This window comes from Salvia splendens, chromosome 12, assembly GCF_004379255.2.
Source record: "Salvia splendens isolate huo1 chromosome 12, SspV2, whole genome shotgun sequence".
Classification (NCBI taxonomy): Eukaryota; Viridiplantae; Streptophyta; class Magnoliopsida; order Lamiales; family Lamiaceae; genus Salvia; species Salvia splendens.
The window spans coordinates 16,921,747-16,993,835 of NC_056043.1; the positions used below are offsets into that span (position 1 = coordinate 16,921,747).

The 72,089-nt window shown below is 41.1% G+C and overlaps 1 protein-coding gene and 2 long non-coding RNA genes across 3 annotated transcripts; all 3 read left to right on the forward strand.

Moving 5' to 3' along the window:
• Positions 1 to 31,854: 31,854 nt before the first annotated feature.
• On the forward strand, positions 31,855 to 36,205 carry LOC121758131. The gene is made up of 3 exons (XR_006041342.1): positions 31,855 to 33,133; positions 33,337 to 33,930; positions 35,656 to 36,205. It is a non-coding gene; the product is annotated as an uncharacterized LOC121758131 (long non-coding RNA).
• A 2,128-nt stretch (positions 36,206 to 38,333) lies between these two features.
• LOC121759042 lies at positions 38,334 to 39,865 on the forward strand. Its single transcript, XR_006041594.1, has 2 exons — positions 38,334 to 38,840; positions 39,134 to 39,865. It is a non-coding gene; the product is annotated as an uncharacterized LOC121759042 (long non-coding RNA).
• A 29,481-nt stretch (positions 39,866 to 69,346) lies between these two features.
• On the forward strand, positions 69,347 to 71,475 carry LOC121759510 (SKP1-like protein 1A). The gene is made up of 2 exons (XM_042155114.1): positions 69,347 to 69,770; positions 71,150 to 71,475. Exons 1-2 carry the CDS (start codon positions 69,447 to 69,449, stop codon positions 71,321 to 71,323), a joined length of 498 nt encoding a protein of 165 aa, XP_042011048.1. The 5' UTR covers positions 69,347 to 69,446; the 3' UTR covers positions 71,324 to 71,475.
• Positions 71,476 to 72,089: the final 614 nt, after the last annotated feature.

The window sequence follows — 72,089 nt, forward strand, 5'->3', positions numbered from 1 at the left end:
TAGGTATTAGTATGATATTTAACTGAATAAAAAGGGATTCCACAAAATAGGAAACAAATAAATTATCCTAAAAAAAATAGAGAAGGGGCTGAAAACAATTAGGCTTAAATAGCCAAGGAATTATTTCAACTCTTTATTTAATTTGGGTGAAAAAATAAAATGTAACATGATTTAATTGGATTTAATTCAAAAGAAGGGAGTCAACAAGACACCAATTAAATCGAAGAAAATAATTCATCCTCCTATTTTAAATAGGGGATTTTCGAAACTCCCAAGGATGGTAGGCTAGAGTTCGAATTTCATGTAGTACAATTTAGGGATCATTTGGTTTGGATATAATTTGGATAAATATCCCAAAACAAATAATTAAATCCAAGAAATGTAATACTATTTCAAGTAATTAGAAAGGGCTGAAAATTCCAAAGAATTGGCTAGAAAAATATATGCATGATCCTATTTAATTTATTCCCAACATTGTAAAATATAAAATCTCAAACACTTCAACTCCACATCACCCACGACAATTTTTTTTCACAAAATCCCTTAATCGCATAAAACAAAACTTTCATAATTGAAACTTCAAATAAATATGTAAAAAGAGTCACAAAATTTTTGGGATATTACAGGAAGAAATTCCACTGATCATGCCTAATCTTATCCAGTGAGCAGGTAAAAAGAGTGATCGGGTACTCGTGGGTAGTCTACTTGATCAAGCAACAAATTCTTAATCTATTAAACTGATCAAGTGACATCTTAGGGGAACTCGGTCTAATCCTTGGTAGTTCGTGTAAATAGTTTTTCGTGTGTTAGTTTTTAATTCTTAGAAATTAAAAGTTGGAAGTAAGGACGGAAGCTGATCAAGTGGAACTATTTGAGTTGTCATCTGGAATTAATTGTCCACTTGATCAGTGTAATTCGATTTTTAATTGGTGGTACAGTACTTTCGTTGATCAGGGCAGGTGATGAAAGGACGTGCGCAGTTACTGAAAGGTGTCAGGAAGCGCCAACTGCTGCATTGGACAGAACGTCCTGGAGAGAGGAAGGAAGCGTATCAGAGAAGCTAAGCCAGCTGGCGCTCACAAAAGGACACGCCTGTACGTGAAAAGTCGCAAGGATCTTAACAGTCGCAGGGATCACAACAGCCGCAATATCGGTATAAAAGGTAGTTTTCAGATCCGGATATCACTTTTAACCAAATCGCCTACAATACATTCTCTTTGCTCTACCATACCGCTCAAGATTCAAACCCTTGCCCCAAATCATCATCTTCTTCACCAAAACCTACCACCATTACCAGAAACAATGTTGCTTGAACAACTCCCAACTTCATCCTCCTCCTCCAGTCTGGTGCGGGCAGTGAGAACCGGAGAACCTCGACCCAAGCCTAAGTAGAAATCATTAGCCCATCTTCTCAACCACCACCGCAAACCAGCGTCACCGCTCCATCTCCCGAAGTAGATGAAGAGGCCCAACGGCGCCTGAAAAGATTGCTCCGGAGTATGCCCTCTGAGATGGATATCGCAACGGTTTACGCCACCGTGAAAGCCCGCCTTGGAATATCCCTGTCAAAGGACCGAGCCACAACTTCCACATCCCAAAATACTCCCCGACCTCCTCCATCTGTCTCCCAAACACAAGCCCCCCTTCGCACCCCCTGAACCCCCTTGTACGGTATAGTGGGAACGATTCTGAAGAAGAGGGAGGAACGCAGCCCGCCGCCATCCCGGTCTAAGAAGCACGATCTGTGCCGCCGCCACATGCAGAAGGAACGACTGCTCCCAACGCTCCCACACCACCAAGTGGCGGAGGCTCCAACTCCCCTACTCTCCTAGGGCAGACACAACCGATCGAGGTTGTGCACATTGATGACGATTCGACGAAGGACCTTCTGCCTCCCCCAATGAAATACTACAAAAAACGGGGGCAGAATGGACCTTCATTCCTCAGGCAGAGGATGAGTCGGTCCTGGAGACGGAGGAAGAGCCGCTACGCCGCCGGACGCGCAGAAGAGAAATCAACACGCTGATGGAGGAGGTGGAGGCCAGGGTGGCCAGTATCCAGAGGACGGAGGAGGAGCAGGTGGAGAGGCCCCGTGCAGTGCGGAAGCTGTTGAATGAGCCAGGGGAGCCGGAAAACCAAGGAGCCATTGGGGCAATAAACCAAGAGGCCGGAGAGGCCGAGGCAGTTGAGGACAACCGTCAGAAGGCTGAAACGAAGAGGAAAGGGAAGGAGACTGTTTTTCCTTCTCCAAAAAGGATGCGTCCCGCACCCCGGGGCATTGTGATTTCGGATGTAGACCAACCTACCCTCCACAAGAAGGAGAAAAGGGCAGTGATACAGAGCTCTTGAACATTCTGCAGGCAGCAAGGAAGGCCTGCAGCACCCCCAACCATCGACTATTCCTGAAAAACTGTGGTGTTGACCACGGACCTCCTCTAGCGGATGCTGGAATTTGAAGACCCCAAATGGGCTGAGGAGGTCCACCAGAGGGTGACTCCCACGAAGCGACTGAAGGCCGTCAAGAAACTCCACCAGCCAGCCCTGGAGACTATCCGGGTTGAGGAGAGATTCACCGAGTACATTACCGACATTGGTTTTAAATGGCTGCTGAAGATCGAGGACACCTTCGTGCCTGAGGACCTAGCTAAAGAATTCTTCACGTCCTTCTGATTTACCGGAAGTACAAACTTGGAGGCTAGGAGCGTCTCCTTCCGGGTGTTCGGGCGTGAACAGAAGATGAGCCTGAACGAGTTCTCTGTGAGGATGGGACTCTATACAGAGGCCCAGGTCGCTAGTGGAGAATGGTTCGGGCGTGACATTGGCCTTCCTCAGAGGAAGCCAGACTTCGATCAGCAGGCCGCCTGGCAGGCCTTGTGCAACAGACATGCCCCCGATTCAAAGCCTCTGAGTCCAGAGGAACCCATATTGCTGATCCGGCCCTCCGCCTTGCCCAGGTCTACCTTGCCTACAATCTCCTTGGCCAAGCCAATACACTGGCGATCATTACTCTGGCTGAGCTCTACTTTATGTGGAGCATGAAGGAGCAGAGGCGGGTGCACCTTGGCTACTGGCTTGTTTACTCGATAAATCAGATTGCCACTCGCCCTGCCCACCACCTCAATGTCTGCCACCTTCTCGGGGCCTATCTAAAGCGGAATTGGACCCTGGTGTTCCTCAGGGATGTGGAGCATCCCAGCAATTGCCCTAAGCCCGAATTATTTAACCTGGATTTCTTTGTAAGAATACAGGTACTCGAACGGCTGCCCGGCGGGAAGCTTCACTTCTATACGAAGGCTAGGCAGGAGAGGCAGAAAGAGCAGCAGGAGGCCAGGCGCGAGGAAGGGAGAAGAATGGCCAATCGTCCGGCAAGCCCTAAGAGGCAGCAGAGGCGAAGGCTGGAGATGGCCCCCACGACAGAGCCGGAGGAGGCTGCACGGACTAACAATGAATGGAGGCTCTGCATAGAGCAAATGCTTACGCAGCTAGTGGAGAACTTACATGCCTAGTTGGTTGCTCAAGCTAGGATTCTAGAGGCGATTCTCAAGCAGACCCTTGCCAGCCAACCACCAGCTCCCTCTACAAGCTCTTCTCAGTCTCGGCGCCCATCATCCTCCCGGCCATCCTCAGCATCCCTGATAAGGCTAATTTCATGCATTGTTTAAGGGGTTAAATTCATGCATTTGCGGGGTCTAACACCTTTTTTAAGCCAGGTGTGTAGAAGGTTTTGCCAGGTTCAGGAAGAAAGAAGGACGTTTGCATGGCGAAGGGAAATGGCGATAAAAGTGAGCATTGTGGAGAAAATGACTAGACGGAAGAGATCACGAAGCTGAAGGGCAGAATGGAGATTTCTGCGAAGGCTTCTAGAAGATCAAACCCACACCTATATAAGGGGGAGAGCATGCAATTCGAGGAGGACTTGTTTTGGTTGGTTGGTTTTTGGCTCTCTTAGATCACTTATTTCTACACACTTGGTGGGTTTGCTTTCAATTTCTGTTTGTTGTTGGGTAACACCGTCCTCACGGAGGGCGAAGATATAATTATTTGCTTTCGTTTTATTTTGCAGTCGTGAATTTCACCAAGCTTCGCTGTTCGAAGCTCGGCTCTATTTTTCTATTGGTTTCTCGTGATTAATGCAATTTCCGTTTCATGATATGGCGATGTTTAATTTGAGTATGGATGATGTTTTATTCATGAGTTTGTAGTTATTTACTCGATTGGATTCTTTTCGCGTTTGCTTGTTGAATTGGAGTAGAATCATTGAGGATTGTTGTTGATCGGAATAGATTTGCTAAATTGGAGTTTATGGAATTGATTTTGGTTGTAGTTGGATTCAGATTGCTTGGATCCGGAGTGGATTGAGTATCTGACGTATGGATCTGAAACAGAGTAGTTGAAGTTTGATGCCTAGTTTTCGTGTTTTCGTTTCATTCCGTCTAGTATATGTAGATCTGTTTTATTTCCGACTGATTGCAAGTTTCCGACGTCCGAACTTTTATATTCTGTTTGAATCTGGATATGTACTCTGTTTTCTTCATGTTCGCGTTTGATTTAGGTAATGAGATGAACGTCGTTGTTAGTTAAATTCTTAGTTTGTTATTTGCAGTTTCTCTTCCGTACTTGTTGTTTCTGGAAAATGGTCCCCACTGTTTACTCACATTCTGTCTAGCTATATTATGCAGTCGTTTGCTCGGTCTAGGAAGTTAGTTTGATATCTCGTAGTTACAAGGATGTTCGATGTCTGCATGATGTTTCAGTCTCCTAGGTCTAGTGTTAGATTTTGTTCCTAAGTCTAGTAATAGTTACACCTCAACCCAAATTTGCCTGGCAGCAGCCATTCACTTTTCCAGAGTCTTCTAAATGCTTTCTTACGCGTCCATCTTCGTGGGATCGATCCCTGCTTCCCTGTACTAATTCATAGCATAGCGGGTTGAGGGTTTTGAATGCGGAATTTGTGTGTCCAACGACTGAGACTTATGAGATCCTCAGAGTCCCTAGACCTTGTGCTCTAGCTGATTCTCTGGGTTGAGAAGCTCGACCTAGCATAAAAGCACACGCGATATTCTTTTAGCAACTTCAAACGGCGCCGTCGCCGGGGATGGATGGCGTAGTTTATGATTGTGTTTAGAGATTTTGGCGTATATAGTTTTGATTTGTTTTTCTTTCTCTTTATTTGCAGTTTATGAGCAGAGGCTCATGGTTTGGACACTGGGGTAACTCATCTGGGTGGAGGAACGATCAGTTTACTTGGAAGGTCAGGGACACAGCATCTACGGTCACCACCAGATCGGGATTATCTACGGGAGATCCATTTCCGTTTGGTTTGGAGAGTGACGACGATTGGAGTTCGTCAGGAAAGGAGGATCCAAAGTCAATTTCAGAAACAGATACAGAGGAGGCAGAGATCAGAGACATGGCACACGTAGTCGATCCAGATCCGGAGATCGGTTCGCTCACTGCCCATCTAGATGGTGAGCCAACTCAGGCTATAGTTATGAATCCGCGTCAGATGGCCATTGATATTAAGACAAATGTGTTAGGCATTCTACCGACGTTCTCTGGACGTAGGAACAAGTGTCCATACGAGTTCCTAAATGAGTTTAGCAAGCTGTGCAGTATTCAGAAAAGGCCCAACGATGCGACGGAGGAAGATTACCACCTACGTGCAATTCCGTTCACCCTGAAGGGAGAGGCTAGCACATGGCTACTAAGGCTACCACCGGATTCCATTCGAACATGGAGGGATTTCAAGTTGGAGTTTCTAGATTACTTTTTCCCTTCAAACAAGACCAACGCTCTCAAGAAAGAAATCATGGAGTGTAAGCAGGAGTATGATGAGTCTCTTAGTCAGTGTTGGTCGCGGTTTAAAGGATTGTTAGATGCCTGCCCAAATCATAGAATGATTGAGGCAGAGATTTATTATTTGTTCTATGAAGGAGCAAACCCTGAGTCAAAGGATTTGATAAATTCCTCGAGCGGGAGAAATTTCACGAAGAAAAAGGGAACTGAAGCTAGAGAGATCTTGGGAAAGTTGATAGAGGCCAAAAAGGCATACGACAGCCCGAGGAATGTTATGAGGAGGGGGTCAGCAAATGCGCTGAGAGAGCAGGATGACGAGAGGGTCGAGGTGAGAATAGATAGGCTTGAGAAAGCATTCTTGAATTCAATCGAGAAGACTAATCCACCAGCCTCACAAGAAAAAGAAAAGCCTCCAGGTCCTGGAGAAATTTCACCCCAGCAATATTATGGTCCTCAAGAAGGAATCACCAGGCCCAAGTTAATGCGATGGGGAGTTGGAACCCAGATGGAAGTTAGAATCCAGGGAGACAGAGGGATGCACCATGGAGAACCATCCCAATTTCAGATGGTCTGACAACGATCCGAACCAGCCACCTCCACAACAGAACGCCCAGTTTACGCATCAACCAGAAAGGCATACTAACTGGTCTGGGAGAAGTCAGGAGGGGCAGAACAATTGGAACAACCGGAACCAGGGAGATCACTCTGATTGGGGAAACATGAATCAAAACCACCATGGGAACTCTTATGTACCGCCACACCTAAGGAACTACCCCGAAAATTATCAGAATACCCAAACCACTTACCAGGGAAACCAAGGGCCAGGAAATCAGTACACTGTCAGTTCAGGAGATCAGGGGAACTTTCGCCAGAACCAGGATTCTGTACCGAGTCCCAGCGAACCCAATTCTAAGCCACCAAAGAATATTGATGATATGGTGCATGATCTAGTCAGTTTGAAACAACATAAGCAGAACAACTTGCAATCTAACAATGACGTGGTGCTTAAGCTTCAAGACGCTCAGTTAGAGCAGAAGGCAACAATGGACATGTTGGCTAAACAATTTTCCCAGATCGCGACTTCCTTGAGCAAGATGCGAGGGAACGAAGGAAGGATTCCTGCCTCAGTAAGGCCACCAGACAGAGCTAACATCAGTCAAATCACTTTAAGATCTGGGCGAGGCTATGAAGGTCTAGTGATGAGAAAGAATGAAGAGACACCGCCCCCCGGAAGGCGGAAAAGGGAAGAACTCAGCTCCCGAACTTGGAAACTCAAAGGGGGGCAGTGCCGTAAGAAGAGATGACCTTCGGGAAGGTGATCTGGAGAAACCGCTACCTAGTGAAACTGAACCATTTTTCCTAGAACCAGAGCCGGAAGCAGAGAATGAATTAGCAAAGAAGGAAACAGGCAAGCTTCCAGATGGAGGACCTACAAGTCCAGGGAAACAATTGAAACCATTTCCGCACCGAGAAGAGGCTAAGAAGAAGAACGATGAGTCGGTGGATTTCATGGACGTCTTTGGGAAGTTGGAGATAAACCTGCCATTCTTACAAACTTTGAAGCTACGCGTCTTCAGCAAATTCATCAAGGAATTCATAGCTGGAAGGACAAAACCCAGTGGGAAGATCCTGATTGGAGAGAACGTGTCAGCAGTAATTCAGAAACGCAGGATGCCTTCGAAACGCACTGACCCAGGTATGTTCACCTTACCCATTTCCATTGGTGATGTCAGAATTGAGCATGCTATGTGTGATGTAGGGGTATTGATAAATGTTTTACCGCTTTCCATATACAAAAAATTGGTAGGAGTAGGGATGGTGGATACAAAAGTGGTGATCCAATTGGCGGATAGGTCGTGCATTTGTCCCGAGGGAGTTTTAAAAAATGTTATAGTCAAAGTGCATGATTTTCTGTATCCGGCCGATTTCCATGTTATTAGAATTAGTGATAATGAATCTGCTGAGTCTAGAGGCGTGCTCTTATGAAGACCTTTTCTGCGTACCGCTAAGACCATCATCGATGTTTTTGATGGGGCAATATGCCTGGACTATAATGGGGAAAAATATACATTTAGCATAGATGAAGCAATGAAGAAACCTCTAGATGTAGAGAATTTGCATACTATCGAGGTTATTAACCCCCTGGTCCAGGAATATCTTGTGACCGAATTGATGCAGGAGCAGATTGATAATTTAGAGTTAAGCCACTCTATTGACAGTGAGGTAGTTGGTTGGTGTGAGGCGATGCACACGAAGGAATTATCGGATGAAGAGCTAGCCGAAGCTATATCAGAATTCTGTAAAGATCCAAAGTCAGCCAGGTCAAGGGAATCAGCCCACGTGGCTAGTATGGAAAGTTCATCCGGGTCTGGGAAGGGAATGACAACAGATGCTACAAAAAAGAATCCCTTGCCCCAGGAAATAAGTACCCCCAAGAAGGAACTGAAAACACTCCCACCAGGCCTTAAGTATGCCTATCTAGAAGAAAATGAGACTTTCCCGGTCATCGTCAACAGCAACTTGACCGAGGAACAAGAAAGAGACCTACTTGAGGTAATCAGAAGGAATAAAAGGCAATAGGATGGACACTCTCAGACCTAGTAGGGATCAGTCTGCATCTTTGCATGCATCATATCAGGTTGGAAGAAGGAGCTGAGGCCTGTAGAGATCCACAACGTAAGCTAAATCCGAACATGTGGGAAGAAGTTCTGAAAGAAGTTTTGAAGTTGCTTTCTCTAGGCATCATTTACTCCATACCGGATAGTGAATGGGTTAGTCGGGTTCACATGGTGCCTAAAACTCAGGAATTCAGGTAGTTAAGAATGATAAGAATGAATTGGTGCCCACTCGACTTGTCACTGGGTGGAGGATGTACATCGATTACAGGAAACTGAATGAAGCAACCAGGAAGGATCATTTTCCCCTACCCTTCATTGATCAGATGCTAGAGAGGCTGGCAGGAAAACAATATTTTTGTTTCCTAGACGGATACGGTGGGTACTTCCATATCTATGTAGATCCCGAAGACCAAGAAAAGACTACGTTTACGTGTCTCTTCGGCACGTACGCTTATAGAAGGATGTCGTTTGGGTTGTGCAATGCGCAAGACACTTTTCAACGCTGCATGATGAGCATCTTCTCGGATCTATTTGAGGATTGTATCGAGATTTTCATGGATGATTTCACCGTATATGAGAACTCTTTCGAGTCCTATTTAGCTAGCCTGGACGTAGTATTGAAGAATGCTAGGAAAAAAATTTGGTCCTTAACTTCGAAAAGTGTCACTTCATGGTACCCGAGGGAATCATCTTGGGGCATGTTGTCTCGGAGAAGGGCATACAGGTAGACCAAGCAATGGTCAATGTGATTTCAAAATTGCCTTACCTTACGAATCAGAAAGAAGTTAGAGGATTCCTAGGGCATGCAGGGTTTTACAGAAGATTCATAAAGGATTTCGCGAAGATTGCTCAGCCGCTCACCCATCTGCTGCATAATGATGTTGATTTCGTCTTCGACGAAGAGTGTAAGAAAGCCTTTCAGCTATTGAAGGATAAACTAGCATTTGCCCCTATCATCAGAGCACCCGACTAGAGTCAGACGTTCGAAATAATGTGTGATGCGAGCGAATTCGCAGTGGGCGCGGTACTAGGTCAGAGAATCGATGGAAAAAGGTACGTGATCTTCTATGCCTCGAAGACACTCAACCAGGCCAAGAAAACTATGACACCACGGAAATTTGAGAAATTTCGACCATACTTACTGGGGTCGAAGTGATTGTTTTTACCGACCACGCAACTATCAAGTACTTGCTGGCGAAGAAAGAATCCAAGCTGAGGTTAATCCGTTGGGTGTTACTTTTGCAGGAATTTGATTGGGAAGTCAGAGAGAAAAATGGGACAGAAAACAAAGTGGCTGACCATTTGAGTCGGATTTTCCAGGGAGAGACGGAAGAAGCTATACCAGACGCGTTTCTAGAAGAACATTTATACTACATGGAAGAATCTTCTAGACCTATCAACTGGGAGGAAATAATGACAATAACATGTCCAGGAGATGCTGAGAAATGGAAGTATCAGCTGAACGCTGAACCATGATTCGCATACCTGGCAAATTACTTGGTCACAGGAGAGGTGCCCAGTTCACAAGAAATTTCCCGGGCCAAGAAGATGAAGCTTAAAAGCGAGGCGAAGTATTATTTCTGGGACGATCCTTATTTATAGAGGATGGGAGCTGACCAGGTGATCAGGAGATGTATCCCCGAATGGGAACAGAGGGACGTGCTTAATCATTGCCATGCATTGGCGTGTGGAGGTCATTTTGGACCAAGGAAGACTGCGCGAAAAGTCCTAGACAGTGGATTTTATTAGCCTACATTACACAAGGACTATTTTGAATTCTGCCAAAACTGTGAGAGATGCTAGCAAACTGGAGAAATTTCAAGGAGAGATGATATGCCGCAAGTCCCAGTAATCGTTTGCGAAATTTTCGACGTCTGGGGAATGGACTTCATGGGTCCATTTCCATCTTCGTACGGAAATACATACATCCTTGTGGCTGTATATTATGTTTCAAAATGGATAGAAGCCAAGGCTATCACGTCTTGTGAAGCCAAAGAGGTGGCTAAGTTTCTTAGAGCTAACATTTTCAACAGATACGGTGTGCCCCGAGCTATTGTATCTGACCAAGGGACGCATTTCCGTAACCGAACCATAGAAGCTCTGATGAGGAAATACGGGGTCCACCACAGGCTTTCAACTCCGTATCATCCTCAGTCTAATGGACAAGCAGATATCTCGAACAGGGGGATCAAGGCAATATTGGAAAAGATGGTGAATTTGTCAAGGAAGGATTGGAGTAAGAGGCTTGGTGATGCATTGTTGGCCTACCGGACAGCATACAAAATGCCTATTGGAATGTCACCCTACAGGTTGGTGTTTGGCAAGATGTGCCATCTGCCCATAGGAGTGGAGCATAGAGCATACTAGGTGGTCAAGGAGATTAATATGAGACCCCAATCTTGTGAGGAAGAGAGGAAATTGCAACTGCAAGAGCTGGAGGAGTTAAGGCTGGAGTCATATGAGTCCGCAATGTGGTACAAAGAGAAGACGAAGCTCTGGCATGACAAAAATCTCTGGGTCAAGGAACTCCAAGTAGGGCAGAAAGTGCTCCTTTTTCAGTCTAAGCTCAAGTTGATGCCTGGGAAGCTGAAGTCCAAGTGGATCGGGCCATACACTATTGTTGGCCTTCGAGCAAACGGAGCTGTGGAAATCCAGGGCAGTGCCTTAAACTCTACTCTTTTCCTTGTTAATGGTCATCGGGTAAAGGTTTTTAGGGATAATTCAGAGTTGTGCGTAGTGGAGGAAGTGCCACTACGCGCACTCTCTGTTATCGCCTAATCGGTCTGATGAGTAAGTGCTTTCGACGAATTCCTGGGTCAGGTAAATGGAAATGCATTTTCAACCTATACACTGAACCGGGGAGTCTCGAAGAGCACTCAATTGAATGTGTAAATAGTTTAATTGCTTTTATAAATAAAAAAAATGTCAAACAAAGAAAAAAAAATTCTAATCTTCCAAAAATATTTTCGAAACACCAGGCTCCTTAGGGAAATTGTTTTGTCACAGTCTGAATCCTTGACCTGGGAGTCTGGCATTTCATTTTTATTGCTTTTTATCTACGTGTGGTGATGTGGAGAGTAGCGTTTACATGGGGCAGAGAGATTTTAGTTTGGGAGGGAAGTAGTTAAGTTTCAAATTTCAAATTCTCACTTTATGGGAAGGCGTACGGTTGCTTACATCACGCCTGCAACCGTTCCCATCCCTATCTAAAATACCTATCTCCCTCCTTTTCTTTTATGTTCTAAAAACCGAATTCTCTCTCACTCTAAAACCCCAAATATTTTCTCTCACAATTTCCATAGTTGTCTAACCCTAATCGGAAGATTTTCTTCCAAGTTCTTGAAAAGATTCAAGTCATGGTGAACAAATCGGAAGCAGGGAAACCCACCACATCTGCCGACTCCGGTGCGGCAGCGTTCATGTCAGATCTGGTTCAGAAATTTGGCAGTACAGATGAAGCGATGAAGGCCTTCGCCCTGTTCACGACGATGATGGAGAAAATAAAACCTACCGCGTCAGCATCCACCACAACCACCGCACCACCACCGTCGATTCCGGAAGATTCGACGGCCCAGCCCGCTATTGTACATGCAGGAGCCGAACCGTCCACCAGTGCATCGGAGAAAGACGCCGCAGTAGGCGAAGAACAGGAACAAGAGGCGGATCTGGCTGCAGGATTGGAGCCATTGGCGGTTGGTGACCAAAGGTTAGCACATACTGGTGAGGGGGAAACCCCTGTTTCTGTTGACTGTGTGATTAAGGGGGAAACCCCTGCTGTTACTAAAGGTGTTTTGGAGGGGGAAACCCCTGTTTCTAAGAAAGTTGTTGAGGGGGAAACCCCTGAAAAGTTTGTGGGCAGTGGAGCCCTTGTTATTGATCAGTTGGTTGCGGAGGGGGAAACCCCTGTTTACTTTGAGGGGGGACCCCTAGTGTTTCTGAGGGGGGAGAGGCCCCCATTACTGATGATGTTTTGGAGCCCAATGAGAGTGGGCTGAATTTAGAGATAGATCTGGACAAGAATCCGGAGGGCGCAGACTCACCGGTGGACAAAAGAGAGGCCAAGCGTAGGGCCCGACAAAGTTTGCGCGACGAGATCGAGGATCCATCCTTACCCGCAGAAGAGGGAAGCCTAGCCCCGGGAATAGAGGGAGAGTTGGAGGAAGAAACCTATAAGGAGGCTTGGAAAGAGACGAAAACACGATTAGAATGTGGATCAAGTTATATGGAATGATAACCGAACCGGTCGGATCAGTTAGCAAATGTCGTTGCCAAATAATCACTGCATTCTTGCTCTCGCTCTTTCTTCCTTACCAAAGTAATTTATAAACTCCCAATTTTGCACTACTTTAACAGTAAAGCAGCAAGTTCGGGGTCGATCCCACAGAGAAGTTGGTGTGTCGAGTGTGTGAGTAGTGAACAGGGGGTTGGCTCCTGCCACGCTTTAACTTGGGAGTTTAACTACTGATTTTACTCTAGGCAGAATTAAACTAGATAGCTTGATCAACAGAACTTTAACTATTGGGTCAAGTGAATTGCAAGTAACAGCGGAAAAGTAAATGCGAGGATGAAAACGAAAATAACTTTGATTAAACTAAACTGAGTACAACGTGAAATTTAAACTAAGCTAACACTTCGAAAACTAAGAAAGCGGTAAAAACTGAGAAGAATCTCAGCGGGAAACTTAAGATAACGCTAACAGAAAACAAGTATTCTGCAGCGCTTCTTTGATTGCCCTTTTTAACTACGCACTACTTTATCTAAGTTAAGCTATTCTAGAGAACTGGACTAAGCTAGAGAACTAAACTAAGCTAAACTAGACGGAAAGTAAAAGATCCCCCTCTTTCTTGTGATGGCACACCCTCTATTTATAAGCTCGATTCGGCCTCCAGCTGGATAATAATCTTGACATGGAATATTCGCTCATGCTGAGAATGAGTGACTCACTGATTGCTACGTGCCTTTCTTCTAGAATGACGACGCTTTTGAGTAACAGATTCATGACTCAGCTCCGTCCTTGCGTCTCATAAGCTAGCACGTGTCCCCTTCTAGAACGTTTTCCTTGATAACTGAATGGTGCGTCATATCCAGCTCATTTCCTCACGTGTTCTTCTTCTATTAGCCAGCGGCCCCCGCCTAACTGCTTGACCACTCCCCCTTGATCAACTCCCCCGATTCTTGGCCTTTTATCACCTTTTGTACTTGCTTGATCAGGCCTTGCTGCCTTGGTCAAGTGGTATTTCTGCACATTTAACACTTGTTTTGCGCGATACATTTTACCCTTAAGCCGATGCATGAAATGAGCCTTATCAAACTGCTCACACTTAAAACATACTTGTCCTCAAGTATAAAGAAAAAGATAAGACAAATTTCAAGCATGGTTTACTTATTTCACAAGTAAAAGGAAAAATGAAAAGAGAAACAAAACCTTAAGATAAAAACACGTATTCACATGTATGCATTGGACCGAATAATTTTCCGACAATCATACTCGAGGTCGAGGTCAATCCATTTGCCAGTAGCTTGTGTTCCTTCTTTTCGCTTTTGCTTGATCAATGTGTCAGCTTGTCAAGATTGCTCAGTTTAAAAACCACTGTTGGATTCACTCAGTCACTCAATTCTCACCAGAGATGTTAGGACTGTTCACTCGGTATTGCCATAAATTTAATACTTTGAATCGGACTGCACAATATAGTTCCTTAAGGTCTTTCTTTTGGGTTGTAACAGGGCTCAAGGGTAGTAACGTAGTAGGGTAGGGTCCTAGGGGTTCTAAGTTTAAAGTAAAAGAAAAATCACATGAGTCAAAAAGCCAAACATTTGACTAAACTCGCTGGATCAGGTTTGGGATATTTATTTCTTCTTCTGCTTGATGCTCCTTCTTGGTCAAATTTTGACCTTTAGCCTTATAACTTTCGGCTTATTTCCTGACTTTTGATTTTCTGGGTCAGATTTTTTTTTTCAAACCTTTTCTTCATTTCTTTTTTATATGATCAACCCGGTTGTCTAACTTGATCAACCCTGCTACCCTTTATTCTGACCATTCTATCGCTATCCCCTTTTGTTTCCTTTGACAAAATTCATCTCTTTGACCCTCTTTCCTCATGTGATATGAAACTTTGAATTTGGTTTTAAGGCTTCAAGGAATGGGTAAGAGCGTATGGGCTCAACGTAGTTTACTAAGGGGTGCCTTGATTAGTAAGGCGGGTTCGTGGAACGAATGAAAAGAAATGGCTCAAGTGGTTAAGTCCTAATGCCTTTAGTCCTTACTACTTGTGCAATTTTCATCTCAATATTAAAATTCAGCCTCTCATAAATTTTCTTTTGTGAAAATAGTAGAAAGTGTTCTACTTTTGGCTTATAACTCACATATAGAGAGGCTTCACAGTTGGTTTAGAAATTCAGCGTTTCCATCATACTTGCGTCGTTCAAATTGATCAAGTTTTTGCAATCAAGTTTTACATGTGAGCATACTGAATCCTTTTTCTAACTCTCCCAAAAGGTAATCAAGTCTTCCATTTATTCAATTTCATGCATATTTCCTATTTTATTACTAACTGGAATTTGTTATTTTTGAAAATTTTTAGCATGTATATGATTCTACTGTAACTAACCTGTCCCCCCTCCCCACTGCATATTAACTCGTCCTCGAGGGACTGGATGCAGTGGAAAAAAGGGTTAGGCACAGGCAACGACACAACAACCAACAAGGAAAACTTCTCACACTTAGACCAGACACTGGGCTAAGTGTGAGACAGTGCCAGCTAACAACACATGCTAATAAACACAGAAAAAGGAAATAAAACAGATATATGCAGACTATCCACATAGAAAAAGGGCATGCATACTTCTCACACTTAGACCCAACACAGGTCTAAGTGTGGTACGAAATAGAATGACAGTTATACATACCGAAAACAAATTAAAACTAAAATTGTTTTAAAATTAATGTGAGCTGAGATGGGGGGTTGTACTCAATGCTTTTCAGGAGGATTACTAGGAGAGGCTGAGGTGAGCTTGAAAGAAAACGGGCGCTGAGACGGAGGAGAGCTTGTAGAGGGAGGTGGTGGTCGTTTAGCAGGGGTCTGGTCTTGGTTAGTTCCCACCATCTTGGACAGCAGAATCAGTTGAGCATTTGAATTCTCCACCAGCTGTATCAATGTCTCCTCCACTTGGAGCTTCCGTGTATTGTCAGAGCTTACAGCCTCCTCCTGCTCCATTCTTGGAGTGGGCACCTGATGTGTATCCTCTTCTTCTTCATCGGCAAGGTTTGCTGAGGTATCTTCTAGCCTTCTTCTCCTCTGGGGCTGGCTTCCTTGCTGCTCCCGCCGACCTGCTGCATAAAACTGGAAGTTCTCTCCTTCGTCTTCTCTAAAACCTGAATTCTAACAAAGAAGTCAAGGTCAAACATTTCAGGACTAGGGCAAAGGACAGGGCGTCCTCTTCTTTTCATGATCCAGTTCCTCCTCAGATACGAGGAGGTGGCAGGTGTTCAAATGGCGGGCAGCATGGGTAGCCATCTGGTTCATAGAATACGCCAGCCAGAACCCAAGGTGGACTTTCCTCTGTTCTCTCATGCTCCACATGAAATAGAGCTCAGCCAGAGTGAGGATCGCCAGTGTGTTTGCTTGTCCGAGGAGATTAGGGGCCAGGTAAACCTGGGCTAGGTGGAGGGCAGGATCAGCAATAAGATGTCCTCTAGATTCAGATGTTCTCAAAGTAGGGGCGCGTCCTCCGCATATTTCCTTCCAGACGGCTTCCTGATCGAATTCTTGATTACTCTGAGGGAGACCGATATCACACCCAACCCAGAACCCATCAGCCACCTATTGTTCCGTGTAGAGGCCCATCCGGATGGAAAAGTCGTTTAGGCTCATTAGTTGTTCCTGGCCAAAGTCCCTGAAGGAAACGCTCTCTTCGTTCAGGTCTGAACTTCCGGTAAAGAAGAAGGATGTGAAAAACTCCTTGGCTAGGTCATCAGGCACAGGGGCCTCATCGACTTCCAACAACTATTCAAAACCGATATTCGCAATGTAGGCTAAAAACCTCTCATTTGCTTATATCTCCTCCAGGGATGGCTGGTGCAGCATCTTTCCCGCCTTTAACTTCTTCTGGGAGGTCACCCTTTGGTGCACCTCCTTCTGCATCTTAGGATCATCGAATTCTAACATCTGTTGGCAAAGAGCTGGGGTCAATACCACATGCTGAGGAAAGTAGGCGATGGAAGTAGAGATTGCAGGCTTCCCTTGTTGTTTCCTGGTCGTTCTGGTCCATCGCAATTCCTCTCCAGTCGAATCACTGCCCTCATCTCCTAGTTGTGGAGAAGCGGGTGCGGAAGCATCTGCAATGGCGACCTCTGTGTCAGCGGGGCGGCTTCTCTTGGAAGTAGGGAGAATACTTCCCTTCCCCTTCCTCTTTCTCTCTCTTTTTTTTCTCGCCAGGCTACCCTTGGTAGCCTTTTTCTCCTCTCCAGCCTCCTGAATCTGAGGCTCTTCTGGTTCCTCTTCATCCACCAGCCTCCGTACTGTGCGTGGCCTCTGTACCACCATTCCCTACTCACCTTGTGTTTTCACGTTTTCAGCTACCTCCAGGAGCCGATCCGTTGTCATACGCCGCGTCTGACGACGTAGCGGTTCCTCTTCCTCCATCTCCCCATAGTCGAATAACGGGTGGAATTCCTCTTCCTCTTCATTGTTGATGCCGCCGCCCTGAGTCAAATGTGGCTTATGGACCGAAGTGGAGCCTCCACCGGCTGCTGGCGATGGAATAGCGAACGGCTGCCCATAATCCTTCCCCAACCCTTCTTCATCGGCGGTGTCTGCGCTACATTGCATCGGCTAGGTTGGGGACGAAGGTGAACGTTGGATGGGAGATGGTTTAGGTGATGTAGGAGATCTAGGTGGGATCTTTGGTTTAGAGGACAAAGCAGGATTTTTTGATCGGGAAATCCAAATCTAGCTTTGAGTTCGGCGTATGCTGCTGCATCGTCCATCTCGTGAGGTATACTCCGAAGGATTTTATTGATGTGCCGGAGGGTCTCTTCATCTAAATCGGGACTTGGAGGAGCGGTGCTGGTTTGTGGTGGTGCGGTGTTTGACGTACAAGATTTAGGATTTTCTTTACGAACTTGGGATGAAGTTTCTTGGTCGCCACCGTCAGCTCCGGCATTGGGGGATGATGAAGAAGTGGAGATTTGCTTGATTAACATCTTTGTTGGTGATAGTGATGAGTGCTGGTGAAGAAGGCAAAGTTTCAAAACTTGAAGTGGTATGGGAAGAGTAAAAGGAATGCATTGTAGTCGCTTTTGGTTGAAAGTGAAATTAGGCTCTGAGATCTGCCCATTATATTGATGCTACGACTGTTGGGATCTCTGACTGTCGAGATCCCTGCGACTGTTCACGTGCGAGCGCGCCTTTTTAGAGTGCCAGCTGGCTTAGCTTTGCTGATACGCTTTCTCCATCTCCTAGTGCGTCCCTTCGTGGTGACAGTTGGCGCAGCCTAACACCTCTCCAATGACTGCATGTGTCCTATCACCACCTGTCCCTGATCAATTCACTTATTGCGACCATTGGTTATCTCACATTGTACTGATCAATCGGACAATTAAACTCAGATGTAAACCTAATTCAACTTGATCAGTTTCTTGGCTTCATCCTGTCTTTTTAATTATCTAAAAAAAACTAAAATATTTACACTACGCTATCTAGAGAGTGACTGGTGTCCTTAGGATGTCACTTGATCAGACCGAAGATTTAGCTTTATGTTACTTGATCAAGCAGACTACCCAAGAATACGCAGTAGCTCCCTATACCTGCTTCACTGGATAAGATTGGGCAGGGTCAGTGGAATTTCTTCCACTATACCTGCTTCGGTCTTGTCTCTATAGGGATCGACCCTATTACCTTTCATCACGAAAGAGAACGAATTGGAAGGGTCTCCCTTCTAGAAGATCAAACCCGCACCTATATAAGGGAGAGAGCATGCAATTCGAGGAGGACTTTTTTTGGTTGGCTGGTTTATGGCTCTCTTAGCTCACTTATTTCTACACACTTGGGGGGATGTTCGGGAACTTATAGGGGATTTCTGGGTTCGCTTTCAATTTCTGTTTGTTGTTGGGTAACATCGTCCTCACGGAGGGCGAAGATGCAATTATTTGCTTTCATTTTATTTTGCAGTCGTGAATTTCACCGAGCTTCGCTGTTCGAAGCTCGGCTCTGTTTTTTTGTTTGAGTATGGATGATGTTTTATTTCTGAGTTTGTAGTTATTTACTCGATTGGATGCTTTTCGCGTTTGCTTGTTGAATTGGAGTAGAATCGTTAAGGATTGTTGTTGATCGGAATAGATTTGCTGAATTGGAGTTTATGGAGTTGATTTTGGTTGTAGTTGGAATCGGATTGCTTGGATCCGGAGTGGATTGAGCATCCGACGTGTGGATCTGAAATAGAGTAGTTGAAGTTTGATGCCTAGTTTTCGTGTTTTCGTTTCATTCCGTCTAGTATATGTAGATCTGTTTTATTTCTGACTAATTGCAAGTTTCCGACGTCCAAACTTTTATATTCTGTTTGAATCTGGATATGTACTCTGTTTTCTTCATGTTCGCGTTTGATTTAGGTAATGAGATTAACGTCGTTGTTAGTTAAATTCTTAGTTTGTTATTTGCAGCTTTTCTTCCGTACTTGCTGTTTCTGGAAAATGGTCCCCACTGTTTACTCGCATTCTGTCTAGCCATATTAGGTAGTCGTTTGCTCGGTCTAGGAAGTTAGTTTGATATCTCGTAGTTACAAGGATGTTCGATGTCTACATGATGTTTTCAGTCTCCTAGGTCTAGTGTTAGATTTTGTTCCTAAGTCTAGTAATAGTTACACCTCAACCCAAATTTGCGTGGCAGCAGCCATTCACTTTTCGAGAGTCTTTTAAATGCTTTCTTACGCGTCCATCTTCGTGGGATCGATCCCTGCTTCCCTGTACTAATTCATAGTATAGCGGGTTGAGGGTTTTGAATGCGGAATTTGTGTGTCCAACGACTAAGACTTATTAGATCCTCAGAGTTCCTAGACCTTGTGATCTAACGGATTTTCTGGTTTGGGAAGCTCGACCTAGCATAAAAACACACACGGTATTCTTTTAGCAACTTCAATCCCCCGGTCAACCTCCCAGAAGGCATTGAATATACCCTCCCCCCTCAATCTCAGTCATTTCAAGTTTAAACAGTCTTACCTTTTATTTGTTTTTTATTTGTATAACTGACATCCTGCTCCACCGCACACTTAGACCTATGTTGGGTCTAAGTGTGAGAAGTTATGCATGTTTTTGTTGGTTTATATCTGCCCTTGTGTTTTGTTTATTGTTTTTTTGTGTTTATTGACATGTTTGATTTTTGGCACTGCCTCACACTTAGCCAGTGTCTGGTCTAAGTGTGAGAAGTTTTCCTTGTTTTTTCTGTTGTGCCATTGCCTGTACCTAACCCTTTTTCCACGGCATCTGATTCGAGGAATTAAATTGATATAGATTGGGATACGACGAAGGACCCGTTGGATATATTGATCCAAGAACCCCACGTATAAGGTTTGGCAGTGAACTCCCTTGATTGATAATCTGGTTTGATCCACTTCCAGAGCTTGGAAAACCTCGACCCGTTGGCTATATGATCAGCCAAGAACCTCGATATGGTTGAACGCCACAAGAACTTGCTCAAAGTATCTTGATAAGTTCCAAACAAGTGAAAACCTCTACAAAGAGAATTCAACTCACAAGACAAAGTCTATTCCGTATTTGATCAATGGTGTCTTCAAATGACATGCTTACAAGCCTATTTATAGGCTAGAATGGACTCTTGAAAGTTTCACATCATTAGTACAATTTAAGACACTTAAAAATGACTCATAATAAAAGAAAAGTAACTCCTAAACCTTTGGTGTAACTCTAGGATATCTAAAGTCACTTATTTAACATAAAATGTAATTAAAATAGACCCTTCATTTTGGCTGCTCCAACTTGGACGAAAATGCATCATGTATCATCAATTTGGGCCTCCAAAATGTGATATGTAGTGACTCCAAACTTCAAGACTTGGGCTGCCCACAAACTTGAATAATATTCACCACTTGGCCCAATGTAGAATGGTCTTGTAATTGGGCTTTTATTTCAACAACTAAAAGCAACATGGACTCCTTTATTTTCTTAGCTCTTGCTCTTGCAATTGGCCCACTTTGAATGATCAATGGATCCATCTTCTTGTCCTTGTAGATCAGCTTGGGTGTGTCTCCATCATTCCCTTCTTCTTCAAGAGGATTCGTCCTCGAATCTAATTCTTTTTCAACTATTGCACTCTTTATTTCTTTTGCTCCCACATAAAAATTCTTTTTTCATTCGGACTCTTTTCACTTGACTCTTTTTCAATGCCCTCACCTTTTTTCTCTCATTCTTACTTTTCTCTTGACTCTTTTTTTCACTCGACTCTTTTTCAATGCCCTCACTTTTTTTTCTCTCAACCTCACGAGCTCTCCTTGCTTGTGACAATTTCTGTTGGTCCTCTTGAACTTGTTGAGGTGTCAATGAGACAAGCATAATAGACTTGTTGTTGTGCTTGAAGGTGTAGTGGTTGTGAAATCCATCATAAATCACCATACGATCAAACTGCCATGGCCTCCCCAAAAGAATGTGACTTGCATGCATTGGCACAACATCACAAAGAACATCATCTTTATAATTGCCAATTGAAAACGAAATTAGAACTCGCTTAGTCACTCGAATTTCTCCACATTCATTAAGCCATTGTAGCTTGTATGGATTACGATGTTTTTCCGTTGTTAAGCTCAACTTTTCCACCATTTCAGAACTTGCAACATTTGCACAACTACCACCATCAATAATCATTATGCAAAGTTTACCTTGGACCAAATACCTTGTGTGGAAGATGTTCTCCCTTTGTTGATCATCGTTTCTGTTTTGCATGTTTAGAGCCCTTCGAACCACCAAAAGTTCTCCATGTTCTGGTCTAATCTCCTCCAATTGCTTATCCTCCTCCTCATCATCATCATCTTCACGTTCACTTTCAGATTCTATCTCTCCATTTGGCTTCAAAATCATCACCCTTTTGTTTGGACATTGAGATGCAATGTGTCCAGCACCTTGACAACGAAAACATTTGATATCTCTATTTCGAGTAGAAGTAGAAGTAGAAGTAGAAATACCTTTACCCTTCTCAAATTCTTTGGACTTGGATGTCGACGCTTCATTTTGGGGTTTAGAAGCTGCCCCAAAATTGGATTTGGATGAAGTCCACTCTTTTGTCCTTGAAGAATGAGAACTTGTTGAAAAATTCTTTTAGATTGTTCCCTTCTTCTTCAATTGTCCCTCCACCTTCATGGTCATATGAACCATGTCCTCCAACTCCACATAGTGTTGAAGCTCCACAATGTTTGCAATCTCCCTATTCAGCCCACATAAGAATCGAGCCATGGTTGCTTCTCTATCTTCTTCAACATTTGCCCTAATCATAGCAATCTCCATCTCTTTGTAGTACTCATCAACAGATTTAGTACCTTGTTTCATAGATTGTAATTTTTGATACAATTCAAGAAAATAATGAGAAGGTACAAATCTCTTATGCATTATGCCTTTCATTTCTTCCCAAGTCGAAACTGGTCTTCCTCCATATCGCCTTGTACTAGTTGTCAATAGATCCCACCAAACTATAGCATAGTCAGTGAATTCAATAGCAGCAAGCCTAACCTTTTTCTCCTCGGAATAGTTGTGACATTCAAATATGAGATCCATCTTTCTTTCCCACTCCAAATAAGCTTCGGGGTCACTCCTTCCTTGGAATGTTGGGATCTTCAGTTTGATGCTTCTCCAATCACCATCAACTTCATTTGTACGCCCTCTTCTACCGTTTCCATGCCTCTCATTTCGATGCCTATGTGAAGCTTTATCCTCTCCTCCACTCTCTTCTTCCTCATTATTGTTTGCATTTGCTTGAAGTTCCAGCCTCTCCAAGCGCTCTAAAACACTTTCCAGAACACGTCCAAGCCTTCTAAAATGTTGTTGGATGGCTTGCAACGTAGGATCAATTTGATTTTCGTCAGTAGAATCTATACTCACAGTTCACTCGTGTATCTCACAAAAATAAACCTCACAAAACACTCGTGTATATCACTCGTTGGCTTTTACCTCCCCTCAAATAATCTCACCACTCAAGCCTTTTATCACTCTTTCTCTTTTGCAAAGATAACACAAGTAAAAAACAAATCAAGAACAAACAAGAACTAATAACGAACAACCAAACTTCAGCCCTTAAATGAAGGATGAAAGAAATGGTCAAGAAAAATATGAGGTAAAATATGTATTTCGTTTTTTTTTCTTTTTTCAGTTTTTTTTTTCTTTTTATTCAGTTTTTTTTCAAGGATATGAAAGACAAACAATGTCAGATAAAGCTAAGGATAGATCGATACCAGTTGGCTCGTGATACCAAATGATATAGATTGGGACACGACGAAGGACCCATTGGATATATTGATCCAAGAACCCCCCACGTATAAGGATTGGCAGCGGACTCCCTTGATTGATAATCTGGTTTCATCCACTTCCAGAGCTTGGAAAACCTCGACCCGTTGGCTATATGATCAGCCAAGAACCTCGGTATGGTTGAACACCACAAGAACCTGCTCGAAGTATCTTGATAAGTTCCAAACAAGTGAAAACCTCTACAAAGAGAATTCAACTCACAAGACAAAGTCTATTTCGTATTTGATCAATGGTGTCTTCAAATGACATGCTTACAAGCCTATTTATAGGCTAGAATGGACTCTTGAAAGTCTCACATCATTAGTACAACTTAAGACACTTAAAAAGACTCATAATAAATGAAAAGTAACTCCTAAACCTTTGGTGTAACTCTAGTATATCTAAAGTCACTTATTTAACATAAAATATAACTAAAAATAGACCCTTCATTTTGGCTCATCCAGCTTGGACGAAAATGTATCATGTATCATCAATTTGGGCCTCCAAAATGTGATATGTAGTGACTCCAAACTTTAAGCCTTGGGCTGCCCACTAACTTGAATAATATTCACCACTTGGCCCAATGTAGAATGGTCTTGGAATTGGGCTTTTATTTCAGCAACTAAAAGCAACATGGACTCCTTTATTTTCTTAGCTCTAGCTCTTGTAATTGGCCCATTTTGAATGATCAATGGATCCATCTTCTTGTCCTTGTAGATCAGCTTGGGTGTGTCTCCATCATAAATTTATGGCAGTACCGAGTGAACAGTCCTAACATCTCTGGTGAGAAATGAGTGACTGGGTGAATCCAACAGTAGTTTTTAAATTGAGCAATCTTAACGAACCGACACTTTGATCAAGTAAAAGCGAAAAGGAAGAAACATAAGCTGCTGGCAAATTGATTGACCTCGGCCTCGGGTATGATTGTTGGAAATTTATTCGATCTAATGCATCTATGTGAATATGTGTTTTTATTTCGAGTCTTGTTTTCTTTTTCGTTTCTTTTACTTTCTTGAAATGAATAAACCATGCCTGAAATTTGCCTTATCTTTTTCTTTTCTTTTTTCTTTATACTTGGGGACAGGTATGTTTTAAGTGTGAGCAGTTTGATAAGGCTCATTTCATGCATCGGTTTAGGGGTAAAATCTACGCTACTTGATCAGTTTTATCGTGCAAAGCAAGTGTTAAATGTGCATAAATGCCGCTTGACCAAGGCAACCAGGCCAAACTGATCAAGCAAGTACAATAGGCGAAAAAGGCCAGAAAGCAGGGGAGTTGATCAAGGGGAGTAATCAAGCAGTCAAGGAGGGGACCACTGGCTTCCAGAAGAAGGACATGTGAGGCAATGAGCTGGATGGTGCGCATCATTCTGTTAGCAAGGACAACGTTCTAGAATGGGACACGTGCTGATATATGAGACGCAAGGACGGAGCTGAGTCATGAATCTGTTACATAAAAGCATCGTCATTCTAGAAGGAAAGCACGTAGCAATCAACGAGTCACTCACTCTCAGCATGAGCGAATATTCCCTGCCATGATCGTTATCCAGCTAGAGGTCGTGTCGAGCCTATAAATAAAGGATGTGCCACCACGCTAAAAGAATCCGATCCTTTACTTTCCGTCTTTAGTTTAGTTTAGTTTAGCTCTCTAGTTAGTTCAGTTCTCTAGATAGCTTAGATAAAGTAATGCTTAGTTAGAAAGGGTGATTGAAGAAGTGTTGCAGAATACTTGATATCTGACGGCGTATTCTTAAGTTTCCCACCGAGGATCTCCTCGGTTTACTTGCTTTCGTAGTTCTGAAGTGTTAGTTTAGTTCAAATTTCACGTTGTACTGTTTTGAGTTTTAATTTTAATCAAAGTTGCTTTCGTTTTCATCATTATGCTTACTGTTCTAAGTAGTTAATTTTTATTCCAGTCTGAAATTCACTTGACCCAGTAGTTAAATTTCCCTTGAGCAAGTAGTTAGTTACTTTTTATGTCTAAGTTAAAATCAGTAGTTAAAAACTCCCAAAGTTAAAGCGTGGCTGCAGCCAACCCCCTGTTCACTACTCACACACTTGATACACTAGCTTCTCTGTGGGATCGACCCCGAACTTACCGCTTTACTGTTAAAGTAGTGCGAGATTGGGAGTTTATAAATTACATTGGTGGCGTGCTAAAGCAAGATCAATTTGATCAAGTGGCAACGACATTTGCTAACTGATCCATCCGGTTCAGTTATCTCTTCCATATAACTTGAATCAAAAAAGGAAAGTCGCAATCGCGAGACCGCCACTCGGCGAGAGACACGGTGCCTTCACAGTACCCCCATGAGCTACCCCTCACTACCTTGGGGATTTTAGAGGATTTTTGGGTGTTGTACAATGTCGGGAAGGGAATGCGCTAATCCACATGTTCCAAGGAAGATGGCCATCATATAGGAGACTCACTCTTGAGTTCCTTAGTACACTCAAGGTGCACAAGAACCGCCGCTCCCACATCCTTGAGAGGATAGATTTCTGCCTCGGCAAGCACAATCATACTTTCTCCATGCAGGACCCATGCAAGGTGTTCCATTGCTTCAACCCTACTCCCGGCGAAGAAGTCGACAGTGATTACTCTGATATGTGGGGAGCTATGATCGTGGAAGCGGAATAATTTGTCCCAACTTACGCCAAGTCCTCTTCCATTCGCAACCCGGTCTTGAGGTACCTCCATCGAGCTATGACCCAATTCATGTTTCCTCAGATTAACGGTGGAGGAGTGTCCCAAATCGAGCTCGACGTGATGTGGTGTCTTCTCACCAAGAGGGGGATCAACTTTGGAATCCTCTTCACTACCTACGTCGACCGTATCTCCAAGAAGGACGAGAGTGTGATTTATTGCGAGGTTTGATCACGGCGATTGCCGAACACATTGGCATCCCGACCACGGACTTTACCACAGACATAGGGGAGATGTACATTACCTACGAGGTGTTGTTTTCGGTCGGTCTAATGAAGACCAATTCTAGTGGTCAAGCGTTCTTCCTCCAAGTGGAGCGGGATCATTTTCCATTCCTATTCCATACTTGACCAAGGTCGACACGTTGGACAACCAAACCATGTGGAAGCTCAACACTCCCGCGCACCGAAGCGCCATTGAAGCAAACCCCATTCAAGGGGGGTTTAGGAAGAGGAACGTCTCGTTGCGCATCCCTGCATTTGATCCCGAGGAGGACTCCGCCTTTGATGCCATTGAAAACTGTAAGAATTAGTGCACATTCAGATCCTAGTTCTAGAAGAATTAAATGAAGAAGGAATCAGAAAACTAGCAGTTAGGAAGTTAGTTAGTTATTCTGTTAGGAAAGAGCAGTTATTAGCTCTAGTTCTTGATTCTTGTTTCTTGATTCTTTTTCAGTTAGTAGCAGTTACCAGATTGTATGAGCTTTATATATAGCTCGGTTTTTTACTAGTATCTAGAGTTAGTGAGTCAATCAATAAAAAGAGAATTCCTTTCCAAGAAACCTCTCTCTACATCAAGACTAGTGTGTGTTCTCTGTGTGTGCTCGGTGTGTGTATTCTGGGTGAATTGCAGAGGGATTACTAAATAGTGTGTGAGCCTTGTGTATTGTGTTAACAGGTGGCGTCGTCCGGTGGGAAGTTGAAGCTGGTTTGCAGAAGTTCAGACGGTTTCAGAGATGGCAGCAAGGCTAGATGCAGAGAAATTCACAGGCAAAAATGATTATGGCCTATGGAAGATGAGATGAAGGCAGTTTTGATTCAGCAAGGTTTGGCAGCGGTTCTTGCTACGCCGAGTGAGAAAGAGAAAGCTCCAACACTCAATGAGAAATCCCTGGCCAAGCTTGATGAGAAGCAGCTCAAGGCCCACAGTGCAGTCATCTTGTGTTTGGGAGACAAAGTCCTAAGGGATGTGCAAGAATCTAAGACTGCTATGGAGATTCTGGAGAAATATGATGAAGTCTATTTGGCTAAGTCTCTAGCAAATAGACTTTACCTGAAGAAGATGCTTTAATCTACAGCTTTGCTACTGACAAATCCATCATAGAGCAGCTGGAGGAGTTCAACAAGATTATTGATGATCTTGGCTCTGTGAATGTCAAGATTTCTGATTAAGATAAGACTATCTTGACACTCAATGCTCTGCCTAGTTCCTATGATCAAATGAGTGATGCCATCATCTATGGTAGAGATAGGCTTATTACTTACACAGAGGTTTATTCAGCTCTGATGGCTAAAGAGCTTTAGAGAAATACCAGCAAGGGGTCTAATTTACAAGCCCCAGATGCTCTAAATGTGAAGAAATTCAAGAAGCCAAAATTCAAGAAGGATTATGAAGAAAATTCCAAGGGATCCACCTCTGATTCCCAAAAAGAAACCAGGTCATGCCACTGGTGCAAAAGGCCTGGACATCTAAAGAAAGATTGCTTTGCATGGAAAAGGAAGCAGGCCTCTGAAGAAAAAGGACAGAACACCTCTAATTGTGTAGAGGGTGTTGATCCACCAGCCCAGCTTTTGAATGTGTTAGAAAATGGGGTAAGTCCGAAATAGATTATGGATTCTGGGTGCAGATTTCACATGTGCCCCAATTTGAGCTGGTTCCAAGATCTCATTGAGGCAGACGAAACAGTTCTTCTTGGAAACAATCACATCTGCAAGATCAGAGGAGTTGGGAAGGTGAAGTTGAGGCTTCAAGATGGTTCTCTCAAGATCTTGACAGAAGTGAGATTTATTCCTGAAGTTAAGAGGAACCTGATCTCTCTGGGGATGCTGGAACAGAAAGGATTTAATATCTTGATGAGTCAGAGAAAGATTATGGTGCAATCAGGGAATCAATCAATTATGGTGGCTGGAAGAGAGCATACATTTTACTACCTAACTGCTGAAGTTGTTGATGGAGAAAGCTACTCCATATCTACTGAAAATATGAAGCTGTGGCACTTCAGATTAGGCCACCCATTTGAGGACAACATGAAAGAATTGGTGAAAAAGGGTTTAATCCCTGGAGATGTCAGCAGCAAGTTGGATCCCTGTGAGCAATGCATTCTGGGGAAAGCAAAGAAAGCCTCATATCCTACAGGTATACAATCATCTACAGCCCCTCTTGACCACATACACAGTGATCTATGGGGTCCTTCTCCTATTAATTTTGTTGGTGGAGGAAGGTACTATTTGTCTATTATTGATGATTATACTAGAAAGTTGTGGGTCTATATTCTGATAGAGAAGTCAGAAACATTTGAAAATTTTCAAATGTGGTGCAAGGAGGTGGAGTTAGAGAAAGGCAGGAGTGTGAAATGCCTTAGGGCTGATAATGGCCTAGAATATCTTTCTACTGAGTTTGATATGTTTTACAAAGAGAAGGGCATGAAGAGGCATAGGACAGTCCCTTGCAACCCTCAACAAAATGGGGTTGCAGAGAGGATGAATAGAACTATTCTAGAGAGGGTGAGATGCCTACTTCTAAGCTCTGGTTTGAGCAGCAAGTTCTGGGGAGAGGGAGTGTATACTGCTGCCTATCTAATTAACAAGTGCCCTGCTACAGCTCTAAAGTCAGAACATGTGGTATGGAGCTTATAGTGATTACTCAAAGTACAAGGTGTTAGGGTGTGCAGCATATGCACATGTTAGACAAAGTAAGCTTGAAGCTAGGGCTCTGAAATGTATTACGCTTGGCTATCAAAGGGGTGTTAAAGGGTATAGGCTCTGGTGTATTGAGCCTGGTAACCAGAAGGTGATCATTAGTAGGGATGTGGTGTTCACTGAAACTCAAATGCCCTATCTGAGAAAGGATGTTATTCCTGATGAAGCAGATAGTGACTTCTTTAAGGTGGAGTCAAGTGGCCAAGGTGTAGGTGGAGCTAGTGATTCTAAGAGTGAGTCGGAGACTGAAAATGAAGGTACTTCTAGTCAAGGTGGAGGCACATCTGAATCTACCAGAGAATATCAGAATGCTAGAGATAGAGGTAGAAGAAATGTAAGACCTCCTCAGAAATTCTCGGATGAGTTTTTATTATTTTCTACGTGCTGCTGAAAATATTGAGCTCACTGATCCTCTTACTTATAAGGAAGCTATGAGAAGTAAGGACGGAGAAAGGTGGATAGAAGCTATGAATGAAGAAATTGAGTCTTTACTCAAGAATAAAACATGGATATTGGTGGACAAATCTCAGTTGAAATCAGATGGGAAGGAAAGGAGATTAGTAAGCTGCAAATGGGTGTTCAAGAAAAAGGTTGAAACTACTAATAAAGACAGAATTAAGTTCAAAGCTCGTTTGGTGGCAATGGGGTTTACACAACAAAAAGGTGTGGACTTCAATGAGGTGTTTGCTCCTGTTGTGAAGCACACTTCTATCAGAATTTTGCTTGCTGTAGTGAATCAATTAGATTGGGAATTGCAGCAGCTTGATGTTAAGACTGCTTTTCTCAATGGTGATCTTGAGGAAACAATTTTCATGGATCAATCCGAGGGATATGTAAAGGTTAGATATGAAAACAATGTCTGCTTACTGAAAATGAGCCTTTATGGACTAAAACAAAGTCCTAAGCAGTGGAATAGAAAGTTTGACGAGCAGATGATGAAGATTGATTTCACAAGATCTAAGTTTGATGATTGTATCTACATAAAGAATAAAGGCAACACTCCAGTAGCCTATCTGTTGCCTTGTGTAAATGATATGCTCCTTGCTGGACCATCTATGGCTGAGATACATAAAGTCAAGGTAGATTTGAAGTCTAGTTATAAATGAAGGATCTGGGTGAGGCAAAGAAGATTCTTGATATTAACATTCAGAGAAACAGAAGCTGTAAGAAGTTGTGGCGATTTCAGTCTGATTATATTGAGAATGTTCTGAAAAGGTTCAATATGGATAATGCTAATGCTGCTACAACACACCTCTATCACAAAGTTTTAAACAATCTAAGGAGCAGGCTCCTAAATCTAAGCGAGAGGCACAGGAGATGGAGTCTATTCCTTATGCTAGTGTGGTTGGAAGTGTAATGTATATTATGATTTGTACTACGCCAGACTTGGCCCATGCTATCTCTGTTACTAGCAGATACATGGCTGATCCTGGGAAAGAGCATTGGAATGCTCTTAAGTGGATTTTGAGGTATATGAAGAGCATTAGTAGTTGGGGTATTGTGTTCAATGGTTATGATAAGGAGGGTGAGAAAGTATTGGTGGGCTACTGTGATGCAGATTATGCTACAAATCTAGATAACAGAAAGTTTCAAACTGGCTATTTGTTCACTATATTTGGTACAGTGGTCAGTTGGAAGTCAGGCTTACAAAGTGTTGTTGCTTTGTCAACAACAGAGGCAGAATATATGACATTAACTGCAGCAGTACAAGAAAGCTTTTGGATTCAAGGTGTTATCTCAGACTTTGGTTTTGATTAGAAAACCATGGTTGTTCATTGTGATAGTAGCTCAACTATGTGCTTAGCTAAACATCAGTATTTCCATGAGAGGAGTAAGCACATAGATGTGAGACTACATTTTATTAGAGATGAGATTGAGAAGGGAAGAGTGAAGGTGGTCAAGATTGACACTTTGCACAATCCAGCCGACATACTCACAAAGTCTCTGGGAAGAGACAAGTTTGATCATCTCTGGGAAGAGACAAGTTTGATCATTGCAAGGAACTGATCAAAGTTTGCTGCAAGGACTGAGATGTGTACTCAGGTGGAGAATTGTAAGAATGAGTGCACATTCAGATCCTAGTTCTAGAAGAATTAAATGAAGAAGGAATCAGAAAACTAGTCGTTAGGAAGTTAGTTATTCTGTTAGGAAAGAGCAGTTATGAGCTTTATATATAGCTCTGTTTTTTACTTGCATCTAGAGTTAGTGAGTCAATCAATAAAAAGAGAATTCCTTTTCTCCAAGAAACCTCTCTCTCTTCATCAAGATTAGTGTGTGTTCTCTGTGTGTGCTCGGTGTGTGTATTCTGTGTGAATTGCAGAGGGATTACCAAAGAGTGTGTGATCCTTGTGTGTTGGGTTAACAAAAACTATCATGAAGGCGAGGAGCATTCACATGTTCATGGGAGTGGGGCACCGCAACAAGAAAGGGAAGAGGAAGAAGTTGAGGGCCACCACCGCCGCAATCGAGCCAACCGCCGTTGCGGAAGGTCAAATGCCAATGAGTAGTTCTAAGCCGACACCTCAGTCTGTTTAGGAGAGATGTTCTCCTACATGCAAAATATGTCCAACACTTGGGACAATCGATGGGAGGAGCAACAACAAGAGAATGCCTTCAACCGTCAAGGTTGGGCGGCACAAGGTGATTGACGTATGGCGGAGTAAGATTTTTGGGAGACTCAAAGGCTAGCGGATGTTCATCAACGTCAACAAATCGCCGAACTTCAAAGAATGGCCACCGAAGCCCAAGAGGAGCGCCAAACAATGAGCAACGACATTGTCTGACTCATTGGCGTCTTTGACGACCTCAACACTCGCTTCCCTCCTCCTTCAGAATGAACTTTGAAGAAGTCAAGCTCATGACTTTAAATGAGCACTTGTATCATTTAGTTGTTTTTGTTTTTAAGTGTAATACCCTGACTTTTTCATCTCTTTTAATCGTTCTGGAAAGGAGGTTGAATTTGTGAGCCTAATTTGTGAGCCTAATTTTTTAAGTAGTACTGGATAGTACGATTGATCAAGAGGAGTTCAAATTGCGGTTACTACATGGAATAATAGCGAGAAATTTCTTAAGTTTTTATTTATGGGCCTAATAGTTTTAAAATAAAGTATTATTCTTTTGTGAGCCAAATTAATAAATACTTTATCGAGCCCATGGCACAGATTTCTTTCTCCGTGATTTCTTCCTACTCCTTGATCCGTTACTACCTCCACCGCCATAAAAATCAAATCCACCAATTAATGTCCATCAACTCAATTCAATGGCAATTAAACTCAACTAAGCACCATTATTTCTCATTAATCCCCATTACCAGCTTTTATTCCTCTATCAATTCCAGATTAAATTCCATCGGTATTTATATGCTAATCACTACTCCACAACCAGCATCACCTCCATAGTCCAAAAATCTCTCAAATGTCTAAAGAGAACCGAAAGTGCAAAGTTGGGAAGATAATGGGGAAGTTTGAGGGAAAGATCTTAGCTTTAGATATGGGTTTCGGGGCTGCCGAGCAGCAATTCGTGGCTGACCTCGACACAGCGGCGGACTTCCGGGCAGCAGAGGCGGAGAACTGGGTTGCTGGCGAGTCTGAAGGCAGCCGGAGACGACGGCAACTGTACCATGACAGGCTCACAGAAACGGCGCTGCATTCTGACCAGACGATGGAGAGACGGTGGTGGCTGCCGGTGTCGCTGTGGCCTCACAACCCTTCCATAGCGGAGAGACGACGGCGCAGACTGTGGCGCTGGCAGTAGCAGGTCGTGGTGACCGGCAGCAGCTCATACTGTGAGACTGCGTAAAGGCGCTGGGTAGGATCGAGAGGCGCGGCTGCTGTACACCGACGACAGCCATGCTGTGATCGGCCAAGAGGCAGCAGCGGCGGTGATTTCACGGTGAGTAGGCGGTGAAAATTTTAACGACAGAGGAGTGGAGGTGGCGCTGTTCTAGCGAGTGAGAGACTCGACGATTGTTTGAGGGAGGAGGAAGAAGAAGAAAATTTTGGGGTTTTCTGATTTTGAGAGAGAGGAAGAGAACGGCTAATTCTCTTTTGGGATTTTGAGGCTCTTTCTTCAATCTTGGATGGACTAACTGGGCCAACAATTTAAGAAAATAGGCAATAGTTAGAATTAAACTTGGGCCATAAGGGTTAATTAGTTGGGCTGAAAATCAGTGTGGAACGTGTTACGTACGAACGGAGGACGCAAATGGCCGGCCGGCGTCGCCCACGACGATTTGGGTGGCCACGAAAAGTCCAAAAGAGAAAAAGGACTACCTCCGCGAGTTAAGGACAGATTAAAGAAATTTGAGTTAGGTAGGCTTTCTTTTAAATAAAGAAAATATCTTTTAAGTATGCTATCAGTTATTTAAATTCGCAGTATGTTTTGTCTTGCCATATTTTATTTTGAGCATTACCTATCTATTTATCTAGAAAGGGGTTGACTCTTCTAGACCAGTTTAAAGTGATTGTATTCAGGTTTGAGTGTTGGGTAAGCCCATACTTAAGCTAGTGTACACCAGGGACCGCGCGCCATCTTTCGAGTCGGCCGGTCATTGTAACCGTGGAATGTGGCCACATTCCCGGCACTAGGAAAGGATTCAGGTATGATAATTGTTTAAGGAAAAATAGATCGCGCCATCACAGTTTTACAGAGAAAAGATCTTAGTGTTCTCAGGCATTTTTAAATAAAACCTCGAGCTCACTTAGTGATGGCTTGACAAAATTAGTTTTATGGAAAAAATATTTGGCGTGTGCCTACTGAATATATCAAATACTCAGCCTGCATATGTTTTAAAAATGTGCAGGTTGAGCGGTGATGGCGATGGGCTGTGTTGAACAGAGACGGAGTATGTTCTTTGATAGAATGGTGATTGGATGCATCGTGTCTCCATACATGATGTCATTCGCTCTTGAACGGTTCCGCTAAAACAGTTTTCCTATTGAAATCAAATATTAATAATCGAGTTTATGTAATTGTCGATATGATAATCTGATTTATTCAAGTTATTTCTATGATTTTGAGCCAAGTCCAATTATCCCTTTGTATTCCCCTTTCTTTCCCGCTTCTTTAATCCCCCACAGTCGCGATAAATTGTTCTTTCTATCCTTAAGAAGGGCGGGGCGTGACATTAAGACTATTTTTATTTTTGTGTTAAACAATTTTTCTTCAAGTTTTGAAGTATTTTTGTGTTTAATTTTTATTTTTGTGTTGATTGAAGTTTTTCGCAGGTTCTGGACATTCCCCAGCGACCGCTATCGCGCGCAGCGGCCTGCTGGCCACTTATTGGAATGTTCTGATATTTCAACAGCGATCGCTGCCCGACTATAGTTTTTCCTGCCGCAATTTTTTGAATTTTTCAAATTTTTATCCCGTCCAGCCCCAACACGAAAATTTCAAGGTATCTTTACAGTTTTCATAGTTTACTCACATCCCGACCGACTCTACAAACTTATTTCACACTTTGTTGTAAATAAGTTTGGGGGGATAAAGTGGTGGACCGTGAGTTTAGGTTTTTGTTTTTGTTTTAAATTTTTGTTTTTTTAAAAAAACCCGAAGGTGAATCCATGTCATAAACATATCATGAAGAATTTAGAAACACGCATGTTTAGGGACACATTAGTCCGAGTTGTCAATAGCATGAAGAATTTAGAAACATGTTTGTTTCTAGAACTTGCTCCTAGTGTGCCTAAGTTTACATAGTGTTTAAGTTGATGAAGGAGGATGTTAGGTCGTCTCAGGGACGGATCCAGAAAATAATCATTGAAGGGGAAAAAATACACGTGAGGATATTTGAAGTATTTGAGGAGGGGCATTTAAAGAAGAAACTAATATTAATTTTTTTCTACAATATATTTTATACATAGATATGAAATTTTGAGGGAGGGCATTTGCCCCTCCTGCTTGCACATTAGATCCGTCCCTGGGCCATCTTTTCTTAACTACTTTTATGTTCCAAATTTTTTACCCTTTTCAAATTTCCCTTTGGAGCCAATTTTGAGTCTTTAAGCCTATTCTTTGTAAGCCAAATTAATGGGGACAATTCCTTGGGTTAGTATAGATTTTATTTTATTTTATAAAGGAATTGGAGAGATAAGGAGGAAAATTAAGGAGAAAAATAGTGTGCTTAAATTTAGAAAACTGCAAGTTGTGAAATAGAAAATTTTAAAAGTGTGTTTGATCTAGAAAGGATGTTTATAAAAGAAAAGAAAAAAAAGGAAAAGAAAGAAAGGTTGTGAGGAAAAGAAAGAAAAATAATCAAAGGTTTGGGAAAGTGAGTTCAAGTAGAAATTAGTGTTAAAAGTGTCATGGGTTTATAAGAAAAGTGGAGTCATTTTTACTCTACTTGGGATTTTTATTTTGAGTCATTTTTTGGTCAAATATTCCTCTTATACACTTTGAGAGTGGGAGATAAAGACATTTCAGACTTTAGATGCTTAATCACATTTAATAGAGGAGAGATTAAACTTTAAACAAGCCTATGGTAAACTTTGCATGATGCATGATTTGAGTGCTTATACACATTACCCTTATACACTTTGAGAGTGAGAGATAAATACACTTCCCATCTTTGGAAGTTTGTCACATGTGAGTGCATGATTTCAAGGTATTCCACGAGTTAGTAATGAAAGTGCACTAATAAGTCTTGCTTGATTTGATTGCGTTAATTTACGCTTAGTCTACTTTGAGGCAATAAAGAAGTCTAGTCCTAATGCATTATGTGCGTCTACTTTTGTTTCTTTATTGTTTTGTTTGAGGACAAACAAAAATGTAAGTTTTTTTTTCAAAAACGCCCTTTGTGGGCGGGGGTTTAGGCAGACCCCCAACCCGTAAATAAGATCAAAATGTAATGTTCCAAAAATATGATCTTAGCCCAAAAGTGACTAAGATCTAAACAAGAACATGAAGATGCAAAGTAGAGGTCCCAAAATGTAAGTTTGGAGGAGTTGATATGCTCGGATTTTGCACTGTTTTATGGCCTTTATTTGGTCCGTTCTGGGTGTTAAAGTTGCATTACATGTCCATTATTTGCATATTTTATCTGTTTTGGTATTTCGACGTGTTTTGTGAATGTGCATATTTGAGCCTTAAAAGATAGCTAAAAGTCGAAATTGGAAATCTACAGCTTTCGAGACGTCCAGTGGTCCGTTGCAACCAAGCCAGCGACCGCTGGCGGCCACCGACCACTGAGCCAGTAGCGGTCCGCTCCAGAAAAGTTGTACTGAAAAGAGGAACAGGCCCATCGACCGTTAGGGTGTGCGCAGTGACCGCTCCGAACGATATACGGGACGATTGACAGCGACTGCTAAAGCAAAGTGCAACGATCGTTGTTCGAGAGGCAGAAGCTAAGGATCAACCCACAGCGACCGCTGGCCAAGGTACAGCGGACCGCTGAGAAAACGCAGAGCATGAGTTTGACCTACTTTCACTCCAAGATTTAACATACTTAGCCACTTTTTGCCTAAACTGATAAGGATCGAAAATATGGCTATAAATATCCCCTTAAACCACTTCATTAAGGATCTTCTTTTTGCTACATAATTCGAGAGTATATATTTGAGAGTTCTTACTTGTTCATCAAGGTGCAAGGGTTTGAAGAAGGAATCAAGAAAATATCAAGGCGACAAGGATTCAACCTTTGAGTTTTAATTGTTTTAGTTCTTATGTTCCCTTTGTTTTCCCTACAAACTATGTTTTTAGATTATTCTATCACGTGTAACTAAAATCATAGGATTCTAGGGATGTTTTAGTAACGACTTTGGTTATACTATTATGTTTTCTATATAATATCCATTTTGTTCTTACTTCGTTTCTTTTCTAGATGTTGGATAATTGTTTCACGTTTGAGTGACACATTCTGTGATGATTTAATATAACTTGCTACATAATCATGAGAGGGAGCTGGCGAGTTAGATCTGCTTAGTAGACAATACAATTAGCTTCCCTTAAAACGACATTGTTAATTGAGAGTGATTACTTTTCAAGGGTCTTAGGAGCTTTTAAGAATTACGGATCTAGGATTGACGCCCCTAGTGTTAGTAATCTACGTTTGTATCGCATGAGCATAACTTAGGCGACTCGTCCTACTGAAGTAAGAACTGTGCTAGAGTATTGTAGTTGGAATTTATATAACCATAACTGTGAACGCACATCCCTGGAATTCTCTTATCTCATATATTTGTCTTTGTGTTTTATCTGCTTAAGTTGTTTAATTCACTTTTTAAAGTTTTTAATTTCAAAATTTTAATTTTCTTTCGGTTTTCCAAATAGTGAAAGAAGCTTAGTAGAGGATAAACAATTTGTGTATGTTTTCCCTATGTTCGATATCCGGTACTGTGACGCCCCGTAATTTTCGTACCCTTTTTGTCGAAATAAATCGGATTTAACTAGTATATTAAAAGTCGTACTAGTTTATAAATTGTGGGACCTCTTATGAGAAGCATTATTGTGATTTCAACTTAGGAGTAATTTTAGTATTCTCGTTCGGAGAATAAAGTACTCTCTCTGTCCTATTAAAGATGACCCACTTTCCTTTTTGGTTGATCACAACAAAGATAACACATTACTAAAAATAGAAACACATTTTTCTCTACTTTATTCTCTCTCTTACTTTATTCTCTACACTTTACACACAAAATAAAATTGCATAAATTCTCGTGCCGTCCAAAGAAGGGGTCATCTTCCTTCGGACGGAGGAAGTACAAGATAAATTCCTAGAGGAGAATTCAAGGAGGAACTTTTGTTGACAAAAGTATTAAAGCACTAGTGAATTTGGAAATTCAAGAGAAATGTTGATAGAGAAGTACTTGGTGAAGGGAGAAATAAAGTGTGAGACATTATTGAAAAGAAATAATTTAGTGTAATATTCTATGAAGAGGATTCTACAAATCCTTTGGGCGTACATATGGAAATACACGCCTATCACCTCAACAAATACATATATATGGTTACATTACATGGTGCTACAAGTTGTGGGACCCATTTCCCTTGCATGAATTTAGGGACTACACTGAGCCTACAATAGAAGGGCACAACGTCTATTCTTGACCATTTGCTAAACTTAGCAATAAAACAAATTGGAAAGATTTTAGTAGATTTCTTCTCTTCTCTTCCTCCATTCTTCTCGATTCCACCCCACAAAACTCTAATCTTTGACAGCAAATGCATCTTGAGGATCATGCAGATTTACACCAAAAAGGGATTATAATAGACTCATATATGGAGAATAGGGTGAGACCAAACAAAATATAGTAGAGGATGGTGATGAGCTAAGCAAGACAGCCAAGAACTCAAATCATGGTTGTAATAGCATCTCCAATGGTTCTGGACAAGCCATAGGCTAGCCACAATTCCTCCCGCCACATCATCAGCACTTAAAAACTCCTTCTACCACATCATCAGGACAAGCAACTGGACAAGCAATATGCTAGCAATAAGCTAGCCACAATAAATAAAATTATAAAAAATAAATAATTATCAATCACACAAAATACGGAATTAAATTTACGACACAGATACGGGAAAATTCAATAATAACATTTAAATTTAAAAAACTTACATTAATTAAAAAATTACATTGATTTAAAAAAACTCGTTAAAATTACATTAATTTTAAAAAATTACATTAATTCGCGTTGTTGCTCTTGTACAGAAATTAAGATAGAGAAAAAACTCGTTAAAACAAGTGGTGCGAATGAAAATGACGTGCAAATCGCGTATATATATAGTGTTTCGAAAATTAAATAAAAATAAATAAATAATCGGTTGGTCGATCGGCGAGCGCATCGGCCAGCGCCCGAAAATCAGCGTGCGCTCGCCGTTTTTCTCGCCGATTTGCCGCTCGCCGGCTGCAATGGTTCGGCGAGCGGACCGGCCAGCGCCGAGAATCGGCTAGCCGGTCCGCTCGCCGCCATTGTGGATGCTCTAAGATTCAGCCAAACTGTTCCATTACAACTTTCATCATCAGAGAATCAAAACAAAACTGCCACAAGTAGGAAAGCTCAACCACAAGCTCATTGATCAAGGCCCAAAGAGCCAGCCAAGAGAGGGAATCTATTTCCCCTGAATTTCACCAAATAGGTAACAACACTTGGATTAGAACATAGTAGAGATGAGGTGACAGCCCCTAAATGGAAGGAACTCTCCCCAAAAATTCAGGCACAAGATGCCAAGAATGAGAACTATATAAGCTGCCTTCACCCCTCCTCTCTCCCCACCACTTCGGCACCATAAGCTTTATACAACACCAACGAGTGCAGCAAGGGGAAGGCAGAGGAGCAGGGCGAATTCCACGAATGGACCTCCTGGGAGGTAGTATCCGCCATTTGTACCCGCCAAAAAAAAGTTTCCAGAGAGGGGAAAGACGCGAGAAGCTCTCGCGTGTATTCATAGTAAACACGCGTTTGGCTCATGCGTGTTTCAACTAAACACGCGAGTTGCTCATGCGTGTTTAAATTTATACACGCGAGAGGCTCAAGCGTGAATTAATGTATACACGCGTTTTGCTCTAGCGTGTATCAATATATTATAAGTAGTATATAGGAAAAAGTGCTTGCTATCCAAGTAATGATTCTATTCTTACTTTATGCCATTTTCCACACCAGATGGGGCCTTGCTCAAGTACGAACAATATTGAAAATGAGTGGTTTCAGCAAGAAAGGAAGGAAATCCCCTCATGAACAAGGAAAATGTGATTGGTTTTGTATGATGATAATTTAAAAGAAAGGAAAAGCAAAATTGAATGACTACTGCAATCAAATGAAGACAACTCCAACAACAACTCATTGTCAATCGACGCAAACTATTTAATTCAAACATCAATGGTGCCACTTATTTCTTCCTATTTCCCACTTTAGATCAGCACCAGTGGCGGACACAGTAAGGAGCAATGAGGAGCTTAAGCCCTTCCCAAATGTTTTATTTTGATGTTTTTCTTCTTCTAAATTTTTAAAAATTTCCAAAATTTAGCTATAGCCCTCCTAAGATTTTGCCGTAGGAGAGTATATTGTCGAGTTTTAATGAGTGAAAGGGGCTGAAAAATCTGTAAATCGGAGAGTTGCAGAAAAAAAATGGTTGTTGCAAATCGCAACTTGAAGAAGACGACTGGTTGTAGACTTGTATAGTATAATTAAGTATTACTCCCTCCGTGAATCAACCCACTTTCTATTAAATGCTGCAGACCCTCTTAAATGCTCTCTACTTAATATCTTCAAAATACTACTACTAATGGTGGTGGGGCCTACACATGGCATAGCCTCCTAGATTTGTTGAACGATAAATAGTACCATACTGCATTATTGATTGAGAAATCCAATAAAAAGTATTCTGCAATTTTATACACGTTTGAGCAAAAAGTAAAAGTAAAAATAAAATGAAAATGGAAAATGGAAAATGGTAAAAATTGTGTATACACGCTTGAGCAAAACGCGTGTATACATTAATACACGCTTGAGCCTCTCGCGTGTATAAATTCAAACACGCATGAGCAACTCGCGTGTTTAGTTGAAACACGCATGAGCCAAACGCGTGTTTACTATGAATACACGCGAGAGCTTCTCGCGTCTTTCCCCTCTCTGGAAACTTTTTTTTGGCGGGTACAAATGGCGGATACTACCTCCCAAGAGGTCCATTCGTGGAATTCGGCCCAGAGGAGCAAGGAGAGGCAGCCAAGGAAGCAAGGGGAATCACCATGCAAGGTAATCTCCACAAAACCAACCTCTTGCATCAATTAGGAGCATCATAGATAGTCATGGAACTTAGAACATAGATGCTCAGCTACCAGATACGAACCATAGCAATACTAGCAACTAGAATCACCATAGTAGAATATGAACACAGAATCTTAAAGCAACACCATCACACACAAGGTCGAGTAATCTCAGATTTCCAGTAAGCTAACACCCCTTCCCAAGATTATAACTTTACTCCACAAATTGCAAAAGGGAAAATCCTCAACATAATTACTGCCATAACTCAAAGAAATGGAGTAAGAGGGGAAGGGGGAAAATGACTTAGCTTCAGAGCGGGGGGCTGTCCGATCGGGAAGACGACGGAGAAAGCTGACACGGTTCGCCGACGTCGGTGTGATTCCCTCACGGAGGAAACGCCAGCGGGGCTCCGGCAGTAACGCTGAGTAGCCGATGAGTCTCGAGGCTGCCTCGCGAAGGAGGCAGCAGCGAACGGCTAGTGACGGCGGCGGTCTGCTCGTAGAGCAACCGGAGACGAGGACGGACGGAGGCGCTGCTTCTCGATTCCGTGGTTTAGAGATTTACAGGTTTAAAATTTGAGAGAGAAGATGATGGAGGTGGTGGCGATGCGTGCCGTGCGCTACCGGCGACGCAAGGGAGGCGCCGACCGGAGCAACGGCGGGTGCGAGGAGTGGAGCGAAGAGAAGACGCTGCTGTGCCCTTCTCAATTTGGAGAATTTTAATTTGGGAGAGAATGAGACTGAAGAAGGAAATTAGAGAGAGACCCATGGAGATATTGGAATATGGGCTTGAGTAAAATAAGTGGTGGCTTCCTTTTAATTATAGTGGGCCACTTGAATTGCACTGCTGGGCCACTTTAATTAATGGAGAACTTTGGGCTAGAAATGTTAAAAGAGAATGGAGCATACACCAATTTTAATTGCACTGCTGGGGTTTGGTGCCACTTGCACAGCGGAAGACTTGTACAAAACACATAAATCAGATAAGGATCTATTTGACTGATTATGCGATTAATCAATTCACATGTTAAACAGATAATTGTAAGCTAGAATGCAAATAATCATCGATTGCTCGCGCCTTCTCCACGTGATGGTCTTCAATACTAGACCACGGATCTTCTGACTGGTTCCCGAACTGTATCTCGATATCAGGCTGGGCTGATTTTATCAAAATACTAGGACTCGAATAAAGAAACCAGAAATTCCTCACGGAGGAGAGCTGAAGAATTTTCGAGCTCCTCTACTAATTAGAGAGGGGGACGAAAATTTCATAGAAAAATAATTGTATTTTTTGTCTCATTTATTCCCCTATTTATATCAAGTTCTTATTGGGCCCAGTTAGGGATCTATGGAAAGTTTTGGATATGGCCTCACCCAATTAGCTTTTTACTAATTAAATTGAACTCACAATTTAATATAAGCTTATATTAGAATATTACGAGCAGCAACTACAGAAGTAATATTGCACTGCCCATCCAAATCTGAAATTACAAGTAATCTGGGTTTCCGTTATGTTTATTATTTATTTCTCGCGCTTAAGATATAAATGTCCATTAATTAATTAATTCTGCTATTGACTTAATTAATCAATATCTTATTTATTCCAAGAGTGGACTTAGCAAGAAACATTTATTTATTATTCATGGAATAATTAAATTCCAACTGGTCAGTTTTCGAATAATAAAAACCTTGTTCAAGCTCCTCTTGAGGACATTATCAAACGAGATCACCTCGCGCGCGATTAAACATAATAGCAGTCCTAGCATCGCTAGATATTAATCACCACTACCCAATATATCAGGATTATTGGGTTGCGAAAAACCTGCACCATTTGATAAGTCAAAGTAGTGCATAATCAATACCGTATGCTCAATGCTAACGTATGTAGATTAAGAAATAGTATTTTATCAAGACCTAGTCTTTCAGTAGATAGCATAAAGACACGTCTTGCTGTTAGATCCATTCAGTGCTATACCACACCAACATCATCTTATTTCAGAAAGGCTTAGAAATAATCGAACTAACATTGCAACCTTTCATGATAGTTAGTCTAAGCCTATCTAGGTTGTGAAATTCTTGTTTTTCTTTTGCAAAGCATTGCATAGAACCGACTGTGTTACCTTAAAGTGGACGACGCCCACAACCAGTCTACTAAGCAAAAGACTTAGACTTTGTTTGCTTCTTATACATTTAAATTTTTATAAAACATCTTATAAATGCACAAGCAAACACAATGTAATAATATACTGATCCTATTCGTGCGATACTGCCCGAATAATACTGAATCGGGTTAAAAGTGGACTGTAGAGTTTTTCGTATATAAGCAAGATTCTATTCGCGCGAACTTGCTCGAAACATGCTTTTCAGTATACCAAACCTAACAATCTCCCACTTATACTCAAAACATGCTTTCGAGTGTACCCACTACCAAAAACTCTCCCCACTTATACACAAAGCAGGTCTTGGAGCTAGATATATCGAACCACCATTCATTTCACATCATGTTTGAAACATGTTGCCACGAAGGCATTTTCTGTGAAAAATCTGTTTGGTTGTTCTCTAATCATATCTTTTCCACCATAATGTCTTGTTGCGTACTTGATCTTTAATTAATTTCATCTCTCTATGTGATTACTTAGCTTTATTATCTCGTGTGTCCTTTGAGTTAGTCTTCACTAGAGTAATCATAACCAAATGTAATACTCATAGGCATACTCAAACTTACAATTAAAGATATTAGGAAGATACTCTTAAGGTAAACACATGTTCAAAGAATGAGTCACTCGATCACTGATTAGTCATAAAACTGAGTCAGTGTAACCCCAAGGACATTACATGAATGACTGGTAAACTAGAATATAGCAATTAGTCTTTCTCAAGCACTATGGTATATTCTATACCTCAATCAAAGTCCTTTGGCATGGTTAATATGATATACACTTGCTATACATAAGCACAACTAATATCAAACTTAGTACACATCATAGCATACATGAGACATCTATCTTTAAAACCAGTCTCATAATTCTTGATCTAACTAAGCGTCAAACGACACTTGACTAGAGACAAGACAATTCCATCTTGAAATGTATAAACATTTTCATAGAATTTCTTATGCTAAAATGTTCCAAGCAATATATAGATATAGGATTCCTAAGAGAATCTCAACATTCTTCCTACGCCAGATGTCAATCTTAGTTGTTTGCAACTTTTGTAGATTTCATCATCGTAGAGTACCAATAATACCATATATAATGCACTTTCAACTTCCTTGTGCTTACAGCACTGTTAAGGACACAAGTCAAATTCCAAATATTTGACAATTTTGATAAAACACATATACTCTGATTTAGATGATTGCCTAAGACCACGAAGGTCTTTATAAGCTTCCAATCATGCGTGTCTTTCCCTTAATTACATATCCATTAGGATGTTCTAGTAGATGATTTCCTCAAGACTTCTATTTATAGAAGGATGTCTTGACAATCACAATACATCCATTCTAATTTATGTAAGTTCTAATAGACAATAGGATCGAATAAATCCTGGCACAACGATAGCGAGAAGATAATTCTCTTTGGGCATATCCCATTGTCATTGTCTAGCCATTTGAGATCCACATTTACACTTGCAAAGATACCTGCTCCCACTGACTGACACAGCCTGTAGGTAGTATTGTAAGTCTTGTAAAACATGTTGTCTATCTTAGATTGTAATATGGAATCTATCACCTTTTCAAAGATGATTATCCAAATTAATCAATGCTACATTGTAGTTAAAGGGATCATGTTCAAGTTAATCTAAGACTGAGTCTTACGACACTCTTAGACCCATGAACTTGTTATGTTCCATAGGAACGCTCCCACTACGACATGATTCTTACAATATTAGGTACTGAAGTTATTTTATTAGTGCAAAAGTTTCTAATTGTATGACTTCTTGGTATTGTGGAAAATCGAATATGTCTCTCTTTATCTTGAGAGTTATCACACTATTAGGCTTGTAGTTCCTCTCTTGATCTTCATACAAGAATTCTATCTTTAAAGATTACAGAACTTATAACCTTACATCATTTGTGACAACCTTAAAACATGCCTCAGTACTCAACTCCAATTTCTTGGACACCTTTCCAACACGTGTTGGAACAACATTGCACCTTGAGATGTGCTAGACTAGAGACGCTCTAGTCCACAACTCGTGTTTTGTATAAGGTACTGATGCTGGTAGTTTCTTTAACACTTATCCCATCAATGATAAGATTTTAATGAATACAACTCATCGCTTAATCAAACATGTCTTAGAAAGACTTCGATTCCTTCTTACATAACTAACTCATTCATTAGAAGAATGCTTGGATTCGCCAATGGAGATTAGACTCCCACTACTGATCATAACCCTTTGCTCGTCCCCTTATGGTGTAAACCATTGAGACTTGCTAGTCTTTCTATATCGCACTTTTATAAGTAATCTGAATCTCTTGAAAAATCAAATGATTCTAACTCAAAGTGCATCAAACAGACTTTCTCAACTCTCAAGCTATTTAATAAAATGTTAAAATATTGATAGTCTAGATCAGTTCGAACAATTGCTAAGTATTTTCTTGGCCTTAAGACTAAGAGTCATAAATACTTTATCATTCATTGTTTAAGAAGTTGATGTGTTGTTTTAATACGCAATCTTGTTTTACTATTATTGTTTTAATACTATGATGTGTTAAACATCAACCATAAAACAACAGTTGAGCATTAATAGCTCCCACTGCAACGAAAGCCTAACTGGATCAAGATCTCTTACTTAGAAGTTGCATTGTCATGTAAGTCATTGTCCTTCTCTAAAAGAGGTCAATCCAGATTACAAAGCATCTTCACTTCGCTTTTAAAACAAACATTGATGACAATTCATGCTCTCCGATTTCCATATCTAGTCTTTTGTTCAAATGACCTAGGACTTAGGAAAAATGCAGCCTTTATGAATTCGTCATCTATCATATTGCTTTCCTCTAACAGTAATACAACGACTATTATTCTGAAGATTTTCAACTTTTCAGTTAAACCTTCTTGTAGTCATTTCTTATTACTTTAGGCGATGACTTGTGTCAGAAACTATTTGAGTGATTAAAAGATCCTCAATGTTGAGTGATCAAAAGATCCTCAAAACATTCTATCACTCTAGGATATTCCAATTGAATCATCTTGACAGATTCTATTGATATCCATCTTTCATCGTTATTAACCAAGACTTGTCATGCCACTTAAAGGGAAATAGCTTGACTTTATTCCTCAAAGTGCTTGTCAAGTACATGCATAATGCATTCTCGAACATTCTTCGTGGAATTATGTCGAGGAAATGGAGGACATGAATCGGTGAGTATAAACTCCAAGTTTTTAGCGATGAGAATCTTATCCATTTTCGTTTACGGTCTACATAATTTTGGCATTCGAGTTTACTTTCTTTAAGGATCGCATACAAAAATTGAATGACATAATGAAGATTTGGCAAATAAACTTATTATCACATACTATGCTCAATACATAATCTCAAATAACCACAAAACAATTATGTATCTTGCAACTGTAAAATTAAAATTTTGTACTCTCAAGCAGAGGTCAATACGCATTAAAATTTCAGCATTTTTACTGGTCACAACACCGACGAATAGTCCAGAGACCGCAGCACGGCATGGCCGCCAAATGTTGCTTAAGCACGACCATCAGATTTAGTATTACAGAATCTTGTTTCTACAACACAATCTCATAACAATGCTCATGTGATGATAACAAAACCAAGCTATCTCATAAATTCTGTTTGAACTTCTAAAACTTGTAATTTCTTAAGATTATTATCCCCACAGCATGAGTGGCGATAATATTAGAAACTACTTTCTAGTTCATACTATTTATATTTGGGAAGTCTGGGCTTATGAACTTGCTATTTCTTAGGATTATTGTCCCCGCAGCATGGGTGGCGATAATATTAGAAATTGGCTTCATAAATTTACAAACCAACCGATGGAGACCGTATACAACGCACTTGTTGTAATTATCACTTAGATATTTTATATGGTTTTTGCATAATTATCACATAAGCAGATAAAGCAAATAATCCACTTAAAATAGATAAACACCAAATAAACAGATAAATCCATTTAATGCATGGCATTTAAACACACAGGATAATTAAAGACAATTATTTAATCTAGTCAAGGGAGAAACAATTCAATAATTAAGTTTTATTGAATTATTAATCAAATCACATAATGATTACATAAAATGTGTATCCTAAAACACGTGTCGCCAAATAATATGCGATCAAACAAGGATTTCTTCACATATACAAACTTTGTTTACACGTACAAAACATATAAACAAACGATCATGCACTCAAGCAATTCACATGAAATTAATCCACATAATCAGAGCCAAAAATTGCCTCTGATACCAATTGTCGGGGTTTGGTCCCCCTTGCACAGCAAAAAACTTGTACAAAACAAATAAATCAGATAAGGATCTATTTGACCGATTATGCGATTAATTAAATAGATAACTGCATGCTAGAACGCAAATAATTCATGCTTAAAAATATAAATCCTAAAACATGATTTCTACGGTTTAGGGTTACTGATTTGATTCTCCAAAGAATCGTCGATTGTTTGCGCCTTCTCCACGTGATGATCTTCAATACTAGACCACAAATCTTCTGACTGGTTCCTGAACTATATCTCGATATCAGGGTGGGATGATCTTATCAAAATACTAGGACTCGAATAAAAAAGACATAAATTCCTCACGGAGGAGAGCAAAAGAATTTTCGAGCTCCTCTACTAATTAGAGAGGGGGACGAAAATTTCGTAGAATAATACTTGTATTTTCTTTATCATTTATTCTCCTATTTATATCAAGTTCTTATTGGGCCGGTTGGGGATCTATGGAAGGTTTTGGATATGGCCTCACCCAATTACCTTTTTACTAATTAAATTGAATCCATAATTTAATATAAACTTATATTGGAATATTACGAGCAGCCACTACATAAGTAATATTGCACTGCCCATCCAAATCCGAAATTACAAGTAATTCGGGTTTCCGTTATGTTTATTGTTTATTTCCCGCGCTTAAGATATAAATGTCCATTAATTAATTAATGTCTGCTATGGACTTAATTAATTAACATCTTATTTATTCCAACAGTGGACTTAGCAAGAAACATTTATTTATTATTCATGGAATAATTAAATTCCAACTGGTCAGTTTCCGAATAATAAAAACCTTGTTCAAGCTCCTCTTGAGGATATTATCAGACGAGACACACCTCGCGCGCGATTCAACATAATAGTAATCATAGCACCGCTAGATATTAATCACCACTACCCAATATATCAGGATTATTGGGTTGCGAAAAACCCGCACCATTTGATAAGTCAAAGTAGTGCATAATCAATACTGTTTGCTCAATGCTAACATATGTAGATTAAGAAATAGTATTTTATCAAGACCTAGTCTTTCAGTAGATATCATAAAGATATGTCTTGTTGTTAGATCCATTTAGTGCTATACCACACCAATGTCATCTTATTTAAGAAAGGCTTAGAAATAATCGGACTGACATTGCAACATTTCATGATAGGTAGTCTAAGCCTATCTGGGTTGAGAAATTCTTGTTTTTCTTTTGCAAAGCATTGCATATAACCGACAGTGTTACCTTAAAGTGGATGATGCCCACAACCAGTCTACTAAGCAAAAGACTTAGACTTTGTTTGCTTCTTATACATTTAAATATTTATAAAACATCTTATAAATGCACAAGCAAACACAGTGTAATAATATACTGATCCTATTCGTGCAATACTGCTCGAATAATACTGAATCGGGTTAAAAGTGGATTGTAGAGTTTTTCGTATACATGCAAGATTCTATTCGCGCGAACTTGCTCGAAACATGCTTTTCAGTATACCAAACCTAACAGGGCCGACCGGCGTTGCCTCGTGATGCCATGGGCGGTGGCCTTAAGAAAATTAGAAGAAAAGACTTAGAAGGGATTTTCCAGGAATCCATATTTTATTAAATAAGTGCCCGAGTCTTGTTTTCGAGAAAATAGAATTTCTCCGAACTTAGTAAAGTGAATAATTTACTTCTGCAGAGTAGTGAAGTCCGAGGTAGAATTAAGAAAATCCTATAAGCTGAGACTAAGATATAGGTGCGATCCAATAGGATGCATGCATTCTTTCTCAAGAAAAATAATCCAAATACTAATTAGCGTGCTATGCTATTTATTTTCAAAGGATAAATTGCTCAAGGGCAAGTGAGGCCAAAGCGAGAAATTGAGTTGAGAAATAAGCATATCAGGTGGGCTTTCTTTTAATATCCAGCACATTAGTGTATAAAGCAAATACTTTGTGAAGTTATGAAATATCATCTTTTCTCAAAATGGAGTTGTGATTCTGTTAAAGTTGTTGTCATATCATAAAATGTTTGTTTTTTATGCCTATCTATTGGGGCTATATGCTTGTGGGTTTTGGCGACGCCAAAACTATGTAACGAATTCGATTCCCAATGGGACCGCAAATCCTGTTCGGAATAATGTGCGCGAGGGTTGTGAGCCATCCAAGAGGAGTTGGCCGGCTATGGTGTTCGCTGAAGGTGGCCACCTTCACGGTACACGACTTTCAGATATGGTATGAGTTTTGAAAGAACTTAGACTGCAAACGGACTTTTAAGATCACAAAAGAATTTAGTATGCTCGGTCCTTTTAAGGAAAAACCCCGTCTGGTACTGTTGATAGATGACAAATATATAATGTATGTTTTGCTTTTCGGCACGTGTCCACTGAGTACCCCCTGTACTCAACCCTACATGTATTTATAAATATGCAGGTTGAACGTTAAGAGGAAGGAGTATTGATCAGAGTCGATGTTATTAAATAATCAAGTGGATCTTACAACGATTCGTGTCTTCATACACGAAGTCGTTTAGTAAGGACTTATTCCGCTGTGCTTTTGTGAAGTGAGAATTGTAGTATCTCACCATAGAACTCTGATTTATTGATAAGATGTTTATTCTATTTCCAAGACCATGTAATTGAATACCTGGCTTCTATTTTATGATATCAGTCGACTTGGCCTTTTTGCAAATTCTCAAGTTCTACCACTTTTCTTTCCCCGCTTCTTTAATCCTTCCCATTAGTCGCGGTTTACCCGCTTTCGCTATCCTTAGCAAAATGCAGTCGTGACAGGTACTGACCTTTAGCTAATCTATTCTTACCTTGTATACTTGCAGGTATTTTTAGTGCTAATAAAAAGTGCATCATTGGGATATGAGGAACGGTGTTTACACCAGGTTCCATGTACTTAAATGACATCGCTTGACACCGATTCTCGGTTGATCCCTCCACGCATCAATGACACGCCGTGTTTGGTAATTAGTGACCGTGTTGACAAGCATCCGATTTTAGCATTGAATTATCACAAACCGAAGGGTCCTTCCTCGGTGATTTTTGATGGAGACGTTGTAGGGAGACGCTAAACTATTTGGCGTGTGTTTGATCCAGGAGGAGATACCTCGCCAAGGTTTTCATTTTCACCCTATGTTCGTTGCTTCTTTGTTCTCACCTTAAGGACAAGGTGGATTTCAACCGTGTGGGAGTTGATACGAGTATATCACTAGGAATATCCCCATATATCTATTATCCAGTTTAGTATTGAATTAGCATATCCTTCCCATATATTCTTAGGATCTTTATTTTCTTGTTCGTTAAGTTAGGGCTAATCTTATAAATAGGAGTAATTGTATCCTTCTCAATCATAGAAGAAATACAATTATCTTTGTGTTATTTTCACGCTTTTATTTCAATTCTGTATTGTTCTTAGTTTGATCGACGGGCAAAGCTCCCGCGACTACCGTTTATCCTTCCATCGATCGCCTCTGCGACACCAGAATCTTGTTAAGAGAAATCATCTCTTAACGGACACATACTCTACTTACTTTTTCCACTCACGGGGCGAGACTTTTTCCCTGTCAACAAAATTTCATGAGTCCGCCTCATATCACCAATTAATTTTATGATGAAATACATGGATTTCTATTAATACCCAACAAGGAGTACTACTTTTTCTATTCTTATAAATTGGCAATCTAGTTTTGTCATCAAGTGAAGCTTAAAACAGTCTTTTGTTGGAATCAAATTAATGATTCGCATAAATCATACATGCCAAATACTATTGATAAGCATAAAGTGGAATCGTACATGGATTCAGATTCATGGTGTTTGATATTCTTGATGATTCTGAAGTATAGAAATTAGTCTTTCAAGTGTCAACGCTTTTACAAAGAATCTGTTTTTTGTATTCTGTAACATTGATAGAAAAGGGTATATATCGATGTATTTATTGGTTGCCCTTGGGAATCATACTCATGTATTTAGAGAATAAGTCTTTAACTTTATTATAACTCTAATTTCACCAATAACAAAATTAAAGTTATCCATAGTAGTATATGCACAATAGTCCTAATACTTTTATAGATAATCGTTTGACCCTATAAGTTATACTCTCTCTGTCTTATTAAAAATAAAACGTTTTCCTTTTTGAATTGTCTTATTAAAAATGAAGCGTTTCCTAAAATGGAAACAACTCTATCTCTACTTTTTCATCTTTCTTACTTTACTCTCTCTTCATTATCTCTTTTCATTAACTCACAAAACAACACTACATAAAATTCCGTGCCGATTCCCAAATGTTTCATATTTAATGGGATAGAGAGAGTATTAACTTAGTAGATCATATAATCGGATGATTCAATAAATAGTCATAAATATTATATTGTGACGCCCCGGATTTTATTCCTTTTAATTGGATTTAGTCGGATTTAATAGCTCGATTAATTCTCATTTAGAAGGCGTGTGAACGTAGGATTTTCTGTTGTAATTCCCAACGTTGGAATAAAATGTATTGATTTTGAAAGAAACGAAATACAAAGAGAATTTATGCAAAGAGTAAAAGTGGAGGTTATACTTTGATTTAATAAGCAAGTTGAAGAGTACAAAATATACAAGGACGATGGAATTACAAGTAGTATATGAGTACATTTGGAAAAGGACTATACATATAAGAATTTCACCATGTGGCATAACAATTTTGGAATGCAATATCTTCACTTTGAAGATTCCATCACTACACTCTAGTAATTATACTATTTTGGCAAAGAGACAAGTAGTATACTAGTCAACTCCTACTTCCATCTTCACCTCTTCTTCTCCTCGATTTTGGCACCCACAAGACTCCAAACATGGGTAGCCATGGTACCTACAAATTATCACCAAAGAAGGTATCAAATTTGGTACATAAAATAAAGGAAAAGGGAGACACAAGCTCGGTTAAGGAAGGAGATGGGGTGGACTGCTCGGAGCAGCCTGGAGCTGCAAGTTAGAGCTCGATAACCGCCCCTTTTTGTCACCAATCCAAGTATCATCAAAAAGGAAATCAACACAAGGTACCTCTAGGGAGTGAACTCATCACCAAGCTCAAAAAAGCAAGGCAAATCCACACAATCCCAGGCTGGAAGATCAGCCTACAAACAACTCCAAGACTTACACCAACTTGGCATGATCAACATACTTATAAAACACAAAAGGGAGCCAAGTGTGTAGCCAAAATTAGCAATGTAATGCCCCATAATTCTACCACAAGAAGCCAAGGCATTTGGCCTATAAATACCGCCGCCCCCTCCGCCTCCACAGAGGCAGTCCGTCGATTATCAAAAGGGCAAATAGTGTGACGGAGTGAGGAGCGGCGGAGCGAGGCGGCAGAAACGGGAGGGCAAACCAAAAAGGAGCCACCGAGAGAGGTAAACGCCAACCCCTTTCCTTTATTTTGCATCATATAGAACAAATCGATAGCACGAGAACTTAGAATCATAGGCGGCATGCTCACGTAGGAAAATCATAGCGATAGAATCAACGGATAATCAGTTACCATAGCTACTGCCTTCAAGAAGAACAACAAAAATCGGAATAATTAAAGGGAAAGGGGGAAAGGTGACTTAGCTTTAGGGGTGGAAGCTACTCGACGGAGGGAGCTGACGTGAGCCGCCGGCGACGGTGTGACTCCCAGCGAAAACGCCAAGCTCCTGGAGGGAGGAAGAGAGAGCGGCGTCGGAACCCCCCCGGAGATGAGAGGTGACGCTTCCTCCATCATCCGCGAATTCGCCGGAGGGAGGCATGAACGGCAGAGGAGGCGGAGCCGGCGACGCAGAGGGACGCAGGGGAGCGGCGAGTTCGCCGGTCGCCAGAGAAAGAGAGAGAGAGAGCTCGACGGAGATGCTGCTGCCTCAATAAGGATTTCTCAAATTTTCAGATTTGGAGAAATGGAGTGAAAAGGGAAATGGAGAACAAGAGGAACGAGGAACAGTCGGCGCCGGTAGAGCTCCGGCGGGTCGGGCGGCGACGAATCTTGAGAGAGAAGGGAGATGCACCGCTGCTCTCCTTTGATTTAGGGATTTCTCATCTTTGGGAGAAAAAGGAATTGTGGAAGAGAGATCCGATGGTGGGGAGTATTTAATTGGACTCTTGACTTTGGGCCATATTTAATTAAGGAGTTAAGAGAATTTGGGCCTAGAAGTGAATTAAGGGAATAAATGGGCATATAATTGAGGAAATGGACCATGGGGGTCATGTATTTAATTAAGTTTTGGGCATAGGGATTCTGGTTGGGATGGACTTCATGATTTAAATTAGTGGACTTAGAAATTTAATATTATTTGGAAAGGAATTAATTTAAGGAATTAAGCTTGAAGCTTAAATGAATTAATCTCCGAATAATTTGAGTTTCGAAGATGGAAAATATAAGCAGAGACGCGAAAGCCGCCCGGCATCGCCCCGCGACGCCAAGGGCGGCCTTAAGAAAAATCCGAAGAAAAGGATTTAAGATGGGATTTTAAGAATCCATATATTATTAAACAAGTGTCCAATTAATTATTTTAGAGTAAAGTGTATAAATAAATTCTGCAGAGTAGTGAAGCCCGGGATAGGATTGAGAAAATCCTATAAGACAAGACTAAGATATAGGTGTTATCCAATAGGATGCACGCATTCTTTTCTCAAGAAAAATAGTCAAGTACTAATTAGCGTGCTACGCTATTTATTTTCAAAGGATAAATTGCACAAGGGCAAGTGAGGCCAAAGCGAGTAGTTGAGTTGAGGAATAAGCATAACAGGTGGGCTTTCTTTTAATATCCAGCACCATAGTGTGGATATGAAGCAAATGTTTTGAAGTTATGAAATACCTTTTTCTCAAAAATGGATATGTGATCATTCCTTTTAAAGTTGTTGTCATGCCATAAAATATTTGTTTTCAAGACCTGTCTGTGAGGGCTATATGCCGAAAGTTTGGCGATGCCAAAAATTTGATAAAGAATTCAATTCCCAATAGGACCGCAAATCCTATTCGGAATTTCGTGCGCGAGCACTGTGAGCCATCCTAGAGAGAGGTTGGCCGGCGAGGGTGTTCGTTGAAGGTGACCACCTTCACGGCACGAGTTTCTCAGACATGGTAGGAAATTTGAAGAACTTAGACTGATCAGTCGGACTTTTAAGATCACAAAAGAATTTAGTATGCTCGGGCATTTTTAAGAAAAACCCCCGTGTGATACTGTTGATGGATGACAACTTATATATGTATGTTTTGTTTTCGGCACGTGTCCACTGAGTACTCATGTACTCAGCCCTGCATGTATTTATAAATGTGCAGGTTGAACGTCAAGAGGAAGGAATATTGATCGGAGTTGATGCTATTAAATAATCAAGTGGATTTCTCTACGATTCGTGTCTTCATACACGAAGTCGTTTAGTAAGGACCTATTCCGCTGTACTTTTGTCAAGTGAGAATTTCAAAGTCTCACCTTCGAACTTTGATTTAGTTGATATGATGAATTATTCTATTTTGAGATCTTGTAATCAAATACTTGGCTTCTAATTTGTGGTATCAAATGATTGGCCTTTCGGCAAGTCTCTTGAGTTCTTTCCTCGTTTTGTTAATTCCGCTTATTAGTCACGGATTTCCCGCTTTTGCTATCATTAGCAAAGTGCGGTTGTGACATATATAATCTTTAGACGATTATATTGGACCATATTAAAATGTTCCAACATCTTTAACCATTGTTTTTCTTGCAATTGCATTGTGAACAAAATAATTATTTAACTACATTCTGCAATTCACTAATTTTATCACAGAAAATAAGTAGAAAAGGAACAATCAGAAAAGCCTACCAAATAAAGTTATGAGCTACCTTCTAATCAAACACACTCTTTAGAGTTTTAATAACAAGATTGGACTGATATTACATGTTGAGCTTGAACTAATGAAATTGAACCACAATCAGTATACTATTAATTAGAAATTCATAGAATAAAAATGATGATATTTTCAATCTAAAAAACATGCCCATTTAAATATGACGTTCTAAAAAAGGGAAAACAAGCCACTTTAAATAACTTGATGAAAATGCATTTTAACTTATAGTATTTTTTTACCATTTGTTAACTTTGAGAAAAAATTTCTCTGGTCAAGGAAACACGTTTAATTTATACTTCCTCCGTCCCCAAAAAATATGCTATTTAAATTTGGTACGGATTTAATTAGAAAGTGCATATTCTTGTGAGACAGACTAAAAAGGAAAGAATGCATATTCTTGTGGGACGGAAGACTATACGCAATACAAAACACATTTTATTTTTCTAAAGAAAGGATATTACACTAAAATATGGAAACCATACCAAATTTATTGGCCAATCATATATATGCGTAATATATATATATAACCATCAAGTGAACGTAAAGAGTTTTTCATATTGAGCCAATTAAATTTGTTAGAATTGAACGCTATAAATTAAATTAATAATATAAATAATTATATAGTGTATAAAATAAATTAAACTATATAAATGATTATATAGTGTAATTCTTTATTTTATTTTATCATAACACATTATTTATACGAATGATTATATGTCTTGTTAAAATATGAAAGTAATTAATTACAATACAAGTATTCAGAAATCAGTTTTATCCATTAATTTTATTGAATTCAATTTTGCTGAAAAAATTAGTCAACTAATTAGAATATACTAATAAAAAAAGCGAAGGACGTATCATTGAAAGCCACTGACAAATAATGATAAAACTTTGGCACCAAGCAGTAAAAACTCTTGTTGATATGAAAATCTATTAGTGTACCTAGACGTATCATTGAAATCCACTGACAAATAATGATAAAACTTTGGCACCAAGCAGTAAAAACTCTTGTTGATATGAAAATCTGTACCTAGGTTAATGAAAAAATGCAAACAGTAAATATCATACCAACTTTAAAGGGTAAATAACATAGTTTGGTTTTTTTCGTGAACTTTAAATGTTGTATGAAAAGTCATGAACTTTATTGGACTGTGTAAATTTCTCATACGACCTTACCCGATAGATTTCTGACACAAACTTATTTTACGTGATGCGCCGGAGGCGTGACTTGGCAAATGACAAATTTAGGGTTCAATTCGAATTGTGGAATTAATGCTACTTTTATGCTTAATTCGATTTGTAAATTTGATTTGTATGTTTATGTCGATTTGTAAGTTGAATTCAATTTGTATGTTGAATTCGTTCCTATTTGTATGTTTGTGATAAGTTCGGGGTCAGAGATTGCAAAGATAGAAGATAAACAATTAGAATTAGTGGAGTTTTGACAGGTCATGCCTTTAGCGCGCCACGTAGGATAAGTAATTGTGTCGAAATCTATCGGGTCGGGTCAGATGAGAAATTTACACAATCCAGTAAAGTTCGTGACTTTTCATGCAACATTTAAAGTTCACGGGAAAAACCAAACTATATGAAAAGTTCATGACTTTACAGGCAATTTGCCCAACTCCAAACTATGATCTGCAACATTAAAAAATGTCAACATATGACAAAATAACAACAACAAGAAATGACAATGCAGTGTCAAAACAATGTCAACACAATATCAACTATTGATACTGTGTTGATATTTTATGTTGCATTTGATTATATATCACAATCCCTATATAGGGTTGTGTTAAAGATAGAACCATATATGGAGTTTTCTAAATATTTACATGAATGTCATTATAATTAATTTAAATTATATATTTCCTCCGTCCCATAATAATTGTCACTCTTACTGTGAGAACAGATTTTAAGAAATGTAAAGAAAAGTTGGTGGAAAAAGTTAGTGGAATGTAAAACTCACTTTTTTATATTGGTTTTATAATAAAATGTGAGTGAGGTGAGTTAGTGGAATGTAAAACTCACTTTTTTATATTGGTTTTATAATAAAATGTGGGTGAGGTGAGTTAGTGGAATGTGTGACCTAGTAACCATTTATAGTAAAAATGAAGTGTGACAATTATTGTGGGACAAACCGAAATGAAAAAGAGTGATAATTTGTGGGACGGAGGGAGTAATAATTTAAGATATGTTTTAGTACTTCATCGCCGGTTTCATACTCCATTAATGTAATAAAAAACTCAATATAGTATAATACATTTGATAAAATTTACAAAATAAATTTTCATTATCACAGTATTATGCAGTAAATGTCTACAATTCCTATCAACCGATTAGACGTTTTTTACCATTACAAAGTCTAAATACATGATTGCATACTGTTTGATAGAAAATGTAGGATATATGAAGATATGCACGTGAAGATATGAAACGTGTGCTTTAGGTGGGATATACACATATAAGATTTTAAGAAAGTTGTTAGATGCAAAATACACCATCTATCCTCTATCTATTTAGAAATGAAACGTTTTTCTTTTATTTAGAAATAAAACATTTTTTCATTTTAAATTATCTCAATTAAAATGAAATGTTTCCTAAAATGTAAATAACTCTATCTCTACTTTTTCATCTCTGTTATTTTACTCTTTCTTCATTAACTCACAAAACAACACTGCATAAAATCTTTTACCGATTTTCAAATATTGCATATTTAATTGGACGGAGGGAGTATACTCGTGTAAGATTGCATATTTGATAACACTCAAATGACAAAATTGTCCGCGAGATATATATGTATTTCATTCTGTTGGAATCGTGCTTGGTCAAATGGTTTTTGACTAATAATAAATGTTACAAGACATTTAATTTTATGAAATTAAGTGCAATAACGTCGATCTACGTTCCGAGTAGATGACCGTAGTATATTCATTTTCTCAAATCCGATTCCTGGTGAGTGAGAAATAATATATTAAAGTTGGTCACAATAAAGCTAGAAATGAGCTATGTGAAAAGACTAAGAGATTAATTAACTAGGTGTTAATTATCCCACATCGGGGATGATAAACTTCTTTGATGAAGTATTTAATCAGATGAATTATCATGTGTAATAATTATCGTGGAATAAGATGGGTGACAGAGTCCACACGCGCGCCACCGCCGCCCGCCTGCGCACCGGGTGCCTTGTGCCTTGGCAATTGGTCTTTGGGTGGTTCTTTGGAGCTGGTCGTTGAGCTTGGTTCGAGCCTCGCTTGTTCTTTTTAGATCACCCCAAACTCCACGCTATCCCCGACGGTCCTGGTCCACGTCATGGTCCCGCTGGACCCCGACGCATAACAGGAGACAAAAGGTCCCCGACGGTCCATGGTGTATCCCGTCGTGTAGCATGTCCAGGTGCGTCGTGTAGGATGTCCAGGTGCGTCGTGTCTCTTCAGCTCCCATTGGCTAGTGCACCAGTCAATAATCCCCGGCGGTTACAGTCAAGTCATAATGATTGTTGACCCATCAATGCCCTGCAGGTGGACTTGACCTATAAATAGGATGCATCCATTGCATTCTATATAGAACATACACAAGTATCTTGCATTCACTCTCTCTCCCTCTCTGCATAATCTTTCCCGTCGAAGCTCTGCCCCCGCCTTACTCCCGTTCGCCGGAGCTCTGCTGCTAGCGGTGCTGCTACTTCAGAGACGAATCCGTTTTATCTTTGAGGACGACACGCCAAACCGTGAGCACTACCGGAGCTTATCTCATCTTGCGGAAAGATGACTCATCGACTCGGCTTACCACTTTCCACAAGTTTTCCGTGTAATTTGTTCATTAATTTTTCGTGTAATTTTTCCTTTATTTTCGTGTAATTTTTCGCCCGGCCCGTTTGTATCTCCCTTAATCAACACATTCTTACAAATTGTTGACTCATTAAACTAATTTATAAAATTACTGGTTATTGTTAAGTTGAATGAAACAAGACAATGTTCCTCTTCTGCAACTTCCATTGACGCATTGTTCCTCTTCTACAATTTCCATTTTCAGTTCTTCTTCTACAACTTTCATTTTCACATTTTGCAACTTCCATTGAAGAATAGTTTACACATATTGCAACTTCCAATAAAGAACAATACCATCCAGAAATTGAAAACGCATATTCACAAAAAATGAAAGACTATTCTGTATACCTTTCGAAAATGAAATCAAATTAGAAGGGCTTAAACCCAAACCCAAACCCAAATCATCGACGGCATATAACCAAATCGATTAGAACATCTCGCACGCACAGATAAACCAAATCAAAGGGTTTGAACCAAGGGTCAGGGCAATCCGCCTCCGGAAAAAAACCCCTTTAAATTAAACGGAGCCACTTCATATATACCAGCCTAATCATCAACCCAATTGAAAAATCGGTAGAAAATCTACCAGCCACTCGAGAAACCCACCACGGAATCAGCATTAGCTATGGTTCAATGGTGTTCGTGCTCTGAAAGTAGCAGCCCAGAATTCAACTTACTCAAAAATTGAAGAGTTGACGGCATCGGAAACACTACCGTCGGGCTCAAACTTGCCACCAACAACAAATTAACAAAGTGTGTGTGTGAGAGAGAGAGACGGATGTCAGTGGTGCTGAAAGATTAGATCGATGGGGAAGGGGAGGTAGACTTGGATCCCATGGGATGTGCGCATATCATTACCCTGAGTTTGTTTTTATGAAGTTATAAAATTTTCTTTTATTCACAAATCAATGGTCAACATCCCTTGCTGTGATTTTGGCACACTAGGAGTGTCCACAATGGGAGAGCCGCGGCCCCCATTGCAGAGAGCCGAGAGGTGGGGCGCAAGGCCAAGAGCCGAGGGCGAGCCGCAGCCGCGGCCTTCACGCGGCTGAGCCGTGTGAGCCGCGGTCCTCCACTGCAGCGGGCCGCCATTCGCGGCTAGGCCGCGGAATTTATTTTTTTTTTAAATTTCAAAAGTTATTTATAAAATACTACACTTCCATTCCATTTTTCCAACTCCATTTTACTTCCATTTTCCTCCAATCTTTCCAATATTTCCTTCCAATTTCGATTCAACCTTGCAACTATGGATTCCGACGATGAACAATTCCAACAAGCGGTAGATCTGAGGTTCCAAAACCTTGTAGCAGCGGTGCAACGTGAAGCCGACGAGGCGGAAGATGCGGCGGAGGCGGCGGCGGTGGCGGCTGTGGCAGTCCCTCGGCCATTCTATCATCGGCGGTATTTCGACCGTGTTCATGCCGGGGCTGACCGCCGGTTGATGGAAGACTACTTCAACGAGAACGCCCGTTATCCGCCAGAGGTTTTCCGTAGGCGATTCAGAATGTCGCAAAATCTCTTCGTCCATATAGCGACGTGTTTGGCGCAGCGGTTCAAGTGCTTCAACTTGCGATATGATGCCACCGGTCGACCCGGCTTGTCGACATACCAGAAGTGTACGATGGCAATTAGGCAGCTTGCCTATGCCGGGCCCGCTGACATGTTCGACGAATACCTACAGATGGGCGAAACGACTGCCTTATAGACGTTGAGGCAGTTTTGCAGGGGCATTAAGGATATCTTCAAAGGGGAGTATCTATGGAAGCCATCGGCCGATGATTGCCAGAGATTGATTGATATGCACGGGACTGCACATCATTTTTCAGGGATGTTGGGGAGCATCGATTGCATGCACTGGGAGTGGAGGAACTGTCCCGTGGCTTGGAAGGGACAGTTCACTTCTGGTTTCAAAGGCAGACATCCCACGATGATTCTGGAAGCCATTGCTGATTACCGCTTGCGAATCTGGCATGCGTATTTTGGGGTCGCTGGATCGAACAACGACATCAACATTCTACGATCGTCACACCTGTTCAATGACGAGAGCCGGGGTGAGTGTCCGCAAGTTAGATTCATGGCCAACGACACTCAGTACAACATGGGGTACTATTTGGCCGATGGGATATACCCTCGCTTGCCCGTGTTTGTGAAGACGATCCGACAACCCGTTGGGCCGAAGCAAACCTACTTCGCGAAAAAACAAGAGGGTGCTAGGAAAGATGTTGAGCGAGCTTTTGGTGTACTCCAAGCGCGATGGGCCATTATACGGTGCCCGACTCGACAATGGCACGAAAATGATGTCGCAGACATCATGACTACATGTATCATATTGCACAATATGTTAATAGATGACGAAAGAGTTGTTGCAGAGCGATGGACACCGGAAGATGGTGCTAGTTCGAGCTCGGGTATTGCCATGGAGCCCCTGCAGATGGGTGTACCACGTAGTAATGAATACTTGATCCAGCGGTACACCGATATGCGGAGCCAAATATCGCATACATCACTGCAGGCTGATATGGTTGAAGAGGTCTGGAACTGTAGAAGGGGCGCCGCAGAGTGATATGGGTTTTCGGGTTGTTGTTTTTAAATTAGAAAACTTTCGTTGTATAATTTTCCTATTTTAATATAATACAACGAAGTTCTTGTTACATTTTGGTTTTAGGTTGTGAATCTTTTATTTACAATCCAAATTATTTTATTTTAATTAAATTTATATTATTCCACTGGCTGTTGGCTTTTGTCATTTATTAAAACTCCTAAATCTTGTCTCATATTGACTTGACGATGATCCTATCTCATTTATATAAGGATTACGGATGAATAACCTTCCCCTTATAAGACATTTTAAGGGTGAGTGACTCATTTCTTATACTATTTTAGTCCGTCCAATAATAAGGGTCCACATTTTACTAATTCATTCCACTCACATTCTTTTTGAAATTAATAAATAAAAATGAAACCCTTACCCTACTAACCTTTTCAACTCACTTCTGTTTACATTTCTTAAAACCCGTATCGAGTTAAATGTGAATTTCTATTGTGGGACGTATTGAAAATATAGAGATGGTAGTAATTTTCTTGTATATTGATACCACACGGCTAAAGCCTAGTTATAGGATAATTTACATTGTATTTTTGGTAGTAAATATTCTAATTCTAGGCTATGTAATGGTGTATCAATTACACATTAATTGAGTATCAATCATGCACTAATTGCATATTTTCTTGCCTTATTCTCCTTTAGGTAAGTCTTCGTGACACTCCCCCTCAAGTTGAGCAACGGCATCTCCGATGCTTAACTTGCTCAAGACTTCCTTGAATATCTTGGGGTTTACCGCCTTGGTAAGAATGTCTGCGAATTGATTTTCTGATATGACAAAAGGAAATTCTACAATCCCCCCTTCGATCTTTTCTTTGATAAAGTGACGATCCACTTTCACGTGCTTAGTTCTATCATGCTGAACCGGGTTCTCGGAGATGCTGAATAGCTGACTTCTTCTCTTGGGAGGAAGACCAATCTCCGTGAGTAAACGCCTTAGCCACATAACCTCTGTTAGACCACTCTTCATTCCTCGGAATTCAGCCTCGGCACTTGATAGTGCTACCACTTTCTGTTTTTTGCTTTTCCAAGTGACTAAATTTCCTCCAACAAAGGTAAAGTATCCTCCAGTAGATTTTCGGTCTATCGGGTTGCTTGCCCAGTCAGCATCGGTGTATCCATCCACTTCAAGATCATCATTCTTCCTTAGCAAGACTCCATGATCTGCAGTCCCCTTCAAATATCTAACCACCCCTAGTGCTGCATTCATGTGATGTTCTTGAGGTTTGTGCATGAACTGGCTTATGACTCCTACTGCATAGGATATGTCTGGCCTTGTGTGGGCGAGATATATTAGCTTGCCGACCAGCCGCTGATATTCTTCTCGGTTGGCGAGTTTTGCTCCATCTTCAAATCTCAGTCCATGGTTCACCATGAGTGGTATGTCTGCTGGTTTGCAGTCGAGGAGCCCGGTCTCTGCGAGGAGATCCAACACATACTTTTTCTGGCGCAGGAATATCCCTTCTCTGGATCGAAGCACTTCAATCCCTAAGAAGTACTTTAGAGCTCCCAGATCCTTCATCTCGAATTCCTGGAATAAGTTTTTCTTCAAGTCCTCTATTTCTTCTTCATCATCCCCCGTTATGATCATATCATCCACATAGATGATTAAACATGCCATCCGGTCACCTCTTCTTTTTATGAACAAAGTGTGGTCTGATTGGCTCTGAGAGTATCCATACTTGTTCATGGCTTGTGAGAATCTCCTAAACCATACTCTAGGGGACTGTTTTAGTCCATATAGAGTTTTCTTCAACCTGCACACCTGCCCTTTTCCGAATTCATCCGAGTATCCTGGAGGAGCTTCCATGTACACTTCTTCGTCTTTCTTTAATTCTCCATGTAGGAAGGCATTTGTTACGTCGAACTGATGCAGCTTCCAATCCTTGCAGGCAGCCACTGAGAGCAAGGTTCTGACTGTATTCATCTTTGCCACTGGAGAGAAGGTTTCCTCATAGTCAATCCCATAGGTTTGAGCGTACCCTTTTGCCACCAACCGTGCCTTGTACCTCTCGATAGATCCGTCTGCCCGCCGTTTGATGGTGAACACCCATCGGCATCCTACTGGTTTCTTTCCTTCTGGTAGGCTGCATTTTTCCCAAGTATTGTTCCTAAGAAGTGCATCCATCTCCTTTTTCATCGCCTCTCGCCCAGTGCTCATGTTTCATTGCTTCCTCAGCTGATCGTGGAAGATCCTCTTCATACAAGGCTATTTCAAAAGCTCGAGCCATCTCAGTTAGGTGTCCAACCGAGAGGTTTGCCATAGAGTACTTTGTTCTGCGTCCCTTCCAGTCAGGTGAGTATCTCTTTGGAGGCACACCTCTTGTGCTTCTTGGCGGCAACTCAAATATTCTGCCACTCACACCAGCCTCTTCGCTTGTGTCATCTTCCTGTCTCACATGGTTAGTATTAAGCTGAGGGGTTGAATCATTTTCAGGATTACTAACCTCAGGAATCGTGGACGGGTCTGACGGCGAGGCTAGTTCACTGGCTTTGCAAGGTTGATCATGGGATGAAGATGGCCCGGTAGTACCGCAGCTCGCATCATCTGTTGGACCATCTTCTGTCACAGGACTTGGCAATTGCATTAGGGCAGAAGGCTGGTCAGAAGGCTGGTCTGAATTTGGGCTTGGGGACCAACTTAGCGGGTCACTAGCGGGTTCTGAACCCTTTTCCTCCCCCTGACTGCTAAGTTGGTTATAAAAATATTCGTTTTCCACAAAATCACAGTTCATGGTAACATACAGGAACTTTGTTTTGGGATCGTAGCACCGATATCCTTTCTGATCCCTCCCATATCCTACGAAGACACACTTAACTGAACATGGTGAGAATTTTGTTCGGTCATGTTTTGATATGTGGACAAAGACAGAGCACCCAAAAATTCTTGGGTCAAGTGTGAGTGGTGGTGGGATTTGGTGTTGTGTAGAGAAGACATCGAAGGGAGTTTTGAAGTTTAGGATATGGGTGGGTAAGCGATTGAGTAGGTGTACTGAGGTAGCTACAGCTTCCGGCCAAAAGGTTTTCGGGACGTGCGAGTCGATTAGAAGGGCTCTAGTCATTTCTAGGTTTTTTCTATTTTTTCACTCAGCGACCCCATTCTGCTCAGGAGTATGTGGACACGTAGTTTGATGTACTAACCCCTTTTCAGAAAAAAAATGTTGCATTTGTGAGTTAACAAACTCCCCCCGTTGTCTGATCTAAGGACTTTGATTTTTTTGTTATACTGAGTGTGTACCATATTGTAGAACAAGGTAAACTTCTCAAAAACATCAGATTTGGATTTCAAAAAATATACCCATGTTAAACGCGTGCAATCATCGATAAATAACAAAAAATACTTAAATCCAAGGCTACCCGAAACAGGTGCTGGGCCCCAAACATCAGAGTGAATCAAAGAGAAAGTAGTGTCCATACGAGAGTTGTTGAGCTTATATGAGTGTCTATGGCTCTTAGCAAAAAAACAAGTATCACAATTGAAAGAAAACTGAGTACTGGCTAAATTGGGAAAAAGCATACGCATGTATCCTATGGAGGGATGTCCTAACCGGCGATGCCAAAGCCAACCCTGTGATTCTGTTGGTCCGTGAGTCAGCATCGCAGCACCGGGTTGGGCCACCTTGTCCACATAATACAGTCCTTGTTGTTCAGTGCCATGCCCAACTGTCGTCCCCGTCTTGATATCCTGTAGAACACACAAATTGGGCTCCATTAGAAGTTTACACTTTAATTCTCTAGTTACATGACTAACTGAGAGTAATTTGTGTGCCAACAACGGCACATATAGACAATTTGAGATCTGTTGCGTTGGAGTGATCTTGATTGTACCCGCCCCTTGGACTGGAATTATACTTCCATTTGCTGTCTGAACATACTTCTTATGTGGAGCAGAGATATTAGTAAAGTCAGTGAGTTCATAAGACATAGTATCAGTAGCACCACAATCAAATATCCATTCGTCATTTTTAGATTGATTGTCAGACATCGATGAGTGCGCAAGAGCCTGGAATTTATTGTGGCAAGGGATATTGGGGTTGATTTCCAATTTTAGGGTATCTGGGGGTGTATTTGCAAAAGTACAGAAACTGGTGTGTGCTTTTGAATATTTCCCAGAAGTGTGTGGGTGTTTTGTGATGGAGGGCATTTTTCCGGGGTCAAATTGAGAATACCGAGAGTTGGGAGGCTCATTTTGAGAGGTATTCAATTTCTGGGGCGAATTTCGAATTTTACGGAAGTTAGAGCATAAAATAGAAATTGTTCTACCTCCCAATTCACAAAACCTAGCCGCCGATGCCCTGGCTCCCTCGTCGCCGATTTGGGCCGATCCTCCGTCGGCCGCCTCCCGTCGTGCTGTGCCGGTGCTACCCACCGGAGTTCCGGTGTCGGCAGCCCGGTCGGTGATTGCGATCACTGCTCTTCCTCCACCGTTTCTGTGCAGAGCCCGCGCCGCCCTAGCCTTCTTCATATCATCCCACCAATCTGGAAATCCGATAAGGTGAAAGCATCCATCCTTTGTGTGTTTCTTTTCGCCGCAGTGGGAACATGTTAATCGGCTTCTGTCCTCGTCGGGCCGTCGGTTCCATGGTCGATTGGCGGTGGTAGGCGGCTGATTGGGGCGTCCACGGTCGATTGCGGCGAAACCGGAGCCTATTCCGTCTTTTACCGTTCCTCCAGTTCCGACGCTGAGGATGGCGTCGTTGTTCGATTCACGATGAACAATTCCGTAAGCCTCGCGCACCGTTGGTAAAGGGTCGCGTCTAATTATCTCCTTCTTTATCGCATCGTATTTGTCATCCAATGCGGTAAGAAATTGGTATAGCCGTTGTGTTTGCTTGTCCATTGGCTTTACTTCCCGTCGGTTGATTGACATCCATAGCCCTTGGAATTTATTCCATATGGCTTCAAGTGAGGTTCCTTCTTGTCTGACTGTGTTGGTTTGCCGATGTAGGTCGTAAATTTGGAGTGGGTCACCCCCGCTGCCTTATGTGATGGCGAGACCTTCCCATAGGTCGTATGCCGTCTCATATTGCGAGACCTCATTGACCATGTCTGTCTCGATGTTATTGATTATCCAATTGAACACGCAGTGATCGCGTTGTTGCCATTTTGGAAAAAACGGATCCGATCGGGCTGGGGAACTTGTAACTCCGTCTATGTGAGATGACAACCCCTTTCCCCCGATTCCGCGATCCATCAGATTGGACCAGAGATGATAGTTATCTCCTTTCAGCTTCGGTTTAACAGTGATGTCGCCCAATGATTCTGGGTGATGAGGGTGATATGGTGGTGTTGTGTTGGCCTTGGGTGATTCGGAGTCGGTCGATTTGAGGCTGCTTTGTTTTAGGCGAAATGTGCGGCTAATTCTAGTGGAAACACCATCATATTTTTGGTGGATGTTTCGGTGGTTTGGGTTCCAATGTCGCCGGAGTTGAATTCCTCCGTGTTCGACATGTTTGCTGGTTTTGCCAAAGGGTTGGGAAAGGTTTAGGGATGATGATGAGAATTCTCTGAATCCTTACCCGTTCGTGATACCATATTGAAAATATAGAGATGGTAGTAATTTTCTTGTATATTGATACCACACGGCTAAAGTCTAGTTATAGGATAATTTACATTGTATTTTTGGTAGTAAATATTCTAATTCTAGGCTATGTAATGGTGTATCAATTACACATTAATTGAGTATCAATCATGCACTAATTGCATATTTTCTTGCCTTATTCTCCTTTAGGTAAGTCTTCGTGACAGGACGGAGGTACAACCATACAACAACCCAAATCAATTTTTTGTAAAATAGATTTCTTAAAAGTGTTTATACACTAATAAATTTACTACTTTTATTAAATGTATTATTGTATACTTTTAATATATTTATAATTTCAGAATTGTAAATATTTTGCATATAATTGCTAATGTATGATTACAGTTGGTATATTTCCATATAATTTATGATATACTATTATTGTAGACTTATCCTAGTTGGTATACTTCCTTAATGAATTTATTCTGTTGTTGAGCATCTCCAATAGCGGCGAGCGCACCGGCTAGCCGATTCTTGGCGCTCGCCGGTCCGCTCACCGAACCATTGCAGCCGGCGAGCGCCAAATCGGCGAGACAACGGTGAGCGCACGCCGATTCCCAAGCGCTCACCGATCTCCTGGCCGCCATTGCAGGTGCCAGATCGGCGAGCGATCGGCGAGCGGGATTTTTTTATTATTATTTAATTTTCAAAACACTATATATACGCGATCTGCACGTCATTTTCATTTGCACCACTTGTTTTAACGAGTTTTCTCTCTATCTTAATTTCTGTACAAGATCAACAATGCGAAATGGAGCACAACAACGAGCCTACTTCAGGGACGAGCGGGTCTCAAACTCCGACAGTACCCACGAGAGGTGGATGGGGTCCGATGCCCGGGTACTACTACCCTTGGCAGCAGATGATGCCCGGGGTGGCATCCGGGGGTGGTATGCCGGGATGGCAGGGTATGCCCAGGGGTTCGGGCGGGCAGGGGGGACCGGGGATGCAACCCCCTATGTCGATGATGCCGGGGTGGACACCCGGGATGCAGATGACGCCAGGGTACCCGGGGATGCAGGGGACGCCGGGGTACCCGGGGATGCAGGGGACGCCGGGGGAGGACAACGTCTATCGCCCCAATCTTGATTTTGCTACAGTTGCTTCGCACACATCGACCCCAGCAGAGACGCAGTTCACTGGGTTTGAGACCTTCTCCTTAGAGGAGTTGGGACTAGATCTCGGGGATGCGGACACTCCCGTTCAAATGGGGGGAATAGGGCGGGGTCGGGGCGCGCCCAAGAAGAAGAAGGGGAAGAGGGTGGTCGGTGAGTCGTCGCAGTCAGCTCGCGACGACAGCTCGGCACGGAGGAAGTGGACGGACGCAGAGAACGTAGCGCTGTCCAAGGCGTGGGTGAGTGTTTGTGATGATCCCCTCGCCTCGAACAATCAGAGGATCGTCAACTTGTGGGCTAAGATAGCAGCAACCTACAAGGCATTTTGCCCGGAGGGGAGGCCACGCAGCGGGGAGGAGTGCCGGAAGGGGTGGAACCGAATCCAGCAAGGGGTCTCCTGATTTTCGGGCTTGTACACCAACGCCCTCCGAATGCAGTCCAGTGGCCAAACTGACGAGGACTGCAGGAGGATGGCGGAGAAAGAGTTCCCCGTGCCCGGGCCTTACAAGGAGTTCACCTACTGGAACTGCTACCTGGTGCTAATGGACTCCGAGAAGTTTCGGGCAGGAGTCGATGCTGGATGGCCGAAGAAGCAGCGCCTGAACTATACCGGTGATTATGCCGGCGGCAGCAGCGGCGGTTCCCACGACCTCCCCGAAGATGCGCATGAGACCCGTCCCCTCCCGCGTTTACTCGCCGCACTCGCCCGGTTGGTCAAAGGCGGGCGCAACGGGCTCGCTAGAGGTCCGAGGAGGTCCAGTCGCCATCCCCCACTGTTGGCAGCCCGACAGCCGACCTCGTCTTCTTAGCGCGTCAACAAACGCGGGCTCAGATGTACAAGGTCATATCTGACTGGAAGAATGCCACTGACCCTGAGCAGAAGAGTTTTTTTCACGCACTGCTCGTGAGTATGCGAGCCGATTTGACTGCCGCCGCAGCACAGGTGGGGGGCTTAGACGCGGGCTCAGATGCTGCAGATTTGGGGGTCCCGGATAGCGGCGACAACAGCGACGATGGCGACGACGACGGCGACGACGGCGAGGCATGAGGCGGAGGCGGGGGGCTCGTGCGTGGACTAGGAGTTTTTTTTTAAATTAATGTAATTTTTTTTGTTAATGTACTTTTTTTTAATTAATGTACTTTTTAAAATTTTAATATTATTATTGAATTTTCCCGTATATGTGTCGTAAATTTAATTCCGTATTTTGTGTGATTGTTAATTATTTATTTTTAATAATTTTGTTTATTGTGGTTGGGCTATGACTGAGCTATTGCTTGTCCAGTTGCTTGTCCTGATGATTTGGCAGGAAGTGTTTGTGGCTGGGCTATGGCTGAGCTATTATTATTGGAGATGCTCTTAATTTTTGTGTTGATAATTACTCCCTCCGTCTCCTAATAGGAGTCGCTCTTTGACCGGGCACGAGTTTTAAGCAATGTAGAGAAAAGTTGGTTGAAAAAGTTAGTGGAATGTGGGACCCATATTTTTATATTGGTTTTATAATAAAATGTGTGGAGTGAGTTAGTGGAATGTGGGGCCTACTACCATTTATGGTAAAAATGAAGAGTGACTCTTAATGGGGAACAGCCCAAAATGGAAATTAGCTACTCTTATTCGGGGACGCAGGGAGTATTTAATATTTGTGTTATTATTAAATCGCGTAGAATTTGTCTAATTTAAATAGGTATAGGCTGGGAAAGTTCCCCTATTTATATATCTGTAGGCTGTAGCAAAAATCCAAGATAGTCTCCAAATCCGCGATTCCCAATTATTTCGCCCTAATTTAAACAACCTCTCTCACAAATGGCATCCGCCTCGGAGAACTCCGGCAAGAAGATCACACTCCGAAGCTCCGATGGCGAGGTGTTTGAGGTGGACGAGGCGGTAGCCGTGGAGTCTCAAACGATCAAGCACATGATCGAGGATGACTGCGTCGACAACATCATTCCAATCCCCAACGTCACCGGAAAAATTCTCTCCAAGGTCATCGAGTACTGTAAAAAGCACGTCGATGCCTCTGCTTCAACCAAGTCCGAGGACAAGGTCTCCTCCTCTGACGACGAACTCAAGATTTTCGACGCCGACTTCGTCAAAGTCGATCAGGCCACGCTGTTCGACCTTATTTTGGTATGATTTCGTGTTTTTTAATCTCTTTTTGCTGTTTCTTTACTAGATTTATTTGTAGTCTAGGGCTTTATTTATTGCTACTTGTATGTATTTTATTTTATATTTGCATTTTGTTTCCAATTAGTGTCATAATTAATTTATCACTCTTTCGCCTTTGTATTTTCAAATTCATAATGTCTGCTTTATAACTTTTAAGTAGTTGGCTTTAACTTGTGTACTGTATTCTAACTGGTTGAGGTTTTAATTTTTATGTTACTATTTGTTTACTGTCATTAGATTAATATGGCTAGGATTTTTTAGTGGTTTTATGGAATTTGAAGTTTACCTGAAGCTCAGCTTCGATTATCCATACTACATGCTTTTCCTTTCGTTTGTTATATGCTGAACTTGAATAAAAGTTCTTCCCCAAGTTTGCCAATGAATATGTGAAGTTTCTCTATGAAATCTTATGCCGTCTTTATATTCTATTACTATGTTAACATCAGAAGTAGTTGTTTTCCTTTTGCCTATTTACAGCAAAAATCAAGACATTACTTTATTACAACCTTTTTTAGTCTTTCCCTTGTGCATTGTTTATTTTATTTTTTTCTTATTTTGTAGTACTACCTCTATCCACAAGAAAATAGTCTTATTTTGTGGAAGACATGGGTGTTAATGCAAAACACAGTCTTGGACTCTTGGCTGTGGAAGACACGGGCTTTAGTGCCAAATTGGTTAATAGAGAGAAAAAGTGGTGTTGTTGGTGGAAAATGGGGACCAAATTCATTAGAGAGAAAAAATTGCTATAAGTAGATAGAGACTAATTTTGGTTATAGATTAGAGAGATAGATCATTGTTGATTATTGAACCTTTATATGCCCCGTGAATTTTGTAATTCACAGAAGCTTAACAATGACCACCATACATGTATCACTGGTTAACGTTTAGAGTACTTGATGACACTCCCACTGCTGCACACATGTCTCAAGATGGGTCATGACTGAGACTTATTGAATATGTATAGTTCTTCTTCTAGTTTATTGGTCTTTTCATATGTTTATTTAAAAAAAATCTTCTAATCATTGTTTGTTGAGCAATCTACTGAAAAACAGCAGTTTGATAATCGCTGAATCTGAATAACTTTTGTTCTACCTTGAGATTTGCTACACTCTTAATACGTTGGTGCTTGTGTGGTATATAAAGCTTGTACATTTTGAATGTTGATGGTTTCACTTTTGAAATGAAGAAGAATATAGCTTGTATAGTAGTTAGTACTTGTTTGATGATTAACTCCGGGGATATATATAGCCTCAGTGAATCGTTGCACCTTCCCTAAAGATATAGATACGTGTGTGCATCATTTGATGAAGATGGGTTTTAACTATTTTAAACATTTGCAGGCTGCGAACTATCTGAATATCAAAAGCCTTTTGGATTTGACTTGCCAAACAGTTGCTGACATGATTAAGGGAAAAACTCCAGAGGAGATTAGGAAAACATTCAACATCAAGAATGATTTTACTCCTGAAGAAGAAGAAGATGTCCGGAGAGAGAACCAATGGGCTTTCGAGTAGAAGTAAAGCTATTTTGGATTGTGAATTAAATGCCATTTGCTGCGTATGGCTTATTTTGTTAATATTTGAACCGAATATGATATTAGGTTTGGATTCCTACGAATGACTCCAACTTTGTGATTGGGTATATCTATTTTACTTTTAGTGCAAAATCTTCTTGTTTTTATGATGCTATTTATATGTATGATTGATTCTTAGTTCTCTATTTGTAATTGCTTTGTGATTAGGGTTCTCATTCAATCGAGACTTAACTGCGAAATGTCAGTTTACAAAGTTCCGATCCGAGAATTGATGTATAGTAGTCTTCTTAAGTTGGATTTTGCAATATTTTCATAATCTCTCCCGACAATATGGAAAGTATATGATTTTTCAATATGATTTTGTTATAAATGCTTGGCATTTTTCAATAATTTAATCCTCATAATTTATGAAATCTAAGAATCGTGAAAACGCACGATTGTTGTAACTGATGTTTTATAAAGCTACAGCAAACTGACCCCTCGCCTACAGATGCCCACGGTTCGTAAACCGGCGGTTCCGGTTTTTAGAAAGGCGGAACTGGCGGTTCCGGTTCCGATTCCGAACCGCCGATTTTCGGACGGTTTTCACGATTCCGGTTCGAAAACCAGCGGTTTTCGACAATGAATAATTTAAATTGAAATAAGACGAATAAGGTGAAAATCATATCAATTTTATTGAATTTGAGTTGTAACGGACAACAATACATTACAATTTACAATATATATACAACATACAACAATGTAAT

Excerpts from the sequence above, each read along its gene's own strand:
- LOC121759510 (XM_042155114.1), top strand. The coding sequence starts at position 69,447 with ATGGCATCCGCCTCGGAGAACTCCGGCAAGAAGATCACACTCCGAAGC. Across the intron at positions 69,771-71,149 it reads CGCTGTTCGACCTTATTTTG|GCTGCGAACTATCTGAATAT; the intron begins GTATGATTTCGT and ends AAACATTTGCAG.